Genomic DNA, 72,089 nt, shown 5'->3' on the forward strand with positions numbered 1-72,089 from the left:
CAAATAGGAACAGATAAGGCATTTAGGCAATTAGCAGGTAATATGCAGTCAATTAGACAATCTCAAACAATTCATATAATATGCAATATGATGAATGCCTGTCCCTAATGGCTGATGATATCATCTGTCGGTTATATAGCCAACCCGACAAGTCCTGGTAGCTAACCATTGGACTGTCCCTCTGCCATGCATCCCCAACTCGAGTTATACTCAACATAATCGTGATCATAATCATGATCCATATCCAACACCCTCAATGGTGTATATTCACGAGGGTGAGCTCATTCGGGGCTTTCACAGTGCCCGACCACCCTTATGACATAGGGTCAACAGAGTCTCGAGTCTCCACCTGGAGCACGTGGTGGCTAGCCACTGCTTTCTTCTAGGGAAACTCGTGTCTTAGATAGTGGAAGTGCAACATTAACATTTTATTCAATAGAATATATGCATTTATACACGTCCATAAATAATAATAACACCGCCATAACACGACCATAATCCCGCCATCCGGCTCATGGTTAAATTCATAACCAGCCATTCATATCATTTACAGCCCTTAGGCTCATGGCACATACAGCACTTCCACCGCCATCCTCCGCATCTCATATAGTCAACTTTGATCCTCATTGATCATTCATTTTTCCCTTGCTTCACTCGCAAGTTACCACATCCCCTAGCTCTTCTTCCCATTGCTAGGCATATCATAATGATTTAAGTCATAAGTGGTGAGATCGGAGGCTTAGAAGTATGAAATTTGGCTTTTAAAAATCAAAATCAACTTTGTGATGAAAACAGGGCCACGCGTATGCGTCCTTCACACGCACGCGTGGATGGCCTTACACTAGAAGTTAGCTTTCCAAAACCACTAGAATCACGTCAATTGGACCTCTGTAACTTGAGTTATTCAGGTTTGAGTGCAGAGAGGTCAAGGTTGACAGCATCATTTGCCTTCTTCTCTTTTTCTGCGGAAACTCCATCAAATCCATCCGAATGCTATCTAAAATAAACAGAATTGCACAAGACTCAAAGTAGCATCCATAATGGCTAAAAGATAATTAATTCTTGAGTAAACTCAACAAATTTAATTCAAATTCACTAGGAAAAGGTAGGAAAGATGCTCACGCATCACAACACCAAACTTGACTTGTTGCTTGTCCTCAAGCAACCAAAATTAGTACATGATTAAGATGTGAATTTGCATGAGAGGTGAGAGTTCAGTTATGCTCATGTCTCTTCTTAAAATGGGGTTTATCTATTATAATTCTGAATAGTTTTGTCATCTCACTCTCCTTTAAATCAGAGGAATGTCATTGTTATTCAGAATTAGAATCCGGATCATATTATGAATTCTCTGCTCTTTGTACTCTAGTTAAATCCTTGAACACAGCAAATTCCTTTTAATTCTCTTTTCTTTGGTGCTTTGCACCTTGAGTCTAGCCGTGACTTTAAATATTTTGTCTCAAGCTTCACTTGACACAAAAACACCACAAGCACTTGACTGGGGAACTCTCTTTAAGTTCTGATTTTTCTTTTAGTTACTCCTAGACAGTGGTGCTCAAAGCCTTTGGCATACTCTGCTAACTGTATTTGGCCTCGACTCTAGATATTCTGTCTCAAGAATTACTTGACACAAGAACACCACAAGCATATGACTAAGGAAATAACTCTTTGAGCTTTTAATCATGTCTGACCTCCTTAGTCATTGATGCTCAGAGCCTTGGACCTTGCTTTTATTTTTCTTTTGCTATTTTTTTTTCAAGGATTAACTTTCACTTATTGCAGAGAATTCATAATAGTTCTCTAAATTCCTGTTCCTTGTATATCAACATTCTTTGATTCAAATTTAAATATGCACTGTTCATGTCATGCATTTAGAGTTACAGAAAATACCACCACATTTGGATAAATGAGACTACTCTTAAAATTGAACTCAATTTCTCAAGTAATACATCACTTCTTTTTTCTCTTTTTAGATTCAAGTTCAGTGAGTGGTACATGAAACATTTTTTTACCTAAAAGCAAATGACAGAATGAAATTAAATCTAAGAACTGAAAGTACTAAAGATTATACAGGCAATCAAAGCAACAGAAAACAGAAGACAACAAAATAAGAATGGAAGAGAAATAGAATAAAAGGAACTCAACTACCTCAGTTATCCTAGTAGCCATCTCATTCTTCAGGTTATGCTCCTCTGTAAAAATGATTTGCCTCCCTTTAGTGCCATTAAAATAAACATAAAATCTATAAGCAAAGCAACAACACCAAACTTAAAAGTTTGCTTGTCCTCAAGCAAAGAAAATCTGAAAACAAGGTGTCAAAAATTCTTCTTAATTGCTCATGTTTCTATTCTAATCATTCTGCATGACCAAAACACATGTAAAACAAGAAAAATTCTAAAAAAAAAGATAAAGTAATTTAAAATCAAAACTAAAATAATTATAATGCTAAAATAAAAATAACTATAAAAATTAAACCACAGTAACTGCAAAAACAAGGATACTAGTAGTTGGGTTGCCTTCCAACAAACGCTTCTTTAATGTCACTAGCTTGACACTTGATTGTTGAATTTTCTTCCTCTTCTTCCAGTTGGTTAAAAGAAATGTCTCCAAGGGGGAAGAGGTGAAAATTAGTGCCCCCTGATATAAATTCCTCCTAACAGGCTTTCTTTTATTGTAGTTAGCTTGATTCACCTTGCTTGTTGGGGTAGAGGTTGGATTATTTTTTGCTAACCTTCTCTTTTTTATGGATATTTTCTTCTGTTTCTTGGTCACAATCCCCTCTTTAGTGCTTTCCTTGGTTGCCTTCACTTCTTTGATTTCAAAATTTGGGTGTTGTGTGATGGTTGGAGTGTACCCTTCCCTCTGCTTCATTGGAGTGTAGATTCCCATAATTGTTTTCATCCTTTACAACCTCCTTTGTTTGTGTATCTTCCTTCTTTGTTTGTGTATCTTCCTCCTTTGTTTTTGCATCTTCCTGTTCTTCCATGTGTGAGGGTGAAAAATTCTCTAATTCACTGGAGTATGAACTCCTTTGATTGATTCCCTCACTTTCTTCCATAGGATCTTGCATTATATCTCTTGGGAAGGAATTTGCTTGTTCCTCTTCCTGGGACTTGATAATCAACTGCACATATTTCTCTACATTTTTGACACTCGTCTTTATATCATGTATGAATTCTTTCATGAGAAGCTCAATAGATGATGGTTCTTGATATGAATAAGAAGGAGATGATGGTTCTTGATATGGATAGAGAGGTGGTGGTTCTTGGTATGAATAGGGAGATGGTGGCTCTTGGTATGAATATGGAGATGGTGGTTGTTGATAGTTGGAACATGGAGCACTGAAGTTTCTTTGGTTTTGACTTTGCCAACCAAAATTTGGGTAGTTCCTCCATCCACAATAATAAGAATCACTCATTGGGTGTGAGTAGTAACCCATGTGATCTCTCTCCATTATTTTTCTTAGCACAAAACACCAAACAGAATTAAACGCACCATGTGGTAAACAAGCAAGTAAAGAAGAAAGAACAGAAAGAAATTATATATATATATATATATATATACAAAAAAAATAAAATAAAGAAAAATAAAAATAAAAAATAAAAACGAAAATAAATAAAACATAAAGAAAAACAAAAATAAAAGAAGAAAAATAAATAAAATAAAAAAAGGAACGCAAGATTTAATTCATGGCAAACCATATGTGACTTTTCTTACTAACTATTTTACTCATGCAAGATTTAATTCATGGCAAACCATATGTGACTAAATCCTAATTTCTTAGACCTTTTTAGTCTCCTCTAAAATTCATCAACCGCCAATTCCTTGGTCAATTAATTCTAATTAGAAGGTGAAGTTTAATTCTAGTTTATATGCCATAGAAATCCTAATTACCCAAATATAAGAGGATTATATGTCACGTATCCCGTTTAAGTCCAGATAATTAGAAATTTAGGAGAATATGTTTTCAAGCTGTTATTCAAATAAAGAGCTTTTCCAAGTTATACAAGAACGCAATTAGAACAAGGGTCATACTTCCGTTCCACCCAAATTCATAAGATAAAGAACGAAAACAATTCTTGAATTATAAATCAGTACATGAATTAAAATAGAAAAATAATAGTATCAACCCATACAATAGACAGAGCTCCTAACCTTAACAGTGGAGGTTTAGTTGCTCATGGTTCAGAGAGAAAAATTAGGATTCTGAAAAACTGTAAAGTGCGAAATGAGGTCTAAGAGAAGAGATTCTTTTTCCTTTTATATCTAATCCTAATAATTAATGTAAAATATATTTTCTAAAACTAAATAATATATTTTCCTATTTTTAAATAAAATAAATTTTAAATCAGAATTAATAGGAGATTGCGTGCTTGCTTCTTGGAGAGTTGGGGACCACTTGATTCCTTAATAATCCACGCCTAACTTGAGAAATCTCAAGTTAGGCGCAGCCTTGGCTGAATTGATAAAGAAGAAGTATGGACTATTATATATCGTTGGAAAGCTCTTGAAGTTAGCTTTCCAACGCCACTAGAATCACGTCAATTGGACCTTTGTTACTTGAGTTATTCAAGTTTGAGTGTAGAGAGGTCAAGGTTGACAACATCATTCACCTTCTCTTTTTCTGCGGAAACTCCATCAAATCCATCCGAATGCTACCTAAAATAAACAGAATTGCACAAGACTCAAAGTAGCATCCATAATGGCTAAAAGATAATTAATTTTTGATTAAACTCAACAAATTAAATACAAATTTACTAGGAAAAGGTAGGAAAGATGCTCACGCATCACCAACCCAAATTGATTAAACAAATAGTAGTTAGGTCAAGAAATTTTAAAAGAAGGAAAAATAAACAAAAGTACACACGAATTTTTATACAGTGGATAGATGTACACTCTAATTTTTTAATGAGTCATTTGTACACACCAATATGAAATTCCGTTATCATTTCTAATCTTCCGTCGCTTGAGTAATTTTTCCGGCGGTGGTGGAGAATCCAAGTGACACGTTATTGTGTGATGTGGCCATTTTGGATGACACAATGAAAAATAAAATTATTAAATTTGTTAAAATAAAATTATTCTCATTACCACTCCTCCATTTTCAGTTTCATCCTCATCTTTTTGCTGTCGCCGCCGCCGCCACTAGCACAGCATCATTCTCAACAAACACCCAACACCATGGCATCAACACTACCTTTCACAGCTACTACCTCAAAACTCAACCTCAAGTCTTCCACTGTCACCCTCCCAAACCCCCAACCTCTTCCTGTTGTCACCTACCCTCCCGAATTCTCAATTTATCAACTCCATCTTATCCCTTTCTTATGTCATCTCTAACCTCTACCACCACAATTCTATTAGTACTATCACATTCTTTAATTCCAACAATAACAACAACATTCAATTTTTTATAATAAAAAGAAGTTTGGGAGAAGAAAGACATCAAGATCTAAAGAAATGGAAGAATGGAACAACAGATCCGGAGACAGGGATGGAAAAAGAGGGGTATGAATTCAAGGTCGTGGAGTTGGAGTTGAAGGTGTGAGGGTGGTAGCTGCGGTGATGGAGGTGAGAAATGAAAATGAAGAAGTGACAGTGAGAATACTTTTATTTTAACAAATTTAACAATTTTAGTTTTTATTGTATCATCTAAAACGGCCACATCAAACAATAATGTGTCATTTGGCTTTTATCATCGCCGAAAAAATTACTCAAGTAACGGAATGTTAGAAATAATAAGAGAATTTTATATTGATGTGTACAAATAATTCATTAAAAAATTAGGATGTATATTTATCTACTGTATAAAATTCATGTGTATTTTTATCATTTTCTTTAAAAGAGAATGTATCTAGAATTCAAAGATTACCCAAAAAAAATAAAAAAAAAAACACCAAATGTTGGTCTCTTCGAAATCGTTGAAACACGTAAAATACTTTCTGCCTAAATCACTTCACTATTAAGTTGTAAGTTCTAAAGTCCTAATTCACTTGTTCAATATCAATCGCTTTACTGATTGAAAAGCCATCTCCATATCACACAACTAACCAAGAACCACCACCGCTACCATCATGCCATTAGAACTTACAAGCAGTAACAGTTTCAGAAGTAGAAAAAGATGAAGTTAAAAATCGCAACGCTACTCTTTTATCTATTTACTACTCTCTTGTTTTCTTTTAAAATTTTGATCTTGACTCCATTGCGATTTACGTGTAAAATGCAAATATTCACTGCAATTTACTCATAAAAGAAATAGGACATAAATACGAATAATGTTGTTTAGGTGATAGAGATAATTAGTTAAATTTTTATAAGAGACTAATGGAGCCAAATAAATAGTGAGTTTATATATATACAAGTCTAATAATCCGCGCCATGCACGTGATAAGATTGAAATTATAATTTTAAATTATTCTATTAAAATTAATTTAAATTATAATATTTAATTAATAAATAAGTAATATGATGTGTATTGTTCATTCTTTTTTAAATATGATATTAAGTGTATTAATTCAAATGTAACTATTAAGTGTATAACAATTATGTTTGAACGATGAATTCTTTAAATAAAATTATCCCATTTAAAATATTTAAATTATGATTTAAAAAAATTGATATGATATTACATTTTTTTTCTCCACTTCACTATTAATATACTGATATTGCAAGTCTACATTACAATATTAGAAAATAGTTACGTGTTTCTATCATTCAATTTATTTAGTACACCATGTGCTAACACTAACGATATTTTTTAAAAAACATATATTGATAAAAATAGATATAATATGATTACAAATATAATATAAATAAATAAAATATATAAATAAATGCTAAACCAATATGCTTACCAATGTCTTTGTTAAATTTTGTAAATTAGAGAATAATTATGTATTCGGTTATTTTTTATTTTTTATTTTTTTACCAAAGATAGGAGATTCGAACCCGCAACCTCTTAATTGAGTATGGAAGACTATGCCATTTGAGCTATAACTCATTGGCATGTATTCGGTTGTTTAATCATCACATAGATGATCAATTAATTAGATTGTAAATTGATATCACAGTGTGCATCTTATTTTTTTTCTCATTTCTAAATTATAATTTTAAATTATTTTATTAAAATTAATTTAAATTGTAATAATTTGATTAATAAAAAAGTAATATGTTATGCGTTCGTTTTTTATTAATCTAGTGTTAAGTGTAACAACTCTAATATAATCATTAATCGTTTTTGTTAATCTTCTTTTTTTTCTAAATTTATGATTAAAATAATAATTATAAATATTAATAATTAAATAAATCATTATATTATAATTATTTACGTTTTATTCCCAAAATAAAAAACGTACTATTTTTTTATTTAAGGATTTTTTTATTTATGCTACCGGTATATATTAATCATTTAGTCAATAATTTTTTTTTATTGGTAGGATATATTTATTTATTTTGTTTAAATAATTTTAAATTTTTTCTTATTTAAGTATACATATATATTAAGTCACCTATGCTAATTATTTTTTGATTTTCTGATTATGAATATTTTATTTTGAGCCTACAATCATTCAATGATTTTATTATTCCATTAATACTATCGTACGCATAATAATCTTCATAAATAATAATAATTTTTTTATTTATTTATATGTATATATTAATTATTTAGTTAATAATTTTTTTATTCTCAAAATATATTTATTTTATTAAATAATTCTAAATATTTTCTTATTTAGTTTATACACATATATTAATTGTATGTAGATATATTTAAATCGCATATATTAGTTATTTTTTTATCATAATTTTTTTTTTGAGCCTATAATCAGTTGATAATTTTTTTATTCTTTATTATTAATGTCATCGTATGTGTAATCTTCATAAATTATAATAATTTTTTGATAATAATTTCTTTATTTATGTATACGTATATATTAATTTTGTTAAATAATTCTAAATATTTTAATTTTTTATTTATGTATACATATATATTAATTGTACATAAAAATATTTAAGTCACATATATTAATCTTTTTTGTTATGATTATTTCCTTATATATATGATTATTTTTTATTCTACAATTGTGCAATAATTTTTTATTTTTTCTATCCATACATATTTCTCAATCCCCTTTCATACGCATGATGATTAACTATTTTTATTTTAAATGATGATATTTTAATTTTTCTTTTCTTTCGCGTATTTTTATACATTGGCAAGAAAAGCAAAATCACGTATTGTGACTATTTTTTTTTTCCACGCTTTAATCTTAATTAATCAATCTTGTATCCACACAATATAATTAAATTTTTAATCACTTTAGTATATTGATGACACCTCATTTTTATTAGTTAGAAAAAAAATAATTTTAATAGATTAAGTAGATTATTATTATTATTATTATTATTATTATTATTATTATTATTATTATTATTATTATTATTAAAAAGACTTATAAGTACAGAATAACCGAATAATTCGTGCATTGAAAAGAATTTTATTATGATTAGAATAACTCATGCCATTAGCATATTATTATCATATCATATTATATCATATCATATTGATTTGATATAATTATAATAAAGACAGTTTCTTAAATTAGTATAATTATGTATCATTCATTAAATACTAATTATAATATAATTATATTAATTAAAGATATTTTTCTAAAATAAATTTAGAAGAGCAAATAGTGCAATCATTTTGGAGGAAAAATGGATTAACAAAAAAGTGACACCTCACCATCATAATCTGAAATACAAAAAATAAAAAAAGGTGATACATATATCCAAGAAAAAAATAAACTTAGAAATCAAAAAAAGAAAGAAATTTCATATTAAAAAAATTAAAAAATAACATATCAAAAAGAATAGTCATAATATATAAATTGAGGCAACAATTTAAATTTCTCTAAAACTAATTTAATCAAATACTAATATTAGAACTAAATTATTTAAATAATATTTAAGCTATTCTAGTCCTTAGATACGTATAGATTAGAGTCATTCTAGTAACGACAACCAATCGAAATAACATCATAAGATCGAACATTTAGAATCCGTACAAATTCAGACCATCTTTTTGTTAAAATTGTCAAACTAAATTGACCTTTATTTTCCTCAATGATATTGCATTGATGCACCAGAAGGCCGGTAGTTTCTGAAAAAATCATAGTATGTTATAAAATTATTTTAATACAAAAGTTTAAGAGAATAAAATTTAAATATAGTACCAATCTTTGAAATTGCATCTTCAAATTTGAACGAATTTTTTAAAATTGAACCTAAATTGAGAAAATTCAATCTTATTAGATGCTCCACTTCGAATATTTTCGAACAAATGTAGAAAGCGTGGAGGAAATGAGACTTGAACTTCACCTACAAAGCTCCTTAGAAATAATTGCTCAATCAAAGAAGAATAACAAATTAGAAAAAAAGAATGATTTGCCTGTTAGATTTAGACTCACAAATCACAAAAGAAACATTATATATAACCTAGGTTAGTAGTACAAAATTAATTATAGAAATTAATTATTGATATCAATATCAACTTACCACTATTAACGTTAGTATCATATTTATGGTAATTAGTAGTACAAAAATAACTATAGAAATTAATTATTGATATCAATATCAATTTATCACTATCAATATTAGTATCAGATTTATGGCAATTAGAATTATAGAATTATGTTTATTTTTTTATTTTTAATTATTGATATCTTAATCTTTTTAAAAATATGTTTTGCTTTTTTAAAATATAATGTGTGCATGTGCTGTTTAGACCTTTTCTTCTATTATTATTATTATTATTATTATTATTATTATTATTATTATTATTATTATTATTATTATTATTATTATTATTATTATTAATTAATTAATTAATATCAATATCAATTTGTCGTCACTATTAATGTATGTATCAATTCGCTACTAATTATGCTTGATTAAAAATAATAATTGAAAAATAATAATTAAAAATATTAATGATCCACTATTAGTATTATATAATTAATATAATAATTAGTATTAACTTGTATCAACGTGCATATCAACTTGCATAATGATAGAGAATTAGAATTATATAAATTAATATAATCATTAGAATGATTAAAAATATTTAATAAGTGACAATTAGTATAATAATATATTAAATATTAATTTTTATATAATTATAAAAAAGATATTTTTTTAAATAGATTGAAAAGATAGTAAATATAAATATATTGAAAATAACGCTTTTATTTGGAAAGAAAAAAGTTTATAAGAAATTGACATTCTCACTTCCAATATTTCTAAAAATATACTAATATACCAATAATACTAATAGTTGAAAAATAATTGTGAAGACTTATTAATAATTAATATCTAAAATAAGTAAATTAAATAACAATAATTAAAAAAAATCTTTAACAAATGTGAGAAATAAAAATAAAAGAAATTGATAAATAATAAATGTAAATATATTAAAGAATAATATTTTTATTTTGGAGAAAAAAACTCATCAGAAAATGATCCCTCATTTTCATTAGTTAGAAAAAAAATTTAATTTTAATAGATTAAGTAGATTATTATTATTATTATTATTATTATTATTATTATTATTATTATTATTATTATTATTATTATTATTATTATTATTATTATTATTATATCATTAAAAAGACTTATAAGTATAGAATAATAGAATAATCCGTGTATTGAAAAGAATTTTATTACGATTAGAATAACTCATGCCATTAGCATATTATTATCATATCATATCATATCATATTGATTTGATATAATTATAATAAAGACAGTTTCTTAAATTAGTATAATTATATATCATTCATTAAATACTAATTATAATATAATTATATTAATTAAAGATATTTTTTTAAAATAAATTTAGAAGAGCGAATAGTGCAATTATTTTGGAGAGAAAATGGATTAACAGAAAAGTGACACCTCATCATCATAAGTTCGAGAAAAATCCAATTTTAGTGATATATAAGTTTAATCACCCGTGCCATGCACGTGATAAAATTGAAATTATAATTTTAAATTATTTTGTTAAAATTAATTCAAATTATAATAATTTCATTAATAAAAATATAACATGTTATGTATTATTTATTTTTTCTTAAGCTAGTGTTAAATATATTAACTCTAAAATAGTTATTAATTGGTTTTAGTAATCTACTTTCTTCAATAAATCAAACATATATACTCAATGTGACCATAAATAACTTAATAATATTTAGACCCACCAACAAAGTTTTATATGTTGTTTTACTGTCAAGTAAAAACATATCAAAATTAGCTCAAAATAAATAATAAATTATTAGAGAATTCTAATGCATAAAATTCTCTAATAAACAATAAATAATCTAAATCTACTAAAAAACAACTCAACACTTTTCTTTGATACCTGCAAAACATATACGTGAAATAATATTATATCAATGTTAGTATACATTTTTACAATTATCGACCGTATTTACTATACATGACTCATTCTTAAAAGTTATTCTATACACATGTGCAGTTAGAAGATAAATTACTGGATTTTATTTACTTTTTTAAATTATTATAATTATGCATTATTCATTAAATGCTAATTGTAATATTGTAATATAATTATAATAAATATTTTTTTCTAAAATAAATTTAGAAAAGAGAATAGTACTTTCATTTTGGAGGATGAATTCATGAGGAATTGACACTTCACTTTTATTAGTTGATAATGTATCAAATATTGATTTTATATAATTATAATAAAAATATTTCTCTAAGTTAGTATAATCATGCATTATTCGTTAAATGTTAATTGTAATATAATTATAATAAATATATTTTTCTAAAATAAATTTAGAAAAGAAAATAGTGATTTTATTTTAGAGAAAAAATGAATTCATGAGGAATTAACACCTCACTTTTATTAGTTGGAGAAAAAATTCAGTTTTAGTATATTTTGTCATTATTATACATTTTTCTCTAATCATATACCCACTGTTTTCTTTTTTTGTTTTAGCATTTTGAACTTGGGTTAAACTTCTATTATATGATAGAATTAATATGAGTATATTTTATTATTAAATAAACAAAGTTAATATAAAATAAATTATACATAAAAAAACAAAGAAAATAAAATTAAAATAGCAAAAGTGATAAAAAGATTATTTTTATAATTTTGTTTTGTCATTTTTATGTATAGAAGATTAGAAAATATTAAATTTTTAACTAAATTAATTTATATTTGTTGTATTCAATTTAAATAAGTAATAAATTATCTTATTTTAATTTATTCCTTAAATTTATATATAATAAAATTTAAATCAAATAATTAATATACATAATTTTAAATTGTGTAATACTTAAATATCTATTCAAATCAATTAGCTGATATAATTAATTCATCATAATGAATTGACTTTAATGAGTTAAACAAAATAAAGCAGAAGCATGCTACGTTGATTCTATCATTAAAGGTAAAAATTCGATTTTTATATAATAGAATAGATAGAATAGATAATATAATAAACGGCGAGAAAGAGAAAGATAAAATTTTTAAATCATAAGTTATTTCATTTGGATATTGCAATGTGGGTATTACATTATTTTACTTATTCTACCCTATGGACCCTTTTGTAACTTTATTTCAGTATTAATGGAATTTCACTACCTTTAAGTACTAAATTAAAATTCAAAATGAAACCGAAAAAAAAAAGTAAAGAGTATAAAATTATTGATTGAAAAATACTCTAAATAATAAAAAGCCAAATTAACTTTAATATTAAACTCATTAATACAATTTTAATTTTATATAATAGTTAGAAAATAGATTAGTAAAAGCAAATGGAAGAATGTCTTTAATTAGTATTTGATAAGATATTGAATCAGAATAATTAAAAAATAAAATTATGATATTATTAAAAATAATACATTTTTATGGTAAAAAATTATATTTAAATAAAATATTTATAAAATATAAAATTTAGAGTATAGTTTCATGAACATTAATCAATTATGAAATAACATCAAATTATAATATAATTTATTTATAAAAAAATAATTAATAATTAATATTAATAAATATAAAAATCATCTAAACACTTTGATTAAAAGTATGAGTGGTTAATTATTATTCATTATTAATAATATTTTGTTCATAACAAAAAATGAAAATATAATTATTCAGATTTAGATTTTAAAAAAATAAACGTATAAGTAACAAATGATCTATATTATCATGTATATTATAAATTAATGAATTAAACTAACTGATATAATGAATTATAATTAATTAATTGGTATAAATTATAATAAATTATATGATATTTAAAAAGAAAATAAAATAAATAAAAAATAAAAAGAAATAGAAGAATAGAAGACTATAATAAAATAAATTGAATGAAAAAATTTTTTCTTTTTACAAATTTTATATTACATCCGCTTCAATAATAATAAATAAAAATACATTAACTTAATATCTAAGAAAAATGATGAGATAAAATCATAACACAATTCTAAAATAAAAGCTTAAATTAAACCATAATATCATTGTACAACACAAATTAAAAGTAATTTTACACTACAATATACCACACAAATAGGTAAATGACTTAAACTTAATTACGAATTTTTTATTTATTTATGCAAACATGATAACACCATGGTCTATAAATACTTAATGGATAACATATCATATATTGCTCTGAATGATGAGCACGGGAGTTGAAGAGTGTGTGCTGATTTGTATCCATGATGATTACCTTCTTGTGATGATGCCTCATAGGAAGAAAAAGAATTGTTGTAAAAGCTACCCAATGAAAGAGTAATTGGTAAATGAATGATGTTTTCTTCTAACATATATGATTTTTTATAGTGGTAAAATAAAAATAAAATGAATGAAATTTTATATTTTTATATTAGAAATAGAATTTAATATTTATCCTAATAAAATTAAATAACTAATTAGTTATATTTAAATAAATAAAATAAGTTAAACAAAAATATTTTTAAGAATTAATCAAATCAATTAATCAATACAAATAATTAGTATAATTAATTTTATTTGATTTATTGAATTCAAAAAATAAATTAAAAAATAATTGATTGAATTAATTAGTTGATATAATTAATTTATTATAATTGATTGGATTTAATGAATTAGAAAAGATAAATAGAAAAACATAGGAGACAATGATTTTTTTAACTAAATTAATATGTATTTATTGTATTTAATTATTATAAGTAATAAATCATCTATGTTATTATGTACCTTATAAATTAATGAATTAAAATAATTGATATAATAAATTACAATTATTTGATTGATATAAATTATAATAAATCGTGTGATATTTAAATACATAATCAAATCAATTAGTTGATATAATTAATTTGCTATAATAAATTGTATTCAATAAGTTATAAAAAATAAATTAAGAAACACGCTAAGAAGTATGTCACGCCCATCATGAAGTGCAGAAATTCAATTTTTATATAATAAAAATATACATTCTTATATATGTTATAGAAATATGATTTGATTCCATGAACTTGCTTTTTTTTTTTACTTGCCACCTATATTCAGCATGGAATTTTAATTTTTCTAAAATAAATTTAGAAGAGAGAATAGTACTTTCATTTTGGAGAAAAAATAAATTCATAAAGAATTGACACCTCACTTTCATTAGTTGATAATGCATTAAATATTAATTTTATATAATTATAATAAATATATTTTCCTAAATTAGTATAATCATACATTATTTATTAAATGTTAATTGTAATATAAATATAATAAAGATATTTTTGTAAAATAAATTTAGAAGAGAGAATAGTGCTTTCATTTTAGAAGAAAAATGAATTTATGAAAAATTGACACCTCACTTCAATTAGTTAGAGAAAAATACAATTTTAGTATATTAAGTAAAAGTATATTATTATTATTATTATTATTATTATTATTATTATTATTATTATTATTATTATTATTATTATTATTATTATTATTAAAAATATTTTCGATTGATAATTGATAAGTAGTTTAATAATGTATTAAATATGAATTTTATATAATTATGCATTATTCATTAAATGCATTCATTTTGGAGGGAAAATGAATTCATGAGAAATCCACACCTCACTCATTAATTGAAAAAAATCCAATTTTAATATATTAAGTAGATTATATAAATAGAAATACTTGCTAAGTATATATAAAAGAGGAGATATATAATTATATATAATATAATTACTATATATGTAATAGATATAAATTGTTATAATTATAGAGACTTACTATAATTATATTAAATTTAATTATGAATGTAAATAGATAAAAGTGATAATAATTAATATTATTTTTTTCTTTTTTACATTTAATATTTACCGTAAATATAAAAAATATTGAGAAAAAAAGTAAATACTGACTTTATTTTATTTTATTTTACGTCATGAATTTCTTTACTAAAATTAATGGAGAAAAAAAAATCTTTATGATTATATATCAATCTCAATCACAATAAATAAGATGAATCGGTTGAGTAACTAACAAATTTACCAAAAAATCCATCCTTTATTTTCATTAAATATTTATATTAATTCAATTAGATGAGTGTTTTAATAAAAGAAAAGATTATTATTATTATTATTATTATTATTATTATTATTATTATTATTATTATTATTATTATTAAATAATAACGATAATTATCGTTATTAATATTAAATTGGTTATTAATATATATATATATATATATTGTTGCTTCTACAATCGTGTAATAATATTTTTTTTCATTTGTTAATTAATTAAATTTGGTTATTTATATTAAATATATTTAATGATTACTAAAAATTAATCATATAATTATCATTATTATTAATAACCAATTATTAATAATCAATTTATATTTCTCTAAAATATAATTTTCTATCTTATTATTATTATTATTATTATTATTATTATTATTATTATTATTATTATTATTATTATTATTATTATTATTAGTATTATATAGGTCACCATTCAAATAATAACTTGTCACTAATAAAATTTTAGGATAATGAATAAAAAATAGAATTATATTAATATAATTAAAATCAATATAATTAAAATAGTTAAAAATATTTTTGATTGATAATTAGGTTAATAATGCATTAATTATTGATTTTATATAATTATAATAGAGATATTTTTCTAAATTAATATAATTATGAATTATTCATTAAATGCTAAGTATAATATTGTTATATAATTATAATTAAGATAATTTTCTGAAATAAATTTAAAAGAGATTAGTATAATTATAATAAAGAGATTATCTTAAATTAGTATAATTATGTATCATTCATTACATACTAATTATAATATAATTATATCAATTAAAGATAATTTTTAAAAATAAATTTAAAAGAGAGAAATAGTGCAATCATTTTGGAAGAAAAATGAGTTCACGAGAAAGTGAGACCTCACTTTCATTAGTTGGAGAAAAACACAATTTTAATATATTAAATAGAAGTAGATGGGTATAAATTATGATAGATTACATAACATTTGAAAAGAAAATAAAATGAATAAGAAGAAAATAAAAATAAATAGAATAGATAGAAGACTACAATAAAATAAATTAAATGTGAGAATTTTTTTGGTACATTTCATATCACATTCGTTTCAATAATAATAATAATAAATAAAAATACGTCAACTTGATATCTAAGAAAAAAATGATGAGATAAAATCATAATACAGTTCTAAAGTAAAAGTTTAAATTAGAACATAATATCATTACATAACACATATTGAAAGTAATTTCACACTACAATATATCACAAACAGGTAAATGACTTAAATCTAAATACAAAACAATTTTTATTTATACATACATGATAACACCATGGTCTATAAATACTTCATAGATAACATATCTTATAGAGCTCCGAATGATAAGCACGAAAGTTGGATAGTATGGTAGTTTGTATCCACGATAGTTGTCTTCTTGCAATGATGCCTCATAGGAAGAAAAAGAATTGTTGTAAAAGCTATCAAATAAAAGAGTAATTGGTAAAGGAATGATATTTTCTTCTAGCATACATGGTCTTTTATAGTGGTAAAATAAAAATGGAAGGAATCAAATTTTATATTTTTATATTAGGAATAGAATTTGATATTTATCCTAATAAAATTATTATTATTATCATCAATATAAATGGGTTAACAACTTGCCACTAATAAAATCATTGGATAATGAATAAGAATTAGAAGGATATGAATATAATTAAAATGAATATAATTAAAATATTTAAAAATATTTTTGATTGATAATTAGTTTAATGATGCATTAAATATTAATTTTATATAATTATAATAAAGATATTTTCTTAAATTAGTATAACTATGTATTATTCATGAAAATAATAAAAAATATTTTTAATTAATAATTGATAAGTAGTTTAATAGTAAATTAAATATTGATTTTATATAATTAAAATAAAGATATTTTCCTAAATTAGTATAATTATGCATTATTCATTAAATGCATTCATTTTGGAGGGAAAATGGGTTCACGAGAAAGTGACACCTCACTTTCACATTAGTCGGAAAAAAACCCAGTTTCAGTGAAGACAACTCGATGAGGTATTTCATGGATGTGATGTATTGTAAATGATTGTGGCAAAAGACAATCGAACTGGAACATTAGACGATAAGAATAACTTAGAGTAACAACAAATAAAAAATTATTAAAAGAATAATATAATAGAATGAGTATATGAAAAATATTATAAAAAAATTATAAATTGTACCTTAAAAAGATCAACTTCAATAAAAAACGAAGAATACATTCTTATTCTATGAAGTAGTAAAAAAGAAAAAATGAATTAACTCTCAAATTTAGATTTATGTACCACAGGAAAACACTATATATAGACTTTAGTAAAACAAAAATAAATATGTAAATTACCTATTATTAAGGTAATTTTTTAATAATGCATTAAATATTGATTTGATACAATTATAATGAATATATGTTCCTAAATTAGTATAATTATATATTAATTTCATCATATCACGGGTAACAAAGATTTTTTATTATTAGTATTACTATTACTGATATTATTATTATTATCATTAAAATGAATAAAAGTATTTTTAATTGATAATTGATAAGTAGTTTAATAATGCATTAAATTTTGATTTGATACAATTATAATGAAGATATATTTCTAAATTAGTATAATTATATATTATTCATTAAATATTAATTACAATATAATTATATTAAAGATATTTTTTGTAAAATAATTTAGAAAAATTATTTGATATACGTGAATCGGGTAACTATTATTATTATTATTATTATTACTATTATTTATATTATTGTTATCATTAAAATTATTAAAAGTATTTTTAATTGATAATTGATAAATAGTTTAATAGTGCATTAAATATTGATTTGATATAATTATAATGAAGATATGTTGCTAAATTAGTATAATTATATATTATTCATTTAGTATTAATTATTAATATAATTACAATAAAATAATTTAGAATAGAAAAATTTTTTTATTCGTTTTGGAGGGAAAACGAAGGCATAAGAGATCGACACGTCACTTTTAATAGTTGAGAAAAAATCCAGTTTTAGTATATATATATATATATATATATATATATATATATATATATATATATATATATATATATATATATATATATATATATATCTCACTAGGAAACCAAAAAGGATTTAGTCAACAAGCTAACAAATAATTTTAAATTATATTCTATACTAATTAATTATCATTAATTAGTAGCTATTTAAATTTTTTTAAAAAAATACAAAATTAATGATTATTAATTGCCTCTTCTTACTCTAATTTATCTTTTACTATTTATTACGCATCCTAATTTCTCTTTTCAAAAAAATTTTTGAAACTCCAAGAAACAAAAACACCAAAACATAAGATAAAGAATTATCCAAATTCTAAGAAAAAAAAACATACAAAACATAAGAAAGAAAACATACAAAATATAAGAGAAAGAATAATCCAAAACTAATAAAAAGAATTATCCGAAATATAGAAAAAAATATAAAAAAACTAGTTAAAAAAATCATTTAAAACCAAATAGGAGAAGGAAAGGAAGAGCCGCAGAGTGGCCATCAACGACGTCTTGGATGGCGTTGCGTGGATAGTGGGAAGATTCACGGTGGTGCGTTGCGACGAGTAGAGAAGTCACCATGAAGAGTCGCGAGCGATGGAGAGTCGAGAGACGAAGGTGTTGAAGTAATTGTGGTAGAGTCCAGAGAAGGCAGATTCGAAGAAGAAGCCACCGCCATGGAAATAGACCAAGATTGAGAGTTTGTGGGTTTGAGGAAGGGGTTTTAGAAAGTAGAGAAGCGTAAAGATACATGGATTTTATGAGATGATTATGTCTTTGGATGAGACATGCAGAGTTCCATCAAGAGAGGGTGTCGCGTATGGGAAGTCGCCATGGAATTAGAATTTATGATTTTTTGTGGTGAATAATGAGTGGAAACGAAAATAAATTAGGATAAATTTTAATTAATACCATTAATTTCAATTAATCAAATTTTGAATTTAAACAAATAATTTAAAATTAATAATTATTAATTGAGTTGTTCAATTCTTAATTGATAAACATTTAACTCCCTGTACTTTTTTTATATATATTTATCTCAAGCTGATGGAATTTAAAAGCAAGACACCGGTTTAACATGGTTTGTTAAATGTTGAAATTATACACCTCTTTTTCCATAATTTAATAATTTATTCGTGTAATTATTCTTTTTCTGAATTTTGATAAAATTCTAATTTATCTCATAGACAAAATTTAGAGAGCAAGATGGATTGAAAATTTTCCCTAAGTTACTTTGTTGTTTGTGATTAAGGTATTCATATAATGTTAAGTTGTTTGTATATTAAAAACAGAAAATAAAAAAAAATCCTTAAGTTAGAAAATACTACAGTGTCGTTTCTATTCTCAGAAATTTTTAATATAGTTTATGCATGGAGTATTTCTTTTTTAATAATAAATGCATGCACTGAAGTTTAATTTACAAAAGTGTTACATGTATATAAAAAATAAAAAATCAATTACAAAATTAATTATTATATATTTATATATATTAATATACATATTTTTTTCAACCAAATAATTAGTTACTAGAATAATCACATCTGTAATATGCAAATAATCAAACTTGTTTATAATATTATAATTAAAAAAATTATAACATGTTAACTACGTATTTTTATATACAGTGACTAACTTTAGTACACATATAAAATAATTGTTTAAAAAAATATTAGTTGGACAATTTAATTTTTAATAAATTTTAATTATTAAATTAGTCTCAACTTGTATTTTGTTAAGAAAATCAATTTCACGCCGAAATCTACTTAATATAGTAAAACTGGGTTTTTCCCCAGCTACTAAAGGTGATGTGTCGATCTCTCATGCCTTCGTTTTCCTTCCAAAACGAAATTTTTTTTTTCTATTCTAAATTATTTTATTGTAATTATATTATAATTAATACTAAATGAATAATATATAATAATACTAATTTGGCAATATATCTTCATTATAATTATATCAAATCAATATTTAATGCACTATTAAACTACTTATCAATTATCAATTAAAAATACTTTTAATAATTTTAATGATAATAATAATAATATCAATAAATGTAATAATAATAATAATAAAAAAATTTTTACCCGATTCACGTATATCAAATAATTTTTCTAAATTATTTTATAAAAATATCTTTAATATAATTATATTATAATTAATATTTAATGAAAATATATAATTATACTAATTTAAAAACATATCTTCATTATAATTTTATCAAATCAAAATTTAATGCATTATTAAAAAATTACCTTAATAATAGGTAATTTACATATTTATTTTTGTTTTACTAAAGCCTATATATAGTGTTTTCCTGTGGTACATGAATATAAATTTGAGAGTCAATTCGTAATTTTATATTTAGTATTTTTTTTACTACTTCATAGAATAAAAATGTATTCTTCATTTTTTATTGAAGTTGATCCTTTTAAGATACAATTTATATTTTTTTATAATATTTTTTTATATACTCATTCTATTATATTATTCTTTTGATAATTTTTTATTTGTTGTTACTCTAAGTTATTATTATCGTCTAATGTTCTGGTTCGATTGTCTTTTGTTACAATCATTTACAATGCATCACATCCATGAAATACCTCATCGAGTTGTCTTCACTGATTCGGGTTCCAACTACATGGATGTAAGCGTTCAAAGAAGAGGCAATAGTCTCTACTTTACCAAAGAATGTAAGCGTTCAGTTTTGCTAAATTCATGACAAATTCAGATATACAATTTCAACGATTGGTAATATATTTAAATTTTCTTAGTTTAAGCCGTTCATTATTAGAATAACTTTTTAACATATTTTGATTTTTTTTCAGAAATTATCAGCTTTCTTTTGCATGCATGCAATGCCATTGAAGGGAATAAGAGTTAGTTTGGTTTCTCGGTGTGACAATTCTATACCTTGCCGCATTGCATGGATAGCGGATGATGAAGCTTATCTAACAAGAGGATGGTCTGATTTTGCACGAATTCTAAATATTGAAACTTACGATGTTATTTCAGTTGGTTGTCGTTACAAGAATGATTCTATACTATACGTGACTAAGGACTAGAATAGGTTCAATATTGTTTAGGTAATTTGGTTTACTATTAGTATTTGATTAAATTATAATTATAGAATTTTAAATTATTGCCTCAATTTATATATTACGATTATTTTTTGTGGATGTGCTATTTTTAAATAATTTAATAAAATAAAGTAGTGTCAGATATTATTAAGTTTATTTTTATCCTTTATTTCTTTATTTGTATTTTTATTATATTTGATAAAAAATGAACCTACACATATATTAAATCGTTGACCTAAAGACAATTTATTTGCCAATAAAAACAGATTTTATTTATAATTGGAATAAAATTTATTCACCAATAATCGGTGGATAAAATTGAAATTACACATGTGTCATATAATTATAATTGATTAATTGGTATAAAATAAAATTATACCCGTGCCATGAGTAATAATCTAAATAATTATATCTTAACAAAATATAATTTAAAATAATTTATAAACAATTATCTTAACAAAAATAATTATTTAATATTTGATTTAAAAATTAATGCAAAAAATAATTTTTAATAATAGTATTATTAACAGGGTAAATAATATAATTTCAAATTATTACTTGAAATATAAATAATATATGAAAATTAATTGAATAAATCAATAATTTTGCACCTTAATAATTTGACAATTATTACTCAATTAACCAGTTAATTGAATTAGTTATAACAATTTCCAATTTCAAATTTTGTATATTAAATAATTATTAAAAATTAGGTAATAACGATTTACACGGGAAAATCATTGATAAATTCAATTAACTATAAAGAAGATAATATACTAACAGTTTTAGTATATTATTTATAGCAAGAAAAATTATTTTTTCAAATTAAATTTTATATAATTATAGTAAGTCTCTATAATTAAAGCAATATAAAACTACTTCATATATAGCAATAATATTATACATATTTATATATCTCTTCTTTTATCTCTTTTTTTAAAATATTGACATATAATTAATTAAAAAATATATAATATTAAACTGTTTTGTTATGCATATATATGAATTTATATAATAATCCGTATAATTTATACGTATGGCATAATACATATGTCAAAAAAAGATTTCATAATTTTTGAAAACCATTATTTTGTTATATGAAATTGAAATTGAAATTAAATAATTTCTATTTATATAATTTTTTTCTATTAGTATCAAGTATTTCCATTAAAAATTCATATCGTTTGTAATATATATATATAAGTCGTAATAGTCAATTGTTTTAATTATTTTGACGTTAATGCTCTTGCGAATGAACTAAGTGGGTATTTAGAAAGGCTAACTAATGAGCAGAAATTTACATACGATCAAATAGTTGGTGCTGTTAGCGGTAATATGGGTGGACTTTTCTTCTTATACGGTCAAGGTGGTTGTGGAAAAACATTCTTATGGTCAACTATATCATGTTCAATTAGGTCTAAAGGTGGTATAGTTTTAAATGTTGCTTCGAGTGGAATTGCTACACTTTTGTTGCCTAATGGAAGATCTGCACATTCAAGGTTTAAAATTTCTTTGGCCATAAATGAGGATTCTTTGTGTAGCATTAAACAGGGAAGTCCTCTTGCAAGGTTAATATCCAAGGCTACATTAATCACATGGGATGAAGCTCCAATGATAAGTAAGTATTTTTACGAAACTTTAGACAAATGCCTCAGAGACATCTTAAGGTGCTCAGATTCGTATAATGCTCATTTGTCATTTAGAGGTAAAGTTGTTGTTCTCGGAGGAGATTTTAGACAAATTTTACCTGTGATTCCCAGAGGCTCAAGGCAAGATATAATTCAGTCTTCTATTAATTCTTCATATTTGTGGCATAACTGTAAGGTTTTAAAGCTTACAAAAAATATGAGATTGTCATTAGGTGAAAACAACAACATACAAGAACTTAGAAATTTTGCAGAATGGCTACTCAAAATTGGTGATGGTTTGGCTGGTGATACAACAGATGGTGAATCGATCGTTCATATACCATCTGATATTTTGATTAAGAACTCTGAGACAGCTTTGGATGACCTCATTGATTTTGTGTATTCAGATATGTTATCCAATTTATCCATTGAAAATTATTTCAAGGATAGAGCAATTCTTGCACCAATTTTGGATTGTGTCACTGATGTCAACAACAAGATGACTGCAGGGTTACCTGGACAAGAAAGAGTTTACTTAAGTTCAGACTCTGTGTGTGCTGAAGAGGGAAATATGGAATTTGAGTTAGATGCTTTCTCGCCAGAGATTCTAAATGGAATAAATTATTCAGGTCTATCATCACACAAGTTGGTTCTGAAAGTTGGTGCTCCTGTTATGTTGCTGCGCAATATAGACCAAACTAATGGTTTGTGCGATGGAACGAGGATGCAAGTTAGAAGAATGGGAAATCATGTGATAGAATGCAAGACTTTAACTGGTAACAAAGTTGAAAGTATTATTCTTATCCCAAGACTGAATCTAATTCCAAATAATGAAACATTGCCGGTCAGGTTTCAAAGAAGACAATTCGCAATTATCATGTCATTTGCAATGACAATAAATAAGTCACAGGGACAAACTCTATCAAAAGTTGAAATTTACCTTTCAATGCCAGTTTTCACTCATGGTCAATTGTATGTTGCGTTATCAAGGGTAACGAGTAAAGATGGTGTGCGAGTGCTATTGCAAGATCATGGACACTTGAAAGATAACTGCACGATGAATGTGGTATATAGAGAAGTTTTTGAGAGCCTATAATAAAAAGGTAATAACAAAATGTCTTACTAAATCTATTTATTTATTAAGATTTATTACTATCACTTAAAAAAATTTAGAAATTCTAGGAACTAATAGATGAATTCTTATTGTATATTAATAGTTTGAGAATATTAAAATTATCATTAAAATTCGTATAATTTTATTCTCTTAACAAATAATTTTATAATTACGTTAATCATATAATTTTATATACAAACATTGATACAATGTTATTTCATGTATATATTTTGCAGGTATCAAAGGATAGCATTGAATTGTTATTCAGTAGATTTAAATTATTTATTGTTTATTACAAAATTTTTTGCATTAGGATTCTCTATTAATTTGTTCTTCATTTGGAGCTGATTTTGATATTTTCTTACTTCATAGTAAACCAACATATAAAACTTTGTTGGTAGATTTAAGTATTACTAGATTATTTATGGTCATATTGAGTATATATGCTTGATTTATTGAAAAAAGTAGATTAAATAACTATTTATAGTTAATACAATTAATACTATATTAAGAAAAGAAAAACAACGCATACAAATTATTTTTTATTAATTAAATTATTATAATTAAAATGAAATTTAACATAACAACTTAAAATTATAATTTCAATCTTATCACGTGTATGGCACGGGTGATTAAACTTGTTTGTTAAAAATTTGGAGAATCTGCCGCATTGTTATTTAAAAATATGAAAGTCTCAAATTTTTTTTGAAGATATTAGCTGAATAGGTTTTTGGTGGTGAGGTGAATAGATAACATTTTCTTATGGTGGACTTTTGGCTAAATAAGAAAGATAACAGAGAAGCCAAAATTAAAGAAAGCCCAATTTGTTATGGGCTTCATGCTGAGCCCATGAAGCCCAAAATCGCAGTTAGTCTTGGAGAAAACTCTAGCGCAGTTTTGCTTCGCAGGCCCTCTGTGACTTTGTTAGCTTCGTTGTAGACAATAGGACCCTGAAAAGTGAAAACAGGATTTCAGAAGTGAGTCGGGTATCGCCGAGCAACAAGGATCCCATGAAAGGTGCAGGAGCCATGTAGACGATCGATCAAGCAGCTTAGGTGGCGGTTGAGCGCAGAAGGGGACGGTGGAGCTGCAGGCGTCGACGGCGACACACACGAGCGAGGAGCGACGAATCAGGCGCATCTGGGAGAGGGAGATTCTTCTCGCCGGGTCAGGTTTCGGAGATCCGGTTATCTTCCGAGCACTGTTTCCATTGATTCAGGGGATTCGAGTTCGAAGATGCTGCCGTCCACCTCGCCAGAGCTCTTCCGGTAATTTAGTCGCGTTTGCTGAGGGAAAGCCGCTGCAATGGAGGGCGTCGATTCTGGTCTCACGCACAAGATAGAGGGGAAATGTAGGTTTGAAATTCGGGTCGGGTTGGGGACTTGGAGCTTCTGTTTTGGGTCTGGGCCAGTTTTGCCCCGGGTCCCTGCCCAAAAAAAGAAAAAGAAAACAGGAACGCTGTAAACTAGCTTCCATAGTTCCTCTCTTTCTCCAAATCGGTTCCATGTTTTCCAATTTCAGTTGCCTCTGCGAAATTGAAGAAACCTTACCCTTAATTTAATTCCTTATGCTCCTTCCGTATTTTCGAAACCATACTCAACCAACATGGGTTATTCTGAAACCAATCAGCATGACGAAGAAGCATCCAAGATTCCAGCGTTGCCAACTGATGCACCTAATGGTATCGATTCTTTCTCCTGAATTTCGCTCCACATCATTTTTTGTTTTTATTTTTTTTAATCTAATTTGATGTTGTACCTAAATTGAACTTACTGGAATGAGTTTTTTCGTAACCTTCTTTTACAAAATTCAATGTTTTATTATGGAAAATTCGCATTATCTCTCAACTGTGCCTTATGCACACTCTAGGCTCGAGAAATTGTTGCGTTATTGCATGCTATGAGTTTAGGGTTTATGCATTATTGCCAATAAAAGTGATTTCTCTTTGAGATATTCGGTGAGCAATATAATCCCCTGAAGACCGGCAAGATTGATGGATTGAGTTGTAACTGTTTTTAGTCAGATACTAAAATGCACATGACCTATGTTCCACGGAAAATTTTTCTATTGTTACTTTTGTTAGAGTATATGATACATATGAGCATTTGAGCTCATCTTTTTTCTATTTGTGTTACCAGATGCAGATGATGATGTGAAATTGAGGTCTAGGGACCAAAGAGAGGCTCTCCTGGGTGAGCCAAAGTGTATCATATGTGGCCGTTATGGTGAGTATATCTGTGATGAAACTGACGATGATGTTTGCAGTTTGGAATGCAAACAATTACTACTAGGCAGAATCGCCAAATCCTTGCCTCCTGTTGGAGGAGTTCTTCAGCTGCCTAAAAAACTACCTGCAGCTGACGAGTGCTTTTATGTTAGAGTTACTGATTGTGAATCAAGAACTTCATCTTTAGCTAGAGATCAGGTTGAATTGCTTAGAAAGAAACTTGAAATTCATGTGAAGGTGATGTAGTGGCGCCAGTTTTGTCATTTGCTTCATGCAATCTCCCTGACAAGCTCCTCCACAATGTAGAAGCAGCGGGGTATGAAATGCCTACCCTTGTTCAGATGCAAGCAATCCCTGCCGCTTTGACGGGAAAAAGCACGCTTGTTCTGGCTGAAACAGGATCTGGAAAGTCTGCTTTGTTTCTTGTTCCAATAATTTCTCGATGTGCAAGTCTCGCCTTGTATTTACTTCAGATAAGAAGCCTTTAGCGATGGTGTTAACACCTACCAGAGAGCTTTCTATACAGGTTGAAGAGCATGCAAAGTTGCTTGGAAAGGGGTTACCATTTAAAACTGCCCTTGTGGTTGGTGGTGAGGCCATGGCTAGACAACTCTATCGCTTTCAGCAAGGAGTTGAACTGATTGTGGGAACACCAGGAAGGCTTGTCGATCTTTTAACAAAGCATGAGATCGACTTAGATAATGTGATGACTTTTGTTTTGGATGAAGTTGATTGCATGCTTCAAAGGGGTTTCAGAGATCAGGTCATACAGATATACAGGGCTCTGTCACAACCTCAGGTCTTGATGTATTCTGCAACAATGTCTCATGATTTAGAGAAGATGGCAAACTCTCTTGCGAATGGTGTGTCAGTTATCTCTGCTGGGAAGGTGAATAGCCCAAATAAGGCTGTGAAGCAGGTCGCTATTTGGGTTGAGTCAAAGCAAAAGAAGCAGAAGCTGTTTGAGATATTAGTGAGTAGGCAACATTTTAAGCGAAAGCATAGATAACAAAGTTTCTATTTTCCCGCTTAATTCCGGCTGTAGTTTTGATCTTGCAACGTTAGGGAATGGCACAAGAGAATACACACATTCATTACACTTTTGCAATTTGCATTAAGGCTCTCGTCCAGAGATTATGTTATGTGACCAATGTATTCCTTATTTCCTTAGTTTTCGATCTACGTTCTCTTCTATATTTGTATTTCTCTTAGTTCGTTTTCTGCGTTTTCTTTTTTTGTTTTTTGTGATTTCCTTCGTTCTTTACATTTTTGAAATCAAGCTCTAAAATCAGTTCTGAACAGTTATCTCATTGTTGAAGATAATGAATGATTCAAGTTCAGATTGTCAATTGAACGAGAGCAAAGTGAATTATTGTTTTGAATTCAATCAAGTGGTTGAGGTGTAGTTCGATTTTAGTTAATATTTTCGTTAGTAGTTTATGATTCGGTGGGTGAATAATGTAGTTTTTGTTTGTGAAAATTGTTGTTCATTGTTGATGGTTTGAATTGAATGTAATATAAGAATTCTGCTTCAAAGAAAATATTTTTGTGTATTTGCAGCAAATTTTGGTGTAAAACTAAGACATTTATGTGTATTGTTTAAGAATTTTCGATGGATTTGTACTGATAGATTCTACATAATCCAAAACTCTTCATCTTCCTCTTCATTTTTTGTTGCTTCTTCTTCTTCTTTTCATCATCATCACTATCTTCTTTTTTTATTATTTATTTATCTTTCCTTTATTGTTTTTACCTTCTAAATTTCTTCTTGTTTTACTCTTTTAACAAGAATAAAAACAAAAAAATAAATAAAAAAGAAGAAAAAACACATAATACTACAAAATTATTTGGAATAGGATAAACTTACATTCATTCAATTAAAAGAAAGAAATAAGAAAAAATAGAAGAAGAAAAAAATATTTCGGTATAAAACTAAGATATTTATGTATATTGTTTAAGAATTTTTGATGTATTTGTATTGATAAATTTTACATAATTTAAAACTCTTATTCTTTCTCCTCCTCATCTTCTGTTGTTTCTTATTCATCTTTTTCTTCTTGTTTTACTTTCTAAAAAAATACATAATGTTGTAAAATCAATAGAAAGAGGAGGAAGAAAAAAGTGCAGGAGGAGGAGAGGAACGACGTAATTTTAGTATGGAAAAGTATGAGGAGCCAATATAATTGCTCTACAATGTGTACAATGAGGATAATTTTGTAATTAAAATCAAATGATAATTAAAATAATTAATTATTATTTATTTATTTCAAATTTTAAATTTGAATGAAATTAGGATTTTCCCTTTGTTGTACCTCATTCATATAATCCTCCCTCTCCTGTTGACCTAGCAGAAACCCCTCCCCCAATTTGACCAAGCAGCCACCGAAGAGAGCCCCATCTCCGACGCTAGAGAACCAACCCCCATGAAATCCGCTGTAACCTGAGCCGTCGGCGCTACCCAACCGGTCTTCCCGCACGATTGGAGTGTTTCCTTCAAGCTTGGTGTTTGCTGCTGCCATCGTCCCGCGCCTCCCTCGTGTTACTGTCGAGCATCAGTCGTCGACTAGGAGCTCCCCGTCGCCGTCGCCTGGCCGCCGGACATCCGCACGCCCGTGTGGACCTGTGTCGCACCATACTCATCTCTGAACACCGCGTCTTATTTGCGTTGTCTGTGGTTTGCCGTCAACGAATCTAACGCCACCGTTCCCTCTGCCTGATCGCGACGCTTCTCTTCGTCCCCCTCTTGGACTACAAAAGGTCAGTATAAAGCTATCGTTCTACTCTATAGTGTATATTTGTTTGACACCTAGGCTTCAGATGTTCTTTGATTAGGTGTATGCTGATTTTGAAGTTTATGGTGGTGCAATGGGATTGAGTTCTTGCTGTTTATATATGGTGGGGCTCCATACCAGACTCAGGAGAGTAAGCTTAGGAGAGGCGTTGATATTGTTGTTGGCACTCCAGGTCGCGTGAAGGTATTGCCTTTATAATATTTGTTGGTTTCATATAATGGTTTTTCATTTTTGCAATATAATTCATACCTATTGCCAATGTTGATAATGGAAGCTTTAGTCTATTTAATGGCTATTGTTGATTTTATATAGGATCATATAGAGAGGAAAAATATTGACCTGAGCCAGCTAAAGTTTCATGTCCTTGATGAGGCTAATGAGATGCTCAGAATGGGTTTTGTTGAAGATGTGGAATTAATTCTAAGTATTTAGTTTGGTTTTTGCCTCTTTGGCTAAATTTCATTTTTTTAAATTTATAATTTATAAATTATTTGAGGCCACTGATGTTCCATGCCAGTATTTGATTTTTTACTTTGTAACTTCATTCTTTTCAGTATAACAATGGTCCTTGATTTTTACAGGCAAGGTACAAGATGTTAGCAAAGTTTAGACACTTCTTTTCAGTGCTACTTTGCCAGATTGGATTAAGCATGTATGTATTGTCATCATCTTATGTTTCAGTGCTATTTTGCTAGCCATTTCTTAGGTAAAAAACCTAGCAATGATACAAAAAAAGTGCAGCCAAAGAATTTAATACCAAACCAGCAGAATGGAGAGCCACCTCAAGAGAAGGTATTTGACATAACAATGGATCCAAGATGAAAGAGGGAACATGATCATGCTAATTTGTTACATTTTATTTTTTGTTGTTTAGTTTAGGTGTGATTGTAACAATCTTTTTTGTCTTTGTTAACCTCGTTTGACAAAAGTTAGAATATATTGGATATGGGTGTGCTTGCGTTTATTTTTCATCTCGATGTATATATGGTTTTGATTCATATTCATTTATTATCAAGCGTAGATGAAGAGGGTGGCATTATGTTATAAAGATATAGTTTTCAGGTTTGTATGCAGTTGTTGCAAGAATCTATACTTGATTTATTTCAATGAACCATTTTACTTTGGCTGGAATGAACCATTTTACTTGATTAATTTTAATGAATTATATATATATATATATATGATTAGACATGATAGTTATTCTTTATCTTACAAGTAAGGTTAGTAAATTTGTTGCAAATTACTTTATGCTATACTAACTAGTCATTCGGCACGTAGCGGGTCATTTTAGATAGTGAATACATAGTTATCATTATTTGAGATACATTGGATGTTCATTTTTGTACGTGATCAGATGTTCACTTTTGTTGTGAACGTGGATGGTTATTCTTGGATTCTTAGTTTTATTTGATGCTTGATGGTGATGTTGGATCTAATTATCATGGTTATCCAATTTGTTACAAGTTTCAGATTGTTATTTAACATAGTCTTTTGGTATATAGCTGGTCGTTTTAGAAAATAATTACATTGTTATTTTTACATATTTATGTTGGATGTTCGTTTCTATATGATATTGGATGTTCACTTTTAAAGTATTTGTAAATGGTTATTCTTCGTGTTATTCAACTCATACTACCTGTAGCATGCATTCTAAAGGAATCATTGGATCTTGTGTCATGAACACTGATCATGTTTTCCAAAATCATAACAGATTCAAGTCAAATATGAAAATATGAAAGAGATATCTCTATTCTAAGACATAACAAACCGGGTATTCGGTTCAGTATGTAACTGGATGGTTACTTTCATAAACAAAATAGATGGTCATTTCGACTCACTCGGAGGTGTGCCATGCCTGAACAACTGTACACCAACAGATTCACAGAAGTTTAAAAAAAAAAAGGTATCCACTGGAAACAAGTCCTCCAAATTCATCATAAATAAATCCCCAAGACACTAAGCGGTAAGTAATTTATATAACTTAAAGTAATTAAATTCACAGTAGTCAAACCCTATTACGCTACTTCTTCCTCCCTTTGTTCTTCCTCCCATTTAGTAAATCTTCGGCATGTTGTATCAATGTCCTCATGCTAGGTGCCGTGAATGGTGATCTAACTTCCTCGTGCTAGTTCCTCTGAAATCCAATGCAAGTTTCTATTCAGTTTGTAACCAACGAAGGAAGATTATAAGAACATGAGCAAAAAACCTTATTGTCATTACAGATGCTAATACAAAAAATAATCATAAGAGCCATTAAGAGAAAGGACTTCCACACAGCAAGAATTTAAGTGGTCTGAGAGACCGACTCCTCCAATTATAAACACAACAACCATAAAGGTAAATTAGATTCACACAAAGCAATAACATGACACACCTAAACAGTAGGGTAATAAATGTAACTCAACCATCCAGGTATTCATTGAAGTAACCATCCGTACCACGTCGATCCAAGAATGAATATCCAAATTCGGAGTACGCTCTAGGGACCAAATGTTCTATAATTAAATAAACTTATTTAACACCAAATATAAGAAAATTAATCTCTTTACGTGATATGTTCATAATAAAAATTAAAGTAAGTCGTATGTGTGATAATGAACTTCTAGCTTGGACTTCTTCAAATAAAATAAAAATGGAACATCAATTAAAAAATGGAACATCAATTACAAATTTTCAAAATCTAAGCATTAGTGTAGCAAGCAAGGAAAATAAAAAAAAAACAGACCAAAAATCATAATAGTTAGAAAGGCTTTATATAGTGCTATGGCAGTTTCTAACTATTCTTTCCGGAGTTGGAAAAAAAGCCATACAGAACTCAGCAACTCAATAGTAAAAAGAAAAAAACCTTTTTTCCCCTTCCCCAAAAAGAAAGCTATCATATACAAGAAAAATGAACCGGGTGAACCCTATTCAGTGAATGATTTACTATCATAGTGATTAGAGCAAAAATAATAATAAAAAAAAGAGCATGCTTTTACTTTTTGAATGGAACAAGAAGAAGATTAAATTAGAGATATGTACATGGTTTTCCAACAAAAAAAAATTGAAGCTGAACTTGATGTATATAATAGTCTTTATTTCTTTAATTCATTAGATAATTCCAAATACATCCTGCAAATTCAAAACCTGACAACTTAAGAAAATCAACTGAATAATTAATTCAAATGCTGTGTTGCATATCTTAAGTTTTGAACAAGCGTAGGACAAGCCACCAAGAAAAATTCTCTTACACATTCTTTAAAAATTACGTCTTGAACTAGGAGAAGAGGATGCATATTAAACACAAGTGATTTTCTTTTCTTTCCCAAAAAACCGTTTTATGTCAGTCCAAGAAAAGCTGATCATCACAAAAACCAATCACCACCATAATTGTTTCATCTAAATATCTCATTTCATTCATCATTTCCATCCTCATTATATTAAGGCCATGATACAAAGTATGATCACAATTCATTATAAATAACATAAATCAACAAGCCCAGAAAATCAAACCAGTTTTTTTAAATTAAAATAACTGATCAAAAGAAAAGCTAAAATAATAATAACAACAAAAGAGAGACCCTTAGACCTAATCCAAAACTAGGCTAAATCACTAAATTATCCAACTTTACCAAATCAGCTTATATGAAAATAGCAAACAATTAAGTCAAGCAGTTGTTTCAATATCATGATCAAGAATACCAAAATTTTAAAACCATTCCCGCTAAAGTTAAATCAATTGCAACAATCTCAACCAATTTCTCATCCCACATGCTCCAGGATACTAAAACTGCACCTATTACATTTTCACCATGTAGAATTAACCATCCCAGCAACATAATCTATCTCTAGAACAAGATGCAACAGCAATAATGAATTACAGAACGAAGAAACTAACCCACTTACCGTGGATGGTCGGCGACGGTCTGGTTATAATGTTCGTGCTGGTCCCGGTGAATGGTCCACGGCAGGCGGCGACACAAGGCGTGGATCCTCAGCTGCGAACCGTGCCACGGGGATGCTTCCAGCCACGGCGTACAAGCGCAAAGACTGGGCGATGCTGGGTGGGTCGGCGGTGACGGATGTGCAAGGTTGGACAACAAGGCACTGGTCTGGTAGTTCAGCGCCGACGGTGCGATGTGGATGCTGCCAGCGATGGTGTATGGCAGCGAATAGGGGTCGCCGATGCAGTTCTCGTCGGAGCTGATGCGGGTCGCGAGAATGGCGGGTGCACGGAGGAGGGGTTGGTAACCAGCGACAGTGATGCGGCGAAGGGGGCTGGTGAGCGACAGTGACGTGTTTGAGGGTTAGGGTAATGGATGGTCAACAATGGTAAATTGGGGGTAATTTGATTTAGGGATAGAAAGTAGAGTAAATGGGATTTATTGTTATTTTTAATTTAATTTAGACTATATAAATAGCCCATTGTATATATTGTATAGATATTTCATTGTCTCCCTAGCGGGATCCTTTTAGTATTTTACGCATGCATTATGAAAGTGGATTTTGTTGGGTTAGAATTAACTTGTATAAACTTGTATGACAAAAAAAATTGTATGTGTAAAAAATCTGAAATATTTATAATTAAAAATTATAGCTAATACAGTGCATTGTGAATGATATTTTCTATAATTAGTAAAAAATTTAAAATAATTAAGAAAAAGTTAAATATAATTGAATAGTTAATTTTTTATTTGAAATCTTTTATTAATCATATAAATGTTAGGTATAAAAGTAAAAAATATTGAAATAAATCTAAAATCTATTATTCAATAAGTACAAAATACTTAAGAAGAAGTAAATTGATAAGGATAGATGAACAATTTTAATAAGTTTTTGTAATATTAAAACAAGACAAATGAAATAAATCAAATATGACACAATTAAATAAGAGATAAAGATAGAAGGAATTGAAATAAATCAAATATGACACAAATAAGTTAAAAAGGTTATCAAACTTATGAGTTTGTGAACAATAAAAAATATTAATTTAGCTTTTAAAACACAAAATTTCCACTAACAAAATAATTCTCATTTAAAGAAATGTTATATGATAATTACTGATTATTAGTAAAAAATTTTAAATCACAATTATATTATAATTACTTATTTTATTTAAACGGCCAAATGGGTTTATAAATTGTCTTTTTGGTAATTATTTATGTGATTTAATGATTTTAAAAAAGAGCACAAATTGTCAAAACGTTTTTATTTGATCGGTAACAAGTTTATATATTTTTGTGCAGATAACTTGCGAGAAAGGGAGAAACTATTTGAAGGTGCAACTAGTGATGATGTAAAACCAAGACTTAGAACTCCTGAAGAAATTATGGCTACTTATAGAAAAACTGGGGTAATGTTCTATCCTTCTTTTCTTTGAGATTCCTTTCTCTTTCTTCGTGTTCTGTTGATTTCAATTATTAAAATGTGTCGTTTAATGTGTGATTTCAGGATGCTTCTTCAGCTGCTGCCCAAGCAAGAAATAAGCTTGTGGAGAGGCATTGGAGGTAGAAATTTTATGTGATCTCACATTGCCAACTTACACAGCTTCTATAATAACATTTTGTACTTATATGATGCAGTACCAACACCACCTAGTGAGATAAGGCTATATTCTTGTTATATGATGAAGTAAATCTTTGATATTTCCTTGTTTCTGCTTTGTCTTGTCGCTAATGAAATTATGAGGGATGGATAAAATGATTTATGATTATTGACATATGCATGTTATTTTGGTTTATCTGTTTTTTTTCCCTGGGAATTGCAACTGTTTTTGGCAACTTAACAACATCTTAGCCGAAATCATTAGGGTGCATTTGTTTCAACTCATTTTTGTCAGAAAATATCCTTTTTTTTTTAACTTGAAAAAATTATATATATATATATATATATATATATATATATATATATATATATTAGTTTTCACATATTTTGATAAGTTTTCAGTTCAACTGAAATTTGTCTGCTCAATTTGATTCATAGAATAAGCCAACGCACTGCAGAACTGCAAAGTGGAGCTGAAGATTTTGCATCATTAGCAAATGAGCTTGTGAAGACCATGGAAAGGAGGAAATGGTGGCAAATATAGAGAGAAAGAAAAAAGAAAAAAGAAAAAAGGTGTGGGGGGGGGGGGGTGGAGGGGAGGGGAAATTGGTTTACTCAATCAATTCTGTATTTATTATCTTGTCTTGTATATTATATATGTGTGGCCATTGATTTTGTTTTTTGTTTTATTCTTTGCATATGATTAGCATAAAGATTTTGCACGACATTACACGGTTATCTGTTCTGCTCTTCGTTATATTCTTGAAAGCAATTTCCTTAAATTGTACGGATATTTTATTGAAATTAAAATATAAATTATTTTTTTTAATGTCTTTTTAAATGATATAAAGTGTTTAAAATAAATTTTTGTTTTAATAAATAATAATATATATTATTTTTAAAATCTTTTTAAGAGTATATGATAAAAATAAAGTTTGATATGTTGATATATGATATATTTAGATATGACTAAATGTGTTTGAAGAATTATTTTTTATTTTTTTATTAAGACAAACATAAAAAATATGTGTGTTGGATAAATGTCATTCAAAATGTATCTAATATGTACACACAACAACTCAACCAAGTAGAGTTTCATAATTTTTGGCTAATACTAGTCAATTTTAAATACTAAATTTTAAATATTAAATTTTAAATTTTAATATTATAGAAATAAGATATTAACTTAAAATATTAGTTAATATTAATAAAGAGTATTAGCAGTCTAACGTTTCTCCTAAAATTAAATATTCGTTACTTATAGCATTAATATATTTTACATATAAAAATAGTTAAAATAATTTTTATATAAAATTGATAGATAAATATTGTTAAATAATGATATAATATATTCGTATATTTGAACTAATATTTTCACATGAAAATTATTCATTCTGTGTGAGAAATTAGTTTATTAAAAATAATAAAAATAAAAATTAATTTTTAATTAATTAATGTTAACTAATATTTATTTTAAAATTATCTTTTAATTCTTATTTTTTTAAAAATTAGTATTCAGGATTATAATTTACTGTTAAAAATATAGAATTTAGGATTTAAGTCATCAAAAAATAGAACCAAGGATTTATAGTTTAAAATTCATGATAAAAATAATTTTTAAAATTTGGTTCATAAATGTTAAAAAGTTACCAATACAGTAGTACTAAAAATAGTATATAGAGTAACACAGCAAAATATTCTAACGCTAACCACTAAAATTTTTAGAAATTGTTTATGAGAAGATTGCTTATAAAATTAAATAGATTATTGATAAATAAAAATTAAATCGGTACGAAATTGCAATGAAATCTATCGATTTTATTTCTAAATCAATTCAAATTGAAGTGTAAAAGATTTTTTTGGTTGTCTAATAGCTGAATCTCTAAGATTTTTTTTTTCAAAGATATATTTTTTTTGCATAAAAGAACTTTATACTTGGAGTACATTATGTTTTCTTGGAATACATTATGTTCTCCTGAATCTGTAAGAATTAGGCATATATCTTTTACACAATAAATTAGATACTGAATAATTGTATTACTTATCTCGTATTTGTATACCATATTAATGAATTTGTATATGTGCACTATCATGAAAAACTAAATAATTTTAAAAATATATACTGGTAAATAACAAATTTGATTTTTTTAATAAATTTAATTAATTTATTTAAAAAGATAATTAAAATAGTAGGTTAAAAGATTTACACTAAGATTTTGAAAATCGGTTGGGCTGGTCGGTAGAATTGTGAATCGTTGAGAAAAGCGGTTCGGACAAAAGACAAAATCGCAAATTTCAAAAACTGTTGTCAAACTGGTAAATCAGTCGGGAACCGGTCAGTCGAACCAAACCGTGACTTGACCGGTTTTTTGAAAAGGCAATCCGTTTCACTCACCAGTCACCAGCAGTTCCTAACTCTTACTCCATCGCGCAGGCCAAACCCTAATTGAGCTCCTCTCAGTCTCTCACACACACTCAGTCCAGGGACGGCTCCTCAGTCCTCTCAATCTCATCGAACTCACCTCCGTCCAGCCACCGTCTCGTGCCGCCACGTCGTCGTTCCTTGGAATAGACACCGCCTCGTGCTCGCTCACTTTCCCTCCATCGCGCAGGAGCCAGTGCAACCTTCAAAGCCTCCGTCGCGCAACCTTCGAAACCTCCGTCGCGCAGCAGCCATCGCAACCTTCGAAGCCACCGTCTGCTCCACCACTCTTGCATGCTCTGTCTCCCTCGGTGTCTCAGTCTCCCTTGGTCACTCGGTATCTCTGTCTCTATCTCTCGGTGTCTCTGTCCTCCTCCGCAACCACTCTTGCATGTTCTCTAGGTAATTTTTTTTATTAACTATGAATTTATGATTGAACTCTCATATAGTGAAGCTCTGTGAACTCTGATTCAAGTCATTCAACTGTGAACTGATATGGTGATATAGTGATTGAATAATTATTTTTTTGTGAACTGTGAAGTGTGAACTGATCAAGGTTCTGAAAACCGGTTTGAACCGGCTGGTCGAACCAGTCGAACTGTGAACCAATGCCAAATGCAATTCGGTTAGAAGCAAAAACGGCCAAATTCAAAACCGATATTAGACCGTTGAACCGGCCGGTTTTTGAAATGGGACAAAAATGAAAATTCAAAAACGGTGCGTTGAAGCTTGGGACAAATGAAAATTCAAAAACGGTGCGTTGAAGCTTGGTTGTGACTTGTGAACCCTAATTCCTAACATTTGCAAGCACCCCTCTCGGCCACTCCTCTCCAGCACGCAGAAGCAGAAGTGCAGAACGCGAAGCAGCAGTGCAGCAGTTGGAGCTTCTGGCGCAACTTCTGTCAGCCACCGCCGCCGCCGCGCAGTCCGTGAAGCTAACGTCAGTCACCTCTGTTCGCGGCTTCGCGCAGCCACTTTCCGTCGCGCAGTGAGCTCCGAAATCTGAACCACCGCCAGCGCCGCTTTCCATCGCGCAGTGTATTCCCGCCGGCACCAGGTCTGTTTCCCCCTTCCACCCATCAGCCACTGACTTGCCTCTTGCCAGCCACCGTCCCCGCCAGCTCTGCATTTTTTCAGGCTTCCAGCTTCTAACCCTAGGTATAATTTTTGTTCTTTGTAATAATAATAGTTGAAGCATTGATTAATTGTTCTAAATCTTGCTGTTGGAGGCTTGAAGCATGATTAATTGTTGAAGCAATGATTAGTTGTTGGGTGCTAATTGCTAAACCTTGCTGTTGAATAATTTTGATTAATGGTTATATAATTGATTAATAATTGCTGCCACACCTTTACAACCCAGCATTCCTAGCCACTTCACTCCAACAACCTTGTCCATTGTTCATCATGTACTTCATGAGCTTCTCATCTTCTTCTGGTGACCATAATCCCTTCCTTAGCTTATTCTTACTATTGTTGTTCTTGTCCTCATCATTGTCTTTGCCACATACCCGAGACTTCCTCATCAGTATTAATTATTGATCAATCAAATTAAATGTTAGTATTCCTCCCCACTCCCTTACTCATGAAATAATTTTTCTTACTTTCCATAGTCCAATTTCGTTTCATATTTTTTTACTAAATGCGGTAAGATGTATACTAACATATTTCTTAAAATGTATGTTTGGATAAGTAAGGGATTAATTTATATATAGAGGTATTAGAAAGAAACTTGATTTGGAGGCAATTAATTAATAATGACGAGCGATGATGTATTACATGATGATAATAATGATGGTGGTGGGTTTGCTTACAATACAGGGAATGAAGAGTAGTAAGATCAAAGTGGATTGGTTGCTGAGTCTAGTGCTAATAATAAACGGTTTTGAGAAGGACCTCAGAGATAATAGATACTTTCATCTCTTTTTTTTTTATCACAAGTTATATGTTATTGCTGGTAGAGTAGGAGTAGTCGTGAATAATTGTTTGCCTGTTTCAACTGAACTAAGTTACTGATTCAGAAATGTGAACTTTGTGTTGTTATTGGATTGGATTGTATTGTTATTGGATTGTTATTGTTATTGCCTGTTTGCCTGTTTCAATTGAATAATTGGATTGGATTGTATTGTTATTGTTAACCTTGCTTTAGTTCTCAAGTTGCTTGCTGCTTCAATTTAAAGGGATTGTGAATTTTGGTTTAAGCTGTGATTGAAGTTTCCTTCGTTTGGGTGTTCTTTACTTTCCCAGTGAAGCTTAGCCTTTTGATTCTTTGAGCATACACGTTCATGTTATTGTTCTCAGTAATGCTGATTCTTAGATATTTCTTTCTTTGTTGCTTTGTTTTAAATGTTCCTACAGGTGTTGTGTTGTTGCTGTGTTTTAAATGTTTCTTTGATTCTATGTTGTGTGGTTGCTGTGTTGTCTTTCTTTTTCTTGAATGTTTGTATTGATTTGCTCTCCGAGGACCTGCACCGACTTGCATTCTTGCAAGCTTTCCATGTTAAACTGTTTTTGCATACAAAATGAATGTGGTTTGATAATTTCTAATTGATATAACTTATTGTGGGATGAGCTAGAGATTACTTTGAAGGTGTTGGGAAGGAAAGGAGGTTATTGAGCAATTGGAGAGTTGACAGTGCTAGCCTTTTTTTTCTATTAATCATTGTGCTGAACTTGTTAAAATTGGTTTGAAAACACTGTTAATTTATATTGTTAAAATTATGTTTGAAAATTTTGTTAATCTTAGTTAAATATAGTTGCTTTTTGTTAATCTTGGTGTGTTTATTTCTATTTTATTTATTATTTTATTATAAAACGGTTATTTCGGTTGAACCACGGTTGAACCGGTAAACCAGTGAACCAGTCACTAGAACGGCTCGATGACCAGTTCGGTTTTCAGAACCTTGATTTACACTCTTCAGTCTTCCTTCAGTGTCACTGCCAGCCACTGTTTTTGCGCCGTCCGTCGCCCGCTTCTACTCTGTCGCGTCGGACGTCGTCACTGTTAGCCAGTGCTGTGCTCCGTCGTCTGACTCGCCTCTGCTTTGCCCCGTCGTGCGTCACCTCTGCTCCTTTCATGCCTGCCTCTCCTTCACGTTTCTGCCATTCCTTTTCCTTTTTTTCCTCCGTGTGTGTCTCTCTCCCTGGCCACTGTCTCCCGGTCTGCCGCTTAACGCCGTCAGCCACTGCCTTGCACTGTACTGCTCCTTCGCCACTGCTTGCTTTACTCTGCTCGTGTCAGTGACTCCGGGCTCTCTGCTCATTAGTGTATGATAATTTAAACCACTTGTTACGTATTAGATTGAATTGTTGAATCTTAAAACTACATAATATAATTGTTGGTGTTAAGTTAATTGTTGGTCAAATTATTAATTGCTCATGAATTTATATATGTTATGTGGATGAATGTTAAATTTGGATGCTAACTCTTCCAATTTTTAGTTGAAATTGGCCGTAGCTTGTAGCAGTGAATAATAAACTATGCGAGTTAACCCGGTGAGTCTAGTCTAGCAGAGCTCTACTATTTTAACTGGACTTGCCTGTTTGACAACCATTGTAGTATTGATTTATAGATGGGTATACATTTCAAGTTTCAAAGCCTTTAAGAAGGTACACATTTATTTGTAACTGTTACCTGAGTCTAAATACCATGACATAAGAGTTATAAAAGAACATAGAAGAGCATTGTTATATTGTCAATCTCAGTTATAAAAGAACATAAAAGAACACTTATACTTGTTTTCTCTTCATAATCACTGTTGTATTGTATTGTATTGTATTGTATTATGTCATGTTTTGTCATGTATGATGTATCATTGATTCTTGAGCTGTCATAGGGCATACTTTTTCCGCTTTAACATAACCTTAAGTATGTATTGTTTTTCTGATGGATGAATTCTTCTCAATTTGTGGATGTTATTGTAGACAATATGCTCACTCCATGTGCAAACAGTAGGCTGAAGCGTAAGATGCTTGATACACAAACCCAATGCAGTGAAGAGAAAGAAGAGCTTAGAGAACTTGATAGTAAAATTGGAAAGGTTGATAGGGTGCTTGGTTCAACACAGGATCCTAATGTTAGGTCGCATGCCATATTTATATTGGAAAATGCTTCGCTGAAGAAAGGACTCGTTAAAAATGTTATTTTTCCTTTTCTACATTGATTGTACATATACTTTATAACATTTTGACGATTATACATTGTTGCTGTATATAGGAAATAAACTAGTTCTTAATTCAATTTGTGGATTTTGTTTTAGGAGTGGAAAATCCTCAATTCGCATGATGATGCCAATCTTCTGTTGAAGCAAAATAAGAGTCTTAATGATTATCGACCAGACATTGTTTTTGAGGTTTGTACTTTGTACTCTAACTACCCAATCTCGTAGCTTCTTTAAACTTTTCTTTTTTTACAATGAATGTTACACAATAGACTGCAAGAGTAAAATCCTAAGAATAAGTGATTCTTACTTGTTATACTTTTTCAGGCACTCCGTAGTATTATTGATAGTCCACTTAATAAATATGGTTTGGTGGAAGCTATATTTGTGAAAATTGATGGAGGAGCCCTATTTGAAATAAAGCCACATGCATGTTCGCATTCCTCGAACTTGTAAACGTTTCTGTGGTCTCATAGGTAAGTCATCTATTTTTACTTTCATTCTTTTATGTTAGATACTAAGAACACAATTTTTTTTGAACTTTCACTAATTAAAATTGTTTCTGAAATATGTAGTGGATTTGCTTAGAAAGTCTCGTGTATGTGCTAAAGATACAAATGAAGTACTTATTCGTATTGTTGAAGAGCCTGTGATGCGCCATTTACCGGTCAATTTCTCATATAGTAGGTTGGTTGTATAGCTGTTTAGATCTCATTTTAGGTTTTGCTAATCTTTAGACAAACATTGGTTTTGAAAAAACAATGTTATTGTGGAACATGCAGGCCTCTCTTATAGCTCAAAGAAGGTGGTCCACATGGATGACTATGTTTCTTCCCTAAGTGATCATATGACGCCTGTTTTTGTGGTATAGTTTATTTTATTAGCGAAATAGAAAGCCTTTCATCTCTGAGTTTTAATTATGATGATAGATTCTTATCTGTTTTCAGGTGGGTGCAATGGTAAATGGGAAAGTAAAAGAAGACCACACACATGATTATATTTCTGGTATTAAATTAAATTAAAATTTGAAATATGTTTAATTTCTTAGATCTAATGTAACTTGTTTCATTTATACATACTTCAACTCTAAATTATATAAATGTCTAGGTATTTTCAGTTGATAGGCTCTAATAATTAAGGAGGAACTTGTATTAAATTAAGAAAATGTAGAAGTTCTTTAGGGTGGATATCTTTATTTTGGATATTTCATTTATAAGATCTATATGGGTCTTGATTTTTCCAATGTGACTGAAACTGAGTAAATTGTTTAGCCTATAATTTTATTTGGATATTAAGATTACAAAGGATTTTATGCTAAATGATAGGGAGAATAAATTAGTCTTGCTAACATTATGTGTATATGTTTTTTCATTAATGGAATAGAATAGAACTAATTAAAATGGGCCAAAAGGAAAAGGAAAAAGGAAAGAAACAGAACAAAGTTTCCCTTGTTTTGGAGAATGACAGTGGAATGGAGTTGAAGTTCCTTTTGATGGATTTTTGAATCTTTTTTAAATTTCAAGAAACTTGTTCGAACCGTGTTTTGTGATGGACTTTTGAATCTTTTTTAAATTTCAAGAAACTTGTTCGAACCGTGTTTTGATTTGAGTATATAATAGAGAAAAGTAATGTTATTTTTTGGTTTACTTTGCAGTTTCTGATTATCCACTTGGTGCTAAATGCTGCGTAGGCCTTATCTGTGATGCCTTGGAGCAGAAATGGAAGCTATTCTGAAATAATGAGTTACAGAAAGAGTTCGGAGTAAAATTATAAATCAGTCAAAATGCTAATTTTACCTTTGTTATTTTATGTAAAGAGTGTGATCACTCGTCTCTAACAACTCGAGTTACAGATGGGTAGCAATTTTTTATTTTTTATTTTTTGTATATTTACACGCTCTGGATGCATTAGTACTCTTAGCTACTCTTTTTTATTTTCTAGAAAAAACAACTATTAGTATCCATGAATTTTGCAAACACCGACAAAAATACTCATCAAACAAGAAAATTAAAGTTTTACTAATGAAAGATGGAGTCCGTACAACAAAAGTATCCAAATTTAAATTTTTTGTTGTTTTTTTAACGAACTTTACAAATTGACTCATCTTTCATCATCAACTTCAACTTTACGGCTTCTCTTCTTTCTCAAATTTCAGCACTAACGTTCATTCTTTTGAAAATGAAAAGTTTCAATGCAAAAGTGCATAAAGCACTTAGAATTTAAAAGGTCCTTCTCACTACTTACACCAACAACAACAACAATAAAGAAGGATTAAATTGTCAATCAATTTACTTAATCAAACTATACCCAAAATTTATATTGCCAAAAAAAATTGAACAAACCCTAAACCTAAAATGTTAATCAGAAAATCAGACTTGATACAAAAAGTGGCAACAAATGCGAGGTGGCCACGACAGAAGAAAATATTGATGCGACGACGATGACAAGGCTGCGAGAGGCAGCGGCGATGAGCGACGAAGAGGTTGCTAGAGGTGGCAACAATACTACTGGTGATGGTGACGATTCTGTTGGAGGAGGCAATGACGAGGAAGATCGATTATGAGGCCGCGACGATGACGAATGACCGTGGAGTAGGAGGCAACGATACTGTTGAACAAGCACTGTACAAGACACAACGACGATGAGGCGATGACAGTGAGAATGGTTGTTGTAGATTCAGCTATGTTAAACTTTTGATTTTGATTATGATTCCTTTAGATGTGAAAGAGTGTGTTTCTTTGGTGAATTTTGAGAAGAATAAGAAGATTTAGGAGAAAAAAACAAAGATGGTAAAACTGTAGCCATTGATGGAGGGAATTTTTTAAAGTATTGTTGTTGTTGAAGTTTGGGAAAGAGAAAAAGATAGGGTTAATTTGGGTATTTTGTTAAAAAGTCAACAAAAAGTTAGACTTTGGATAACTTTTGTCATACAGAACCCATATTGCATGCTTACAATATTAGATTTCTTGTTTGATAGGTACTTTTGTCAACGTTCGTAAAATTCATGGATACTAATAGTTGTTTTTCCTTTTATTTATTTAACTTAACTCACAATTAGTTACCTATTTTATTTATTTAACTTAAGTAATTACAATCAATTATACAAAGTATAAAACTATACTAGAAATACCAACGAAACTAATATAGATCTTCTAACTTAATCTACTCACTATACCTATCCCATTAACTAACTCACTAAAGAATAAACATCTAAACTTATTATTCACTAACAATAAAAAATGTTAAACTACTAACCTCAAAATTTAAAGCTCCAGCTACATGCAAGTAACATTCAGTCTGTTGATGTCTCATTCGCGGACATATTATTGAGGGCCATATTTTTGAAGGAACTCAAACTCAAGTGTTTAGAAGGTCACAAAAGTGTAAAAAATGGTGGTAATGCATAGCAATCTCAGATAATGTGACATTATATACGCTTACGAGTTTATCTCAGATGCTGAGACCACAATCACAACGATTGTGCACATCTCAGGTGTTGAAATCCCCTTCACATTATGCGCATATCTCGGATGCTCAATGCTTATACATATCCTGGGTGCACTCAGGATGTGACTCGGCGTCACCCTAGCACAGCACGGGATCTCAGACGTCGAGATATGGCCATTTTAGAGTTATCCCCTCAGCATTCAAGATGTGTCCCAATATATATTTTTGTGAATACGTCATCATTTATTTATTTTTGTAATTACTATATTTATTTAATTTAAATAAAAAATATCAACTAAGTGTAAGAACAAATATTTCTCTAAAAAAAAACAATTTAATCATACCTTAGAATCACAACAAATATAAAATTTTGTGATCTTCTTAATCATAATTTCTAACACTATTTTGGGGCATAGTATGGAACACAAATAATTTTAAGCCACTTGCTTCGATTTTTTGGTCTCCAAATCGCGTTTTCCTCTCTAAAACGTGTGTACTTCGTTAGGGGGAGCCTAGTATATGAGACGGGGGCAATGACCCCTTTATAATTTTTATATAGAAAGTATTTTATTTTACACTTTTCTTTTTAATTTTACTTTTTATTTTTTGTCTTTCTCAAGTTATTCTTTTCATGCCAACCCAATATATTAATAATGGCCATTTATAACATACATATTTATTCATACAGATTGAAGAATATTGTGACAAGTGGCACGGTAGGGAACAGGCTTGGTAGAGCTCTGTCATCTTGTCGGGCTTGTCTACTGAATAGAGCCAGGTAATGAAATAAGGAGCCAAGGTTGCAAATCTCCAACTGGGTTTATAGAGGAGGGCTGCTCCATTGTTTATGTTGTTTCATTTGGGTCATCAGTGGTGGACTTCTTTACTCCTAATTGGGCTTATACATCTTCTACCATGCTTCAGGATTTTATGGAACAGAGCACTGCTGTAATCCCTCTTCTCTGTTCGCCGGCGTCGTGTTCCTCACTGATGGAGCCCGCGACCTGTTCTGCTCTGCTCCGTCGTGTTCTTCTGCTCACACTATGCTAATACCTCTGCTCTGCTCTGTTCGGTGTTCTGTCCATCACACACTCTTCTTTATTTTGATTTGATTCCTTGTTTAATTGTTATCACTTTTTGGTTGTGTAGATACGGGAGCAGAGAGCTCAGAATAACAAGTCACTCTTCAACGGAAACAAGTTCAGGGTATGTTTTAGGGTATAGACTATAGATCAGGTCACACATCGATTGGATGCTTTGCTAATTGTTAAGTGTAGTAATTTTGGGCATATAGTTACATGAATTCGCCAATTAGCTGACATATTGCATACTAATTCATAATTTATATGTGTACTAGAACGCCATAACTATACTTTTCATATAAATTATTATACATATTGGCTTGCTGCGTATCGGTATTGGAACATATCGTGTATCAATGTAACTATGATTTTGAGGACTTATCTATGTGGTTTGTGGTTTTTTTTTTCCTGGACTGTTCCTAACAAAGTGTGAATTGCATTATAGAGGGTATGAATTGAAAGATGGAGGTGGATCCAATCATGAACCTCATTTGTGCCTCCATCTAGGTTTGATAGATTATAGGTCTCTTCTCAATGCCCCCTCTTTTGTATGTTACATTCTGAATTAGCATGGTTAGTGATTAAGAAACTAAATAGTTCTGTAATAAACTTTCTTGATATTGATCTGCATTTGTTTCAGTGATCATATTAACATACCTTTTTTAACTAGCCTGATTCAATCTTCATAGATTGTTAGAGAAGAGTAAACAAATGATGTGTGAATGTGGTGAATTAGTTGTGCAAGGGCATAAAAGCGGTATTAAACTGAAAAAGCATGTGAATGATGTATTTGTAGCAAATACAATGCATTCTGTGTTTGTTTGACACCACTTCAAGCGGAATTTAATCTTAATGCTATTGTTTCTTTGTATTTCTATTTCAACTCTACTTCACCCCTTTATTCTAACTATTGGCTAAACTTCTTTCAGGACTTTTGTGGGAACAAACTTAAGTCTTACGTGGGAAAGGTTTTTGGTTCAATCAGAAGGTAAATCATTACAGTTAGTTCTAGTTTATCATGGAGACACTGCTATATCTAACTTCTGAGCCGAAGATTCATCATGTTAATGTCTAGTAATTTATAGGGATGGAAGCAAGGAGATGAAGATTGAGTTAGTGTTTGAAAATATGATCCTTCCCTAGTTAGCTAGAATTCCTCACAATTAGTGTTCAAATATGTTGTCTCTGTCTAAGGATTAGATTAGATGTAATCAAAGGCTTTATTTTCCTCTATGCCTCTTCCTTCTTCACTTCTCATCTTTTAAATCAAAATTAATCAATTTGTCTTAACCTAAGTCGTCACATGTTATTTAACTATGTGAACTGTATTGTGAATGGTAAAAAATATAATTTACTGTTTTGTTTATAGATTGGCCTTTCTCTAGGTGGAGTTGAATTTTTATCTCTTCTCTATATAGCTTGAAAGGGGATAAACTCGTTATCCTTTTTCCTAGTCCTTGTAGGATTATTCTTGGAAAAAGGACTACATATATATGCGAAATTCATTCATGTACATTTTTTAAAATTGTTACTGTACTAGCATGTGGTCAAGACTTGTGCTTTCATTAAGAAGAATGAATAGTATAACTTTGACCATTTACTAGAATTTGTTATGCTTTTTTTTCCCTTTTGTATGTAACTTTGTTCTTGGAACTATTACTTTTCATAGTTTAAAATTGTGTTTCTGTGAAATACATGATACGTAGTAGACGTCTTTTCCTTTAAGTCGATGTTTGTCTCAGGTGCCCAAAATGATATAAGGCATTTTTTTTTGTTTAATTCTAAACACAAGCAATACTCATACCTTGTCATTGGCTCTTTCTTGGAGCATTATCATCAGCTTGCTTTTATATGCACAGTCAATTAGGATTCTAGCGTTAGAAATGTAGTGACACACCTCTTTTTCTTTGTGTTTTATTCTTTTACAGCACTAATCATGCAGTCATGGGGAATGAAGAAAGACTACATGTTACATGGAAGGAAGGACACTGCCAAAAATTAGCCTAGTTAAATAAATATGCAACTGCCAAAGATTGTCATATATGCTGTTAAGTTAATGCATGGTGCATTAGAACCTTCGTTATTTGTAATTTTTTTTGAAAGTTGTATTCAGTTAGAACAATAATAAAAGAGTTCCCAAAATGAGTTTTGGTTATTCTTGAAGAAATTGAAATAAAAAATTGAGGCTATTTGAGGTGAATATGTTAAAATAAAAAAAGTAGAGGGACAAACTTTAATTACCAATTTTTTCAAAAATAAAAATGCGGGGTTCAAGTTATAAATATTTTTACTTACTCCCACATAAGAGAGGGAGTAACCAATCCGTTGTCCCAAATTATAATGGAATGCTTAAATTACGAGAAAAATATCAAAATGTAGCTATGTTACTACCACAAGAAAAGAAGCAATAATTTTAAAATATTTTGTACACTCTCTAAATTGATGCCACAATAATAGTAGAAGAGACCATGCTTGTAAAGTGATGTCATAGTAGGTTGAATTTCTTCCTGATATCTTAATGTTGGGTAGTTAAGGTATCCGATTTAGTCGAACGCAAATCGTGTCGCAGCATGTATTTCCTGGCAGACAACTTCACCTTGTTCAACAACATCAGCTGGTGTTTGTAGTGATTTTTCTGACAACTGCAAGCAAGACACCATTATTTTCATCATCAAACAAGATAAGGATGTGGAAGCAACTAAATATGGAAGGAAGAGTTTAACGTTAAACATAAAAAGAGAAAGAGGGATAAGAAATTTGAGTCAGACTTACCAAGTGAAAATGAACCTTATAAGTCTATTACTACCAGCAACCATGGCTTAAGGTTAGTCGAGAGTAAGCATTCAAATGCAGGAAAGTAAAAAGGAAGTAAAATGTTCAAGAAAAGTCGGCACAAAAGTCTCATTGAAAGTGGTGTGAATAGAAAAGCAAAGTTGACAAATACAGAGAAAGATAAAGCAACTACTCATGCTCCTAAGCGAGTTTCAAAATCAGAAACATTGAAAGGAAAATTCAAAAGAAATTTATACATTCAATTCAATTCAATTCAATTTACCCAATGCTCCAAACCTCTAAAGCAAGACATCATTTTGAATACTATAAAATCAAACAGAGAAAAAACAATGAAATTCATACCTGCGATGAGGACCAAACCAGAACAGCAGCAACTTCCGATCGTGCCGGCAGCGGAAGCGTGGACGGCAGACGCAGGCAACACGGGCTACGAGATGAATCTGTGACTTCGATTGGAGTCGGTTTCCAGACGTGAACCTCCGCCACGGCACCACGACGGCGGCTGTATCCCTCTCCCTGCAACCTAGAGTTTCGTTTTTGGGGAGAAGATCTTCATCAATACTTCACCCTCCATGGATACTGGTGCTGCGCTTCACTTTTTTTTCTCCCATTCACAAAATAAAAAAAATCTGGTCTTTTTTGAAACCCAATCCACTACTACCGAAGCCCACTTCAACAGGTCCACCAGCCAACATTATACCAAAGCAATTTTAGCTAACTAGCTCAGCTACCCATAAGATAAAGCAGGAGACAAGCCCTACAACTAAACAGCCAGGTGTCGATCTCATATTCATGCAAAGAGAATATCTGTAAATCTGTACCAATTTACATCTGTACCATAGAGTAACCCATTAATAATACAAGTAAATACAAAATTCTAATCACATTTCAGTCTCTTATGTGTCAGAAATTTTTTTTAAATAAATAAAATAAATATTTTATTGACCAAAATAAACAGTTCGGAGCTTTTTCACTAATATGCGTCACTTCTCTTATCTCGTTTATCGTGTAAACGAGATAAAACACGAGACGACATGACGATATCACGTTTATACACGTGTTGTGTAATGCTCTTATCTCATTTACAGTGTAAACAAAATACGTGTTATCTTATTTTGTTTACACTATAAACGAGATAAGAGAAGAGGATGCCTATATATATGCATCTCAGCGACAGGCGCAGCCTCCACTGTGTGGCACCGGCCATCAACGTCATTTCCATACTGATCACCGTCGATGACATCGGATAGTTATTGTTGTATGCTGTTACATTCTCTTTACCATTGATGTATTTTGATGTATTTAGATTAATATAATCAGCAGTGTTATTCTGGAACAGTAGTTATATTTTGATGTATTTTGATAAACTATCAGTAATTGTAGTTTGAGTTAATTGTTATGTTATATACTACTCGTATTGTGCATGTTTCATGTCAACATGGTTATGATTTGTACTGTAATATTTACAATTCAATGTAATAAGCGGATTACAAATGGTAACTTTAATCGTGCAAATTTGGAGTACAAAACATGATGAGTGAAAATAACACAAACTTAACCTTAACTTGTACCACATAAACACATGAACTACGCAAACATAAACCCTAAACCAAACACAAGCAAAGTAATAACCGTAAACTAAGCCTCGCCTGTCTATTAGTTTGGACAACCTCTTCGGGTATGACCGGTTTACCTGCATAGACTGCACGTTTTCTCTTGGGACTCACTCTCATCCATCTTATTACGAAACCTGGTAGAAATAGGTCTGCCAGTGGACTTCCTGCGCATGGCAGGGTTAGGTCGAAGGCGTGTCCCATACAACTCTAGCCAAAGCTTCTCATCCGGTATCGGCGGAAACTCTGATTGGTACACCTTGAACACAGCCTGCTGCGTGTACACTAGATGGACGTATAGACCCCATTTGATACTTGCGGCAGCACAGGTGGCCAACGCATGATGATATGGAAAATGGAGTGACTGGAAAAGGCCACAGTCACATGTACCCACCACCAGGCGGACACGGAACGACCACTGCGACCAACCCTCAAAAGGCTCCAACTCATCAACCACAAACACAGATGCCTGTCTATCGCAGTGAGTGGTGCGCATCTTCGAGATTCCCTCTCTGTTCTTCTCAATAGCAGCTATCAACCATTGTAAAAACTGATTACCCGCTACTAGCTGTGCATGTGCCTCCCGTCCCTTCTTCACGAACAACTGCTGCAACCTCTCCTAGGTGCATCGCACGATCACCGATATCGGTAGATAGCGTGTACCCTTAAGAACGACATTCATGAACTCAGAGAGGTTCGTCATCATATGTCTAAACTGGTGACCACCATCACAGTGTTGTAGCTAGATCTCTTTGTTGAATCTACCAGCCCAATCTGCTATCTCCTGCGACAACAACAACAACGCATCCATGTACCACTCATACCCAGCCTTGCTTGGACTATAAGCAGCATTTATGAGATATCTTTTTCCCTCAGGAGACTTGAAACGAGACATGAAGTTCGCTGCCATGTGCCGGACACAATAAGTATGAAACGCTCTAGGAAGATGTCATCCAATGTATGTCCTCAGCTCTCAATGCATCCTTGATCACTTGAGATCTATCAAAAATAATTAACAGGACTTCCTGTGTGGTGATGTCTGTCCTCAGATTGGTAAGAAAGAAAGACCATGATTCTGTCGTCTCAGACTCAACAATTACAAAGGCTATAGGAAGGATATTGCTGTTACCATCTTGTTCCACTACAATAAACAAAATACCACCATATTTTCCATAGAGATGCGTATTATCGACGGAGGCGAATGGCTTGCAATGCTTGAAAGCCTTAACTCAGGGAGGGAAGGCCCAAAATACCTTGCCAAACATGCTGCAATCACGCATCATGAGGTGCCCATCATAGTACGGTACAACATTGATCTCACACATCGTTCCGGGACCAACTCTGCAACGCTTGTAGCAACCTCAACACCTTATTGTATGACTCCTCCCAGTCACATTATATCTGTACAATCGCCTTTTGCTTTGCCATCCAAACCTTTCTAGATGAAGGTTCGAAGTGATAGCTTTGCCTAATTGCACCTTGCAAGACAAAGATACTGACAGACAGGTTGGATTGTATCAACAGGAGGATAACACGACAGATGAGACTGTTGTCTAATTGTCGATAGTCTTGCAACATAGTAGGTGCTAAACACATGTACTTTAATCGATTCGACTCTACTACTCAGTATTTAGCACTTCTGCGAATGCTGTAATTCTTCACACCCTTGCATTACTACATCTGTATTTTTTGAATTTGTGGCCAACCCTAAACTCCACACCACCGTCCAAGTTGTAATCTTCTTCACCCGTGTTGAAAAATAGATTCTTCTCTTGCATCGCGTCTAGGTCCAACATACCATAGTGACCAAATGACAAGGTCAGAATTGGATGCAAGGGAGGCAGAAGATACCTACGTAATGCCTCAACTGGGCTCTCCAGTACAAACTCCTCCTCATCATCATCCTCGAAGGAACAACTCTCATTGTTATCCGCAACATACTCCCCATTGGAGTCCTCACCATTGACGTCCATGTCTTTCACTGGACTAGCCACATGAATCGGTGGTGTGCGAGAGGTGGGTCGTCTTGGGTGAAGTCTGACAAGCCAGATCCACCGCCACCGACATCGCCAACCTCCGCAGAAAGTTCCATCACTTGCTCCGCTATGATGCTACTATAGATATCAAACATCAGGCGTGCATGCTCGTTGCTATGCAGCCAAAATAGATGACACCAAAAAAACTCAATTTTCTACCGGTGCTAGCAACCGTACCCCACCTTTCGATCTCTTTTCTCCTTCTACCACCGACGTTACCCAATATCAGACTCTTCAATTCGGACAATAAACTCACAGGCCGGGTACATAACAGAATGGGATTTTCAGACTCAAATGTCACCCTATTATCACTATTTCTTATAAGGCAATTCGGATAGACACTTACAACTAAGTATCCACTATTACTAGATATTTTGGCTTATTTTTGGAAGAAATAGGTAGAAAAGAAGTAGTAAAAAGTTTGTGGAGAATACAAAAGGTTGCACATCCTTTTTTAGCTGTTGAAAATTTGTCTTTACGTATCTCGTTTACAATGTCAACATCATAATTTCTTTTTTTATTTCATTTACAGTGTAAACAAAATAAGATAACACTTATCTCGTTTACACTGTAAACGATATATACGCTTTATTTTTGTTTGACTGTATCTCGTTTACACTGTAAACGAGATAAGAAAGCGACATATTTCGTGAAAAAATCTCCAAATTTTTTATTTCGATAAATAAAATATTCAATTTATTTATTTAAAAAAATCTCATGTGCTAGTGTTATTTATTTATTTATTATTTTATTAATGGTAGTATAATATTAGTTTTTCACAATAAATTATAACATTTACGTGTATACATCTATTATAGAATTGTTAACAGAATTAACAATAGAATAATATTGTAAAAATTATAAAACTTATATAGAACGTTTAAAATGTAAAAAATAATTTTGACACCGTGAAATAAAATCTAAGAGTACTAATGATACGAGCCCAAGTACCAATCCTGGTCTAATGGAGGAGACTGTGGATGATGAAGGGATGATTGGATCGAGTAATTCAAGTCCGTAGTAGAAGAACAAAAGGAAAAGGATGCATCCATTTTGGATGAAGGACTACAAAACGTGAAGGAATGCGTAGCAGGAGAATAATGCTTGAGATAATAATAAAAGTTAGTTATGTGACCATCTAGTGGAGAGAGTCATATATAGCAGGAAATGGAGTCACAAAAGGCATGCAAAAAATATCATATATCCTTAAGGAGTCTCCATTACTCAAAAACAAAATCATTGTCTTATCTTCACCGTACATATAATTCACACATATTTCTATTAATTCTTCTTATTTGATGTTATTGCTTATTACTGTGATTCTCTGTGTTAATTGTTGATTATGGAATTATTTTATTGGTTCATTGTCAAGGAGTACCAAGTGGAGTACCAATTGGTGCTTTCACTGAGAGGTCAACGATGGCGGAAGGAACTCGCCTAAATCGGTTGGAAGAGCTCACTCTCTCTAACAAGTACGAAGTTACGATATTGAGTTGGGGGCTTATTGAGGCTAATAAGCACATTGCGGAGACACAATCCTAGCTTACCACCATTGAGAAACTTCTCTGCGAGAATATAAAGTTGAATACTAAGAGTGATTATCAGATTCATCCAAGGGAGGAATCAGTGATTGGTTCTAGTTTGGGCTCACCAAGCCCGAGTAGGAACAGCACTGGCCACACAAGTTGAAGGTGGCTGACTTGCCTAAGTTTGATGGAGAGAGGATAGAAGACTGGATCTTCAAAGCTCGTTGGTATCTTGAAACTTTTGACATTCCCGTTAAGTAGAGAATCTGTGTACTTTCCTTCCATCTCGTCAGAGTTGCATATGGATGGTACTGTTGGAGAGTCAACAATAACATCGCTTACACTTGGGAGACCTTTCTTGACGCCCTAAATTCTCGTTTTGCTAAGAGCGTCTACTATGACCACCGCACCACCCTCAAAGAGCTGAAGAAAGGAGGATCTATAGAAGAATACCAATGTCAGCTTGAGGAGCTCAACAACCATGTGACTGGACTGAGTGAGGAGTCGATCATAGCCCTCTTCATTGTTGGACTTCAAGAGAATTTGAAGTGTGAATTGTTACTGGCCCAGCCCAGCTCATATATCCAAGTTGTATCCATTGCTAAAATGCATGAACAAAAACATGCAATGACCCTGGACAAATCTAAGAGCAATGTAACCCGATACAACCCGTCAGTCGCTGCTCCGACCCAATTTGTCCCCAACACGACCCCAAACCCGATTAGCCCCAACCCAATAACTACAACACAGAATTCCACTCATGCCGCTTCTGCATCAATCGTATTGCAAGCTTCTTCTCCTTCACCCAAGATGATCCTCACTCCATTCAAGAAACTTACCACCGCTGATATCCACTAGAGAAGATAAAAAGGGTTGTGCTACTATTGTAACAAAAAATATGCGCCAGACCACCATTGTAAAGCCGCTTACCAACTCTTGGTGGGTGAAGATGAACTCCACGACTTGTTACAAGAGAAGGTGCAGGGAGAGGCCAGCGACGCTGGTTCTGATTCTGAAGATGAAGGGAATAATGATGAGTGTTTGACTCCGAGAATAAGACTCAACGCCCTAGAAGGGGAGTTCCACCCAAAAACCCTCTGCGTCCGAGGCACTCATGGGAATCGTCCTTTGTTGATTTTGATTGATGGAGACAGCACTCATAACTTTGTGAAGGGTTCGGTGGCTCGAAAGTTGAATGTTCCTCTCACACCAACTCCGACCTTGCAAGTGATGTTAGGTAATGAGGATTTCATCCATTGTGGGGCAAAATGCGTGGGGTTAGCTCTCTCGGTGCAAGGGTATGACTTTGCGGTGGATGCGTATGTTTTGGATTTGAAAGGAGATGACGTGGTTCTAAGTGTGCACTGGATAATGAGGCTTGGCACCTTTTAAATAAATTACATAGAATTGTTTATGAAGTTTAAGATCTCTGGAAATTGAGTGATTTTCAAAGGTGAGAGGTTGTTAAAGGAAAGTAGCCTCAACTGTAGAGAACTGAGGAAATTACAGGAGAGCAAAGCTATTGCGTCACTATTCCACTTAGAGGCTGTTGATTCTAGAAACAATAAAGAGGAGCTTACGGCTGATGATGATAAAGTTCATCAAATACTCGAAAACTTCTCAGGGGTCTTTGAGGAGACAATACAGTTGTCATCGCCAAGTATGATGGATCACTCTATTCATTTAGTACCTGAGAATGCGCCGATGAGTATTAGACTGTATAGATAGCCCCACTTTCAGAAAGTAGAGATAGAAATACTTGTTGATGAGATGCTATAGGCGGGGGTCATTAGGGATAGCCAGAGTGCCTTCTCAAGTCCGGTCTTGCTAGTAAAAAAGAAGGATGGAGGCTAAAGATTTTGCGTTGACTACCGAGTTTTGAACGCTATAATGGTAACAGATAATTTTCCAATACCAACCATAGATGAAATATTGGATGAATTGCATGGGACTATTTATTTTTCTAAAATAGATCTGAGGTGTGGTTACCATCAAATAAGAATGCGGGAGGAAGACATAAAGAAGACAGCTTTTCAGACACATATTAGTCACTATGAATTCGTCATGATGCCGTTTAGGCTCATAAATTCTCCTTCCACCTTCCAAGCGACGATGAATCAAAATTTTTAGCCTTACTTAAGGCGCTTTATTGCGGTATTTTTTTATGATATCCTGGTATACAGTAGATCAAAGGAGGAGCACATGATGCACTTGAGTTAAGCATTGCAAGTTTTGCGTGATAATCAATTTTTTGCAAAAAGATCCAAGTGCTCATTCTTCCAGCAACAAGTTGAGTACTTGGGGCATGTTATAACAGGCTGGAGTTTAGGTAGACCCCACAAAAATAGAATCAATTCTTGCGTGGCCGGTTTCCAAAACAGTAAAACAACTTCAGGGATTCCTCGGGATAACTGGTTACTACCAGAAATTTGTGGCGAATTATGCTCAGCTGGCTTTTCCCTTGACCAAGTTGTTGAAGAAGAATGCTTTTCACTGGACATTGGAAGCAGACCAAGCCTTTGTCCAATTAAAGAAACTTATGACCCAGACACTGGTTCTTGCACTTCTGGATTTCTCAAAGCCATTTATGGTTGAGTCGGCCGCATCCAGTATAGGTGTCAGAGTAGTTTTGTCGCAGGAGAGTCATCCGCCTGTGGCTTATTTTAGTAAGAAGCTTGGGTTTGGTTAGCACATGCCTCAGCTTATGTAAAGGAATTATATGCAGTGACTTAGGCAGTGGCCAAGTGGCGATACTACCTTTTGGGACAAAAAATTACCATTAAGACTCACCACCAGGGACTTCGGGAGCTCTTAACACAAGTGATCCTAACCTTAGAATAGCAGCACTACCTTTCTTACTTGGGTATAACTTTGACATTAAATTTCAGCCAGGAAAATTTAACAAGGCGGCTGATGCCTTATCAAGACAAGTTGAAGAGGGTGAGAAATTTTACTTCCAAGCTTTCACAGCTCTTCAGTCATCCATTATTTTCGCAATTCTCCATGCTAATCAAGAAGCCGAAGAGTTGTTAACAATGCAAGAAAGGTTACAAAAAGGGGAGTTGGTTGCGGATTACAACTTTTATGATGGATTACTCTTGTATAAGGAAAAAATTTGGGTACCCGAGTTTGCCAATTTAAGGGACCTCCTCCTCCATCACTTTCATTGTGTTGTAACTACGGGTCACATAGGTATCTTAAAGACTTTCAAAGCATTGGGAGAGTTGTTTTTCTGGCTGGGTATGCGTCAAGACGTGATACGCTTCATTGATCATCGTGTGAACTGCCAGAGCACCAAATCTATCACTGTTAAACCTCAAGGATTGCTCCAACCACTTCCCATACCTGCACGATCTTGGGATGATTTGAGTATGGACTTCATCACCAAATTGCCGAACTTATCCGGCTTCACTGCACTACTCGTAGTAGTTGATCGGTTTACTAATACAGTTCGCATAGCTCCCTTGAAAACCAATTTCATAGCAAAAGTGATAGCTCAAAAGTTCATCAACATAGTGGTCCAATTTCATGGCTTTCCTGCTACCATAGTTTCTGATCGTGATCTACTCTTTCTGAGTCGTTTTTGGAAGAATTTATTTCAAAATTGTTGTACCAAGATGTTGTATATCACAGCATATCATTCATAAACGGATGGACAGACGGAGTTTGTTAACAAGACTCTAGTACAATATTTGCAAGTATTCACACATTCCTATCCAAATAAGTGGTTTGCATACCTCACTTGGATTGACTATTGCTATAATAATTCTTTCCACTATACTATTGAAAAGTCTCCACTTGAGGCTCTGTATGGGATTGCTACCCGCACTATTCTGGGATATATAGGCCACACATCTCCTATTCAAGATGTTGACGATTTGTTGCGTGTGCGGGAAGCTTTGTATAGGGAGCTTGGGTATAAGTTGTAGAGGGTGTAAGAACACAAGAAAAGAAAGGCTGACTCTCACTGTCATGAAAATATTTTTGAGGTATTATAGTTCTTTTAAGGTGCTACAGAAGGTTGAAGTAGTCGCATATAAGCTCGAATTGCCAGAAGGATTGAAAGTGCCATTCACCCGATTTTCCATGTGTCCTTGCTGAAAGAGTTTAAGGGTGCACATATCCCTGTTATTACCATTCATGACCTTCTGCTGACACTCCCATTCATACCACGCCACGATTATCGATAGTCGCATCATACGACTCAATGATAATACCAAAGAAGTATAGGTCTTAGTGGAGTGGCAAGGTACTTGATGAATCCACAATTCATGGTATTTATTTGCTTTAATTAGGTGGACTTCATTGACTTTTCTTGTATTTATCCATTGAGATAGCATAGTTTCATGATGTCTTCCTAATTTATGCTTGAAAGTGAAAACATGCTCTTTAGGCCTTTTTATTGCTAAATTTTATTCACTTTGATCCCATTTGGTGCCTTGATGTATTTGCCAAGTGATTTCAAAATTTTCAAGGCAAGTTGGGTTGAAGAAGTGAAGAAAGAGCATCCAAAAGGGGAGAAATCATGAAGGAAATGAAGTTTGGAAGCTGCTGCAAAGGTGCGAACCTCGTGCAAGGATGCGTACGCACCAAATGTCGTGCGTATGCATGATGGAAATTTTGCGCAATTGTGCGTACGCATGATTGCATGCACGTGGGGTCATTCATGGCAAATCGCCCCCAGCAATTTCTAGGCTTCTAAAGCCCAATCCAACTCATTTCTGAAGTTATTTCAAGCCAATTGGAAGAAGGATGAAGGGGGAGAACTTAGGGTTTAGTTTTAGCATAATGTAGTTCATTTTTCTAGAGAGAAAAGCTCCCCCGTCTCTCTAGAACCTAGGATTTTTAGTTTACTTTTCTTGTAATTTTCCTTTTTAATTCTTGTTTTAATCTAGTTCCTTCTACTTTTCCTTGTTTTCTTGTTTTAATTTCCTTAGCTTATCTTGTTAATTTCTCATTTTTGTTGCCTTTTATGTTTAAGCACACTCTTGTTATTTTGATTTATATTTAATGCAATTTTATGTTTCATGCCATTTATTGCTTTATTGAGTTGCTATCTTTATTTTTCTTACTTGGTAGTTGTAGCATTTATTATTTCTTGTCATTTTACCATGCTTTATTTTCATACATATCAAGTGTTTGATAAAATGCTTGGTTGGGTTTTTGCATAGTTTTTCTCACTATTGGTTGGAAAATTGTGTGGTTTGGGTGAACTTGAGTGGTGGATGTCCATTTCACATTGTGTGTGGGTTGTTAATTAATATGGTTTTCCTTGACTCTAAGTGACCCACTAGTGTTGACTTAGGACTTAGGAATTGGGATTAATTATGCCTAGTTGACTTATCCTCGATGTAGGGTTGACTAATTAGGATTAATTCACACACAATTACCATGTTTGTGATCCACAACTAGGATAACAAGCCCTAATTACCCAATTCCCACCAAGAGCCTTTTTTACCATTTAATTTCCATTTGCATTGCCTCTACTTGCTTTCCTTTTCAATTACTTGCATGTTAAGTTACTTCCTTGCTATTTACATTTACTTGCTCTCTCTTATTCACAAATCCCATGCTCTCTTTCATAACCAATAATATGACACTTCATTGCAATTCCTACGAAGGATGACCCAAGAATTCAAACTCCCGGTTATTTTGATGAGATTATGACATCCTTTTTATTTGATTGATGGTCAAATTATCATGTTAGGACTATACTTACAATGCCAATTCTATTTTGATGAGAGATTCCTAACCTATGCAATTTGGCCGTTGTCAGTACTCCCCGAGAAGAGGCGACTTGGGTTAGCTGGGATGAGCTTCAAGCCTTCAAAGGCTATATCCTAATGAAGATCTTAAGGACAAGGTCATTGTTACGGTGGGAGTAATTGATACGAGCTCAAGTACCAATCCTGACCCAATAGAAGAGACTATAGATGATGAAGGGTTGATTGGGCTAAGTAATTCAAGTTTGCAGCAGAAAAACAAAAAGAAAAGGAGGCAACTAGTTTGAATGAAGGACTACGAAGTGTGAAGAAATGCATAGCAGGAGAATAATGCTTGAGACAATAGCAAAAGTTAGATATGTAACCACCTAGTGGAGAGAGACATATATATCAAGAAAATGGAGTCACAAAAGGCATGCAGAAAATATCATATATTTTTTAGGAGTCTCTTTTACTCAAAAAAGAAAATCATTTTCTTCTCTTCACCGTATATATAATTCACACATATTTCTATTAATTCTTCTTATTTGATGTTATTGCTTATTATTGTGACTCTCTGTATTAATTATTGATTCTGGAATTATTTTATTGGTTCATTGGCAAGGAATACCAAGTGAACAAATGGTAAGGAGTTTCTAAAAAAGATATGCCAGCAAGCATAGTATTTCCATGAGAAATAGTATGGTCCAAGAGTATCACATTCGCACATGGTGCTAAAATTTTTACGATGCAACTATTAACAAAATGTAAATGGTTTGTAATTCAGAATAGGAGTTTGTAAGGCATCCTTTACTTTGCAAAACGCAAATATTAGTTTCACAGAATACCCAATTTAGCTTCCATCGCATTGATAACACGAGCAACACACTGTTCAGCAACCAGGTCATATTCAGAAACTGCAATTTATCAAATAAAAGTAACAAATTTTAAAATAAAATAAAAAAAGTAAAATAGAGAATTTTAACTATCTTTATAACTTAACAAGTTAATACAAGAAACCTACTCAGTAGACTAAAGTCAAGACACTTGTGTTACAATCATGAAAAATATATATATTATTCCTCCAATTTTCATGTGATTAGAATGGAGTGATCACAATTCACAAAATCTTCTTCAAAATTAATACTTATAATAACATTGTCTCACAAAAGGGGATAATGTTGTTAGCATACTTGTAATATATTTGTTACTACCAATCCATTGTATCATTGGTGTTAGTAAGATAAAATGTGAGAATTAAGAGTAACTCTTTAAAACTAAAAATAGCAAGGTTACAATTAATGTTACCTTTAACGGAATCATCAACATACTCTTCCATTTCTTGATTGGAAATTTGCGACGCACCACAAAAAAATAAATCCATTCACTAGGAGCATTTGTGATGTAGTCTTGAAGGTTCATTAAACCTTGGGAACCATCACCAGTCATACAACCTGAGTCAGATAATAATGTAGCAGTTAAGGAGATACTATCAAACAATAATGAATTGCCAAAAATATTCCATCAAACTTGACTTACCTATTTTTCGAGTATTAGCAGGTAAATCCTGGAGTATAGTTGAGAAGTCATTAATTTTTCGCCAGATCAATTCATTGGTCGTAGGATTCACTATTGTTCCAGTTTGGAATAACTCACCTAAACACATGTAAGTATAATATGTATGTAGCACACATTTAATTAAGCAAAATCGCTTTGTTTGGAGGAAAAAATAGTAGCAAAAAGGAAGGAAATAAAAAAAAAGAATTTGGATAGTTTTTTATTTTTATTTTATATATTTGAATGACAGAAAAATAAGAAAAGAAAAAAAAGAAAGAATAATTTTTTTTTGTTTTATTAGAAAACTAAAGGGAAAAAAGTATATTATTAGTATTAAATAATATTTTTGTTTTTATATTATAAAAAAAGAATATTCTATTTATATAAATTTATTTCTTAATTTAAAATAAATAAAGTTAAATTGATATATTAATACAATCAATCATCATTATAAAATTAAATATATCAATAAGTTTTGGAGAAGAAACCAACTTATTTGTTTGTAAGGATAATATGGAGAAGTCAATTTTGTCATTATCACTTTAAATTTTTAGACTCATTTTCCATCCAAATTTAGAAGAAAAATTTTTGTAATAAATTCAACATACTCTTTTAAACTATCTATTTTTTTTTCTAAATTTTTTTCAGACAAATAAAAAAATTGAAATTTTCCTTCCTTCTCTTTTTCTTCTTTCTATTTTTCTCCAAACAAACAACCCTTAGGCTCTTGCAGCCAGAAATACCACATATCATGAGGTAAAAAATTCTTTTAAAATGAGATTTTTTTTGTTCATAGTATTTCCTAATATGATAAATCAAGTAATAATTTGAACTCTATTTAAAGCTCTAGCGCTAGCAATAAATTACTGCATATATACAAGATGAAATTCAAATTTCCAACACTTATTTAAATGGACGAGTGAACTAATCACTCGACCAATCCAAAATAATATTTTGAAACGAGGAGTTAATCATCGTTTTATTCATAACTTCTATTTAACAAGACCAATGCACAAAGGAAGTTACAAGTCGCAAGTCCAAGGGTGAGAGAGACAGAAATGAATTAAAAATGAAGATGCTATGTAAAAAGCAAAACAACTACTTTACCCAGCAAGCGCTCAAAAGTTAGGTGTCTAGTTATTGGCTCACTGTTAGGACTCAGCTCATAGAATCCTCTGGGTCCAAAGTCAACATAGATGTGGCGTATAAGCCCGGTAGCATGAAGACCACTTGAAAGAATTAGGTCAAATGGCTGAACATTCAATAAATAAATAAATGTGAATTATATGATAAAGATGTAAGTTTACAGATTTTTCCTTTAATAGGATGAAAGAGATATTGCTAAAGATAGGACCCACATTTTGAATAATAATAAAATAATAAAAAATAACTATAAAAAGAATTTATACTCTCTTTATACTATTTCAATTTGTACAGTAGAGTGCCCCATAAATAAATATACATCATCAAAGCATGTAATTGGTAGCCAACTTGAAAAATGAATGCTGGTTCTTTTGTCTTTCTGAGTAATTAGTTAAAGTTAATTATGGAGAAAATATATATTAGTTTAGTTATATATTAGTTTAGTTACCTAACATTTTACTAAACAAATCGTCACAAGTCAAGAATCGCTGTGTTTTGAACTAATTAATCGCTAAATAAAATTATTTAAAGTAACAGAGACAATGATTTCAACGGCTGAATAAAATTCCTTCTAGATTAGCAATAGATAGATTGTTCAATTCAACTTAAATTACAAATTATGTATGTATATTTGAAGAAAATAAATATAAGACTTGAGTTACTAACCCTTTGATAAGTGGCAGCGATATTTTCCATACGAAACGTGAGATTTGGCACGATCTGCATCGGTAAAATGCAATTACGAAATGTAAAATAGAATCAAATATAATGGGAAGCGGGGAATACTAGGAACTATTTTTTTATTGAAAGAAAATAGAAAATTAGTTAGTATGGATTTAATTTTAGGGAAATGCTAGGGGAACAATGAAAATTTTGAACAACATGAACAACTACCAATCAAATGAAAATACATTACACTCTAATTTAATGCTACTAATCAAATTTACTCTTTTAATCCTATTAATTCACATTGTTTACACATTGTTTAAAAATTTTGTTGGTTACCTATAATTTTCCTACTTTTTTTTTACCAAATGGCACTTATTAAAGTTGTTTCAACGAGAGATATTTTTGTAAAAAACATAAATGCATTACCAAACAATATACCATTAGCTAAATGCAAAAAAAGAAAAAAAAGGAACGAGAGAAAGTATGAAGTCTGATTCAATTTACCCCAGGAAAATCATCTTGAGAGTCAAACTTAAGGTTCTTCAACAAAAACATGACACGTGCTTCACCTTCTTCGTGGACCCTTCCCCCTTCGGCCTTGGGAAGGTAAACTGTGACCTTCTATTCCTCTTCCCGACATTCTTATTTCTTGGACCCACCAGCAGCAATTTGCCAATTTCTCTTTTGGAAGTTTTTTTGAATTGGGAATAGAGAAATAAGCGGTCGTTTTCTAGGGTTTACTATTTTCATCTCCAATTTTAAATAAATGTTTAAAATTAATTATATACATTTTTTAGTAGAGGAAGAAGAAGGTACTACTAGTAGAAGCAAGTAAGAGAGAATCACTAAACATGAACCCTACAAACTTATCAAGCTCTTCACAATCCATCCATCATTCTACATCTCTGAGTATAGACCGATTACCCGCTAATTTAAAGAAAACTCTTGGCAACAAAATTGATCAGTTAGTAGAATTCAACCATGTTCCTGAAAATTTCCGAACCCCAGCCACTGAATACCCTCTCATAAGTCCCTATTCTTTCTACCAAAGACAAAAGAAATCATCCTTCACTTCCATTCGCCATCTTATCCATAGAAACCCTTCTCCTCCTCCCAAAAAAGTCATCCAATCCTCCCATCTACAACAGTGTGGTCTAAAAGCCACTACTGCTGAACAATACATAACCTTGGAGATTCTTCCAGAACTCATTCAAAACTACCAAAATCAGGGCTATACTCATTTGCATCTAGGAGCAGTCAGGCTGATTCTCACTCTTCATAGGAGAAGATCCCTTCCTGTAACAGCCAAAGTTACTCTTTTAGATACCACTTTCAAAGAATACCAACATGCATTGATATGAGCATTAGTAACTACACTCTCAAACGAAAGTGTCATCCTCACTATTGCACCTAATTTCACCATGAGACTCTCAGATCCAACGATATGTCAAAGGTTAAAGATCCAGATTCAGTTAGTTGGAGTAACCCAGGATTCTAATGCTGAACAAGCCACTTTGCACCATCAAGTCCTCTATAGAGTTCAAGATCATGCTCTTGACCTCAATCTCCCGAACACTACAGGAGAAGCATTATTCATGTTCACAGATAATGCAAGAGGACCAGCAATCGTAAACATTCCAAGAATAATTACCACTGATGAACTTTCTTCTATCATTCCATTGGAATGGATTACTGATTATGAGAGAGCTTTCCCGAAAGAACAGGTTGATGTTCACACTACAACACCACCAACTATTACGCATAATAGTGATGGAACGGTGACCACTGTTTTTCAGAGACCTAGAATTATCAAACAAACTTCACTAAAAGGACCATCCTTCAGAAGGATCAATATGATCTCTCCTGTTCATGTACAGACAACTCATGATCAGAATGATCCACCGGTGCACTTTTATGAGAACAGAAAATATGTTTATGTTTCTCATATAAATGGCCACTTCATTTGGGATGTTGATCCCTCTATGTGTGATTCTGATTGTGATTGTGCCAACCAATGGAGTGACACTGATGATGAGGATTATGCTAAAAGACGAAAGAACAAGAAAAAGAAGTTATTACAGGCCCATGCTCCTTCAAAAGACCGAAGCCTCCTGATGATGATAAAGCAGCTCCGATGGCCAAAAGGAGACCAATGCTCAAAAAGACAAGATTGTCCAAAAAAGGCTCTATGAATTATCTTTATCAGTCAGTCAATACTATCCCATTCATTGCCACTCTCAAATCTTATGAAGAAGAATTTCTACCTCTAGTGACTCAGACTGATGAAAAGAAAATCACTAGAAGACCTTATGTGATTCCTCAAGGAATTACTCTACATGGACATCAAGCAACAACTTCTCAGGAGAAAGTACTTAATTGGCATACAGATAATGCAGTCAGCCAAAATAAAGTCTTACTCCGAATTGATCACACCCTTGATGCTCTAGTAGAAAAAACTGAAGGTCTCTCAGTATAAATAGGCTCTATGGCAGAACAGGTTGCTGAACTCAGAAAGCGACTATCTGCGCAAGCTTTTCAACTTGACCAATAACTCAAGACCTATATTGACAGTAGGTACTTTGGCCCAGAATTCCACAAGAAAAATAGGGAACTAGATCAAGTCAAGGCTCAACTTCGACAAATTGAGATGGACAAAAGCAAAGCAGCTGTACCCCAAGCACTGGCTATAGACCCACTATCCATGTATCCTAAACCATATCCTTCATATTCACCTGTCCTGTTCCCTTCAACATATTCACCACCAGAAACCCCAGACTATGATTCTATTTTTAAGTCCACCTACCATTTAGCCAGACAAGCAAATACCAAAAAATTCATCTCCCCCCAAGGACGGAATTGTTCATCCCAGTCTCAGCCTTCTTGCCAACCCAAGCCTCATCCTCCTTGGAAACCAGGAAATTTTTTCAGAGATGAAAATGTCCCTACAAAAAATAAAGGCATCAAAGAAGGATCGCCAGCCCCAGGACGATCAATTAATATGATCTCCTTAGACAATCGATCACACAGCGAAGAAATCACTGAAGAATTTGAGGAAGGGACTACTGAAACCGGAGAAGAGACAGATGATTGGTCTGAAGAAGACTACAAAGCAGACCTTTCGGCAATAGCCATGGTCAACCCTGTAGAAGAAGAAGAAGAGGAAGAAATAACCTCTGAAAGGGATGAACCAACAGCTTCATCTAGCCATACACAGACAGGGTCCTTTGAAGTTAAAACTTCCAACAAATGGTTCACCTTTTATGATATCCCACCAGCAAGGTACAGAGAAAGGTTAAATGAATTTAGTGCTTGGATCGAGACCAACATGGCCAACCCAAATCTCACAAGCAGACAAGTCCTTGCAGACTTCATAAATCGGATGACTGGCAACCTCCGGGAATGGGCGAATAACCTTTCTGAGTATGAAAGACTCCAGCTCATCAATGGTACCTCTTCACAATTTCTAGGAATAATACATCAAGAATTCTTGGGAGACATTACGATCATTCAGAAGAGGAATTCTCAAGAATATTTTGAGATGAAGTGTTGTTCACTCAACAGAAAAGACTTGGAGAAACACTACAAAAAGATGTCTGCTAAATATTATCCTCTTGGAGGAAATAATAATCCGCCACTTAAACAAGTCTTTATTGCATCCTTGCCAGATGAACTCCAGCCAGAGCTACACCGAATGATGATGGCTCTTCGCAAAGAAGTGGCTACCACTACCATTGGAGAAATATACCAACTGGCTCTAGTCGCTCTTGACAAACTGTGTGAACAACAACAGATGTTCAAACAGCTCAGCAAAAATTCGAGCAAACTCAAAGGAGCATGCAATAAATCTTATTTGAAGATCAAATGCAAAGATCCAAGCACGTGTGAATGCAAGCCAAAGAAAAAGACCCATTGGCAATCACCAACCAAAGTATTTCATCAAAAGGCATTTAGAAGGGGAAGAAGGAAGCAAAAATACCGTTATTTCAAGAGAAGAAAGCCCTAAACTAAGTCAAACAGATGTTTCATCTGCAGAAAAAAAGGACATTTTGCTAAGTCATGTCCCCAAAAGACAAAAAAGGAGATAAAAATGCTTCAGTCTTAATGGATGCGGCTTTCATTGTAGACGAAGAAGATCTTGAATCAGTACTTGAAGAACAAGAAGTTAAAGATGGAGAAACTGAATATGTTTTTCAAGATTCTGATTCAGAAGAAGACCTCCCACCAAAGAGATCAATTTTTTCTATATCCTCCTTTGCACCACCCATAGCCTCCATTACTACAAAAATTCCTAAAGGATCAAATTTCCTAGAAGAAGAACTCGGATACCTTAGATCCTTAGGAATGAAACAGATTGATGGTACTCCTCGTCCTCATTTCGATTTAAAAGTCAAGACATCCGTCTATGACCAACCAACAAAGGCTGTTGCATTGATGGATACTGGATCTTGCGCCACTGTCCTAAGACCACATGTTTTGCCAAAAGATATCTGGGCACCCTTTTCTAAAAGGTTCACTACAGCTAACAGTGAAATCTTCACCATCAACCTTATTTCCAAAAAACTCATTGGTTTGGAGATTTTTTGCAGGCCAGACCACTTGGCTCAGGGTGCTGGGAAGCTATCTCCCAGATAAAGATGTTCTATTTGGCTTTGATGCATTCTTCCAAACTCATGGATTGCATATCAAACCCACTGGCCTAACTTACAAAGGGCAGTTTTTGCCTTTTGCGGGGATGCAAAGCATTTTTGAAATCCAAGAAGCTCCAGAAGAATATAGAGAGATCCAACAACTACTACTTAGTGCTTGTTGTGACAGTCATGACCTATTCAATCATCTTGCACCTTTGTGGAAGAATCCAGAATTCTATGTTCGTCTCCCTTTCAAAAAGAATGAAGACATCAACCCAACAAAGGCTACGCATTCAGGAATGAACCCTGAAGATCTAAAGTTGGCAAGAGCTGAATGTGCAGCCCTTCTTGTTCAAGCACTCATTGAACCGACCAATTCTAACTGGGCATGTCAAGCATTCTATGTTGAAAAAGGGCTGAACAAAACAGAGGAAAAAAGAGGCTTGTAATTGATTATAAGCCACTTAATGTCTTCTTAAAAGATGACAAGTTTCCTTTACCAAAAATCTCAGTTACTACACAGAGGTTAAGTGGAGCAAAAATATTCAGCAAGTTTGATCTAAAGGCTGGTTTTTGGCAAATTGGGCTCCACCCTAAGGATCGATACAAAACAGCATTCTGTATCCCTGAAGCCCAATATCAATGGACAATAATGCCATTTGGACTCAAAGTAGCCCCATCCCTTTTTCAAAAGACTATGACCAAAATCTTTGAGCCCATCTTACACTCCACTCTTATTTACATTGATAATATATTACTGTTCTCAAAAGACAATGAAGCCCACAAGGCACTGCTGGCCCAATTCACCCAAATCATCAAAGATCAAGGAATCATGTTATCAGCAAAAAAGAGCTCTATTGCCAAGACAAGAATCGAATTCCTTGGGATGGTTTTCGAAGATGGATTTTTCCAACCAGGAGAACATATTGCCAAAGAGCTACTCAACTTCCCGGATGAGAACATGACAGTCAAACAAGTCCAACAATTCTTGGGAATCGTCAACTACATCAGAGACTTTATCCCAGATGTGACTAAACACACCAGCCAGCTGTCAAAGCTCTTGAAAAAGAAGCCCCCCACCATGGGGACCAAAACAAACCACAGCTGTCAAAACCCTGAAGAAGATAGCACAGGACCCCCCTCCTTTAAAGATTTCCAGCACAGGAAAAAGAATATTACAGACAGATGCTAGTGATGAATTCTGGGGAGCTGTGCTACTTGAAGAGATTGATGGGACGAGACATTACTGTGCGCATGCTAGCGGAAAGTTCAAAGAATCTGAAAGACATTACCATGCCACTTACAAAGAGATTCTTGCTGTCAAAAGAGGGATAGAAAAATTCAATTTTCACCTTAGTTCTTATCATTTCACTGTGGAAATGGATAACACCTCTTTCCCATCGATGCTGGAGATCAAGAAAAAGATCTTGCCAGATTCTCAACTCTTGCGATGGAAAGACTGGTTCTCCCGTTATAAATTCGAGGTGAAACACATAAAAGGCCACCAAAACACACTGGCTGATTTCCTATCTAGGCCAACCAAAGAACCACCTCCCAAACCAATAGAACCAATCCCAAAGCCAATCCACTACATCTGCACCATGAGTTCTTACAAACCCTCATACACCATTCCATTCCTTGACTGCCCTCTCCACAAAAGCCCATACAGAAGAAAGATTGGCCCTTTCCCACTCCAAGCAACACCCCAGACAGAGTTCCAAATAGATAGTCTAGCCAGACAAACCTTGTTTTACTGGCTACACCAGCTCCTTTTCATAACCCAAATCCATCCAAACCCAAGATACTTTGACATGGACACCCCCTTTTGCACTGTGCCAATAATCCAAGGACCTATCCCAGAAGAAATGATGTGGTATATCTGGGCTCTTTCTTCCATATATACATGTGCTATCATATTGCCCCTTTTTCCTGTATATCACATCCTGTGTAACCGCTCTCAAGCCCAGTCTCATCTAGTCAGGTTATTCTCTATGTATGCACCACTTGAGGCATGGAGAAGAATGTTGTATAATATGATCGAGAGGCACCAACTATGGAATAAACCCTCTAAAGCAAAACGAAAATTCTGTTGTTTTGTCACCTTACAGAGGAGTTATTTTACTGGAAGAAATTCTCACACCATGAACAGAGTCGATATTGTTGGATACTCTACCATGTGGCCCACGGATGAGAAGACAGTCCTGAATGCCTTGGCCAAATACCTTTGTCAGCTTTGGCAACCTGGTTTATATGGAGAAGGAGACGTAGTTAAAAGACTCCCGTTTCAATCAGAGGTTCCCCCAATAACCCTCCAAGAGTTCCAGTCCAGATTCATAACTTCTGGAATAGTCAATCAATTTGGACAATACTCTTTTTATGCCCCAATTTATGATCCAAGAGACCAGCCCAGCACGTCTACACATACACCAAACAGAAATACTGAAGAAGATCTGAATTCTGAAGATCTAGGTGGAAGAGTGTATGCCTTACCACCAAGCCCAACTAGAGTTGATGCAGGAATATCCAATGATGCTGAAGGCCCAAAATCAGAACCATATGACCCATATCTGCAAGATGCCCAAGATCCAAATGAAGGAAACACTGAAGACCCGTTTCTCTACCTACAAGACCCAGATACAGATTTCAGAGCTGTCAATTTAGCTTCTGACTCATCCTTCTCAGATGGTGATGGGACCCTTCTAGAAGACTATTTCAAACCGTCTCTTTATTAGGACACTGTTGTTCCCACTATGTATAATTATGAGTGTGCTAAAATAAAGTGACTTCAGTCACATGCTTAGAAAACGCCAAAAAAGATAAGGCTTATCCTTATCCTCCAGTTGGCATTGTATGATAGGTTTGTTTAGATATCACTTCTATCTAGAGACCTCTATATAATGAGGTGCTCACCTCAGTTGTAATCAAATCTCAAGAAACATTGTAATATATCCACTTTTTCTATCTCACAATGTTCTGAATTCTCTTTCTCTCTCTAAAAGCTTAGCTATTTTTTTCTGTATTTTACGCATTTTTTGTCTTATTTATTTCGTAAATAATTAATTAATATTATCTAATTTTTTAACTACATATTTATTTATGAAGACATAATTTTTTTTAAATGAACATTTGTTTAAATAAAAAATTTAGTAAGGAGTAATGATTTTATCTTTCTAAATTATTTGACTATAAAAAACGCAATGAAATTTTTTTATTTGAAAGTTAAAAGGATGTCTAGAAATATGAATTTGAAGGGTTACTATTTTATATTCATTCAAAACAAATAACTTTTAGAATATTAAAAAGCTAAAAAACAATATATTAAAAACATTGAAAATTTATATAAATTTGTACTTTAATTTAATTATTTCCCTTCTAAAACCCTTAAACTTTGTCTTATTCCAGGTGAAATGTGATTATTAATATTATTATAGATAGAGTAATCCATCACAAGGAGGGTAAGTGCCAACAAAAAAGCGTGTGGTTTTGGTTCCCGGGTTAGTAGTGTATTAGTAAAATAATAAAGGTTTAATTATTCTGTTGGTCTTATAGTTTTGCAAAATTTTTAATTAGGTTTTTATACTTTTTTTTCTTTTAATTAATGAGTCTTTGCACCAATTTTTTTTAATTGGGTCCCTACGCTTTTTTTTCCTTTATTTAGGTCTCTGTACCAATTCTTTTTTTTTTAATTAGATCCTTAAAATTAAGCCAATTACTACTAAGAGGGACTTAATTAAAAAAAAATTAATGTAGTGACTCAATTAAAAAAAAAGTATAGAAACCTAATTAAAAATTTTACGAAACTATAGGGACCAACAGAATAATTAAACCAATAATAAATGGAATACACATCATCCTCAAAACAAGCACCTAAAGTTTTTTTTTTTTTTAATGTTATTAGGCATATAAAAATGGAAAAGAAAACAAATTAATATTAGAAAGAGATGAGGACCCACACGGTTTCTTTGTTCATAAAGGTTTATTGGACCATGAAAGAACATGGATGATGCCTACTAGCACACAGCACGGAAGAATTGTGGCATTGACTGAGTCTCAATTCACATGGCTGCACAATCCTCATTTGGTCACAAATCACTTGTCAAGAAAAAGTTCACATGCCTTTATGACTCTTTAAATCTCTAAATCATTTCTCCGGTTATCTTCTTTGATTTTTAGGATATTAATTTTGATGTATTATTCGTGCAAAATAGTAGTTTATTAGTATTGTTTAATCACATATTAGCATGTATAAGATATTTAACATAATTTATATGGTGAGAAATTAAACACTTTTACTTGTA

The 72,089-nt window shown here is 31.7% G+C and overlaps 2 protein-coding genes, 1 long non-coding RNA gene and 1 pseudogene across 16 annotated transcripts; all 4 read left to right on the forward strand.

Annotated features, from left to right (window-relative positions):
- Positions 1 to 23,067: 23,067 nt before the first annotated feature.
- On the forward strand, positions 23,068 to 25,746 carry LOC112722235 (uncharacterized). Its single transcript, XM_025773223.1, has 2 exons — positions 23,068 to 24,426; positions 25,498 to 25,746. Exons 1-2 carry the CDS (start codon positions 23,068 to 23,070, stop codon positions 25,744 to 25,746), a joined length of 1,608 nt encoding a protein of 535 aa, XP_025629008.1.
- LOC112739271 (DEAD-box ATP-dependent RNA helicase 41-like) lies at positions 25,437 to 27,895 on the forward strand (annotated as a pseudogene).
- A 9,577-nt stretch (positions 27,896 to 37,472) lies between these two features.
- LOC112739287 (uncharacterized) lies at positions 37,473 to 43,556 on the forward strand. 14 transcript variants are annotated; one of them, XR_011871681.1, is made up of 9 exons: positions 37,473 to 37,840; positions 37,980 to 38,596; positions 41,360 to 41,574; positions 41,695 to 41,787; positions 41,923 to 42,071; positions 42,171 to 42,282; positions 42,378 to 42,460; positions 42,543 to 42,600; positions 43,250 to 43,556. XR_011871681.1 is itself a non-coding variant. In XM_072215698.1 (9 exons), the coding sequence occupies exons 5-9, from the start codon at positions 42,023 to 42,025 to the stop codon at positions 43,327 to 43,329; spliced, it is 378 nt and encodes a 125-aa protein (XP_072071799.1). In that variant the 5' UTR covers positions 40,882 to 40,930; positions 41,008 to 41,044; positions 41,360 to 41,511; positions 41,695 to 41,787; positions 41,923 to 42,022; the 3' UTR covers positions 43,330 to 43,556. The 14 variants fall into 14 exon arrangements, 7 of the variants coding, with proteins under 7 accessions (XP_025644750.1, XP_025644751.1, XP_025644752.1 ...); XR_003813031.2 differs by lacking the exons at positions 37,473 to 37,840; positions 37,980 to 38,596 and adding exons at positions 39,257 to 40,702; positions 40,877 to 41,044; XM_072215698.1 differs by lacking the exons at positions 37,473 to 37,840; positions 37,980 to 38,596 and adding exons at positions 40,882 to 40,930; positions 41,008 to 41,044 and having other exon boundaries at positions 41,360 to 41,511; positions 42,171 to 42,278.
- A 1,892-nt stretch (positions 43,557 to 45,448) lies between these two features.
- On the forward strand, positions 45,449 to 48,266 carry LOC112739343 (uncharacterized). Its single transcript, XR_003170301.2, has 6 exons — positions 45,449 to 45,604; positions 45,731 to 45,820; positions 45,967 to 46,109; positions 46,192 to 46,248; positions 47,054 to 47,112; positions 48,053 to 48,266. It is a non-coding gene; the product is annotated as an uncharacterized lncRNA (long non-coding RNA).
- Positions 48,267 to 72,089: the final 23,823 nt, after the last annotated feature.

Source organism: Arachis hypogaea, chromosome 2, assembly GCF_003086295.3.
Source record: "Arachis hypogaea cultivar Tifrunner chromosome 2, arahy.Tifrunner.gnm2.J5K5, whole genome shotgun sequence".
NCBI classification, from domain to species: Eukaryota; Viridiplantae; Streptophyta; class Magnoliopsida; order Fabales; family Fabaceae; genus Arachis; species Arachis hypogaea.

What these genes read in the sequence shown, in the direction of transcription:
- LOC112739287 (XM_025788965.3), top strand. Translation starts at nt 42,023, where the DNA reads ATGCATGTTCGCATTCCTCGAACTTGTAAACGTTTCTGTGGTCTCATA. An exon ending in ACGTTTCTGTGGTCTCATAG is followed by an intron (nt 42,072 to 42,170) that starts GTAAGTCATCTA and finishes TGAAATATGTAG; the next exon opens with TGGATTTGCTTAGAAAGTCT. An exon ending in CACACATGATTATATTTCTG is followed by an intron (nt 42,601 to 43,249) that starts GTATTAAATTAA and finishes TTTACTTTGCAG; the next exon opens with TTTCTGATTATCCACTTGGT.
- LOC112722235 (XM_025773223.1), top strand. Translation starts at nt 23,068, where the DNA reads ATGGGTGGACTTTTCTTCTTATACGGTCAAGGTGGTTGTGGAAAAACA. An exon ending in ATAACTGCACGATGAATGTG is followed by an intron (nt 24,427 to 25,497) that starts GTATATAGAGAA and finishes TGAAAGGTGCAG; the next exon opens with GAGCCATGTAGACGATCGAT.